Source organism: Bombina bombina, chromosome 8 (assembly GCF_027579735.1).
Source record: "Bombina bombina isolate aBomBom1 chromosome 8, aBomBom1.pri, whole genome shotgun sequence".
Lineage (NCBI taxonomy): Eukaryota > Metazoa > Chordata > Amphibia > Anura > Bombinatoridae > Bombina > Bombina bombina.
The window spans coordinates 66,620,049-66,692,137 of NC_069506.1; positions in this window are offsets into that span (position 1 = coordinate 66,620,049).

A 72,089-nucleotide genomic window follows, 5' to 3' on the forward strand; every position below is an offset into this window, starting at 1 on the left:
GCTGGCGGCGACGTTGTGGGGGGCAGGTTAGGGGTTAATAAATATAATATTGGGGTCGGCGGTGTTAGGGGCAGCAGATTATGGGTACATAAGTATAATGTAGGTGGAGGTCGGCAGATTAGGGGTTAAAAAAATTTAATAGAGTGGCGGCGATGTGGGGGGACCTCGGTTTAGGGGTACATAGGTAGTTTATGGGTGTTAGTGTACTTTAGAGCACAGTAGTTAAGAGCTTTATAAACCGGCGTTAGCCCAGAAAGCTCTTAACTACTGACTTTTTTCTGCGGCTGGAGTTTTGTCGTTAGATTTCTAATGCTCACTTCAGACACGACTCTAAATACCGGAGTTAGAAAGATCCCATTGAAAAGATAGGATACGCAATTGACGTAAGGGGATCTGCGGTATGGAAAAGTCGCGGCTGAAAAGTGAGCGTTAGACCCTTTCCTGACTGACTCCAAATACCGGCGGTAGCCTAAAACCAGCGTTAGGAGCCTCTAACGCTGGTTTTGATGGCTACCGCCAAACTCTAAATCTAGGCCTTAGGATCCCACTCTCCGTGTTTCACTCCTTCCGCTGTTCAGATCTTGGTATGAATGGTGCTCTGATTGAACCTGTATCCAACTGCCGCTTAACTCCTGTGTAAACCAGATGCAGTCCCAGTGGATATCCGATAGCCCATTAGCTGTCCAAATCACAAGTTCAAAAGAAAGCGCAAATTGCTAGAGCGGCTAAAAAAGTTATCCTTTATTTGAAAAAATGTGCATTAAAAAATGTAGATATAGACCAACGAGGGTAAGACAAGCATGACAAAATTAAAAAGTTTTCAAACAGACATCCTCACAGGAGGATGTCTGTTTGAAAACTTTTTAATTTTGTTATGCTTGTCTTACCCTTGTTGGTCTATATCTACTTTTTTTAATGCACATTTTTTCAAATAAAGGATATCTTTTTTAGCCGCTCTAGCAATTTGCGCTTTCTTTTGAACTTGTGCTTACCAACCTCCCACAGAACAGTGGAAAGTGAACATAGCAACAATCGATCAGGAACTCCAACAGCAACCGCTCACAAGAAAAACGTCTAAACGCTTCCCTCGAAAGCAGCCAACAAGAAAAACATAGCCCCAGAAATAGCGCGTAACAAACCGCGCAAAGGTAACTCTGCCCATCGTGGGCGTACACAAACACTTCCCGGCCGGCATGACACAAAACAAACAGCCGCTGGGAGGAAAGGAGCAAACTAAGTAAAAACACACTGACAAAAGAAATGTTTTCCCCAAGCGTAGGGCAAATAAATACATATCGCAGCAATTACTGACAACCCATAACCCAAAAGGAAGTCATAAAACAAGCGTGCTACTACAAAAAACAAAGAACCAACTAAACAAACCCTTCTCCAGCAGTGCCCCACAAAAACTGCCATACAAAAATCCTGCACACACAGGAAAAACCCAATTAACCTCATAAGTGCCAAAACCTTTCTGAGCCCATAAGAAAAATAAAATTAGCACTTACCTCCGTCACAATCTGCCCGGCAGCAGGGCAGCTCACTAGGTTTGAAAGGCTTCCTTCCTAACATGGACCTGTGGATACAGGAAAAAAGAGCAAGTAAACTTACATAGTATTTTTACCAATAGGGCAGCAAGAACAACCTGGGAGGCACAGAGGGGATTATACCCTCCAAGTTCCCAAAAGCTTAAAAGCCACCACTGCTCTACTGAAGAGACTGAAGTGGACTACGGCTACACCCTTAAAAAAACAAAGCAAACCTGCTTTGCTTTAGAAAATAACAATCTCTTGATTGTAGAATCAGACACCTAACTTCACCACCTTCTTGCACTACAAGCAAAGAGAATGACTGGGGGTTATGGGTAAGGGGAGTGGTATTTAGCAGCTTTGGCTGTGATGCTCTTTGCCTCCTCCTGCAGGCCAGGAGTGATATTCCCAATAGTAATTATGATGATCCGTGGACTCACTGTGTCATTAAAAATAAATAAAACTTGCCAGGAAAGGCTCAATGATCTGAATATGTAGAGCTTGTAGGAGTGAAGGGAAAGAGGTGATATTAGCTTTCAAGTATATTAAAGGGACAGTCTACGCCAGAATTGTTATTGTTTTTAAAAATAGATAAACCCTTTATTACCCACTCCCCAGTTTTGCATAACCAACACTGTTATAGCAAGACACATATTACCTCTGTGATTACCTTGTATCTAAGTCTCTGCAGACGTATCCCTTATCTCTGTGCTTTTGACAGACATGCAGTTTAGCCAAACAGTGCAGACTACTAAATAACTCAGCACAATGTTATCTATATGACACCCATGAACTAGTACTGTCTAACTGTGAAAAACTTTCAATATGCTCTGAGCTAAAAGGTGGTTTTAAACGGTTGTAGAAATCAGTTTGAGCCTACCTACCTTAGGCTTTTCAAAAATACCACCAAGGGAACAAAGAAAATTTGATGATAAAAGTTAATTGTAAAGTTGTTTAAAATGTCATTCCCTATCTGAATCATGAAAGTTTAATTTTGACTAGACTATCCCTTTAAGTGGCTTAGTAAAGCTAAGGGTGTATTTTTCCTAAACATATATATTTAAGAACAAGGGGTCATGATCTCATGATCTGAAGAGTAGTAGGTTCAGGAGTAATTTATGGAAACACTTCTTTAAAGAAAGGTTGCTTGATTCATGGGATAAACTTCTATTAGAGGTTGTAAACCCTAGAGGGACTTAAAGAATGTTGGGGATAAGCAAACGGCTATCCTATGAACTAAATAATTTACACTTTTAGGACATTTTGGGCAGACCTTTTGGGTCTATGGTTCGTATCTGCTATCAAAATATATGTTTCTGTGCTTCTAATTGCAATGTATATAAAATAGTTGTTTTTCCTGTAATGTATATAAACCTTCACGCCAAGCCTGTGGTTCTTCATATTGGCCCTTTATCATATTATTGGCCACTACAATTTTACAGCCAATCCTAAACCAGTTGAATCATTGACAATCAAACATCCAGTACAATGCTTGCTTATCTCAGCTTTCTATCCATCTGTGTGTACAGATATTACTATATAACAGAGTTGTACTTGGTGAAGTCAATAAGTATTGAATCATATTTTGTTGAGTTGTCTCATTTCATTATTTAATTGTTTTCATTAAACAAATGTAAATGTTCCTTTGCTACAGGTGAAAAAGTTCACCTTTATTATCGGTTATTTGTAGAGCACCAACAGATTCTGCAATGCTATAAACAGGCGGAGTACAGAAAAACATTTATAGGGATTAAACGGGTAGAGGGCCCTGCCAAGGGTTGCACTGTTGTAGTCAACTCTTAAGAAGGTGATCTACAAACAACTGGACTCTTAGGTTTACATGCTGAGGGGGTTCAGGGGATAGCAATAGAGTAGAGAAACTGGTATAAAGAAAGGTTAGTGTAGGTTGTAAGCATTCCTGAACAGTAGAGTCTTTAGGGAGCTCTTGAAGCTTTCAAAACTAGGGGAGGGTCATGTGGAGCGAGGCAGAGAGTTCCACAAGATGGGAGCCAATCTGGAGAAGTCCTGTAAATGGGAGTGTGAGGAGGTAACAAGAGAGGAGGAGAGTAGGAGGTCATGAGCAGAGCAAAGGGGACGGGAGGGAGAGTACCGGGAGACAAAGTCTGAGATTTAGGGGGGAGCAGTGCAGTTGAGGGCTTTGTATGTCAGAGTGAGAATTTTGTGTTTAATCCTAGAGGCAAGAGGAAGCCAGTGAAGGGATTGGCTGAGAGGGGCAGCAGATGAAGAACGACGTGCAAGGAAGATGAGCCTGGCAGAGGCATTCATTATGGATTGTAAAGGAGCTAGGTGGCAGCTGGGGAGACCAGAGAGGACAGAGTTGCAGTAATCAAGGCGGGAAAGGATAAGAGAAATAGTTGCGTCTTGTGTAACGAAATGTCTAATTTTAGAGATGTTTTTAAGGTGGAAGCGGCAGGCTTTAGCCAAGGACTGAATGTGAGGAGTACAAGAAAGATCTGAGTCAAATGTGACCTCAAGACTTTGTTCATGCAGGGTAGGGGTAATGATGGAGTTCTTGACAGTTATATTGGGAGACATTGGGGGTGAAGATTTTGGAAGAAGGGGGGAAAATAAGGAGCTCAGTTTTGGAGAGATTTAGCTTGAGGTAGTCATAGGAGATCCAGGAAGAGATGTGAGAAAGACAGTTAGTGACATGGGATAGCAAGAAAGGAGATAGGTCTGTTGCAGAGAAGTAGATTTGGGTGTCATCAGCATAAAAATGATATTGGAAACCGTGGGACTTAAATTAGGGAACCTAGTGATGATATGTAGATTGAGAAGAGAAGGGGACCAAGGACAGAGCCTTGCGGTGTCTCAACAGAAAGTGGTGAAGGGGCAGAGGAGGCCCCAGAGAAGGCTACACTAAAGGTACAGTTTGACAGGTAGGAAGTGAACCACGAGAGGGTTGTGTCACAAATGGCGAAGGATTGGAGGGTTTTGAGCAAAAGAGGGTGGTCAGCAGTATCAAAGGCTGCAGACAGATCAAGGAGGATAAGCAGAGAGAAGTGGCCTTTTGATTTTGCTGTAAGTAGGTCGTTGGTATCCTTAATGATTGCTGTCTCTGTGGAGTGATGGGGATAAAATCCAGATTGCAGTGGGTCAAGGAGGGAGTTTAATGTAAGGAAATGGGATAGGGGTGCATATACTAGCTTTTCAAGAAGCTTTGAGGCAAGAGGGAGGATGGAAATAGGGCGGCAGTTGGATGGGGAGGTTAGATCAAGAGTAGGTTTTTTTGAGGATAGGTGTGACCAGTGCATGTTTCAGAGATGAGGGAAATATACCGGTGCTGAGGGAGAGGTTGAAAATGTGTGCGAGTATAAGGGCAAGGGTAGAAGAGAAGGAGGGGAGTAGCTTTGAGGGGATAGGGTCAAGGGGACAGGTAGTGATGTGAGAGTGCAGTATAAGTGCAGAAACTTCTTCCTCAGTAACAGGGGAGAAAAAGCTAAGGGGAGGGTCTTGTGGAGCGAGGCAGAGAGTTCCACAAGATGGGAGCCAATCTGGAGAAGTCCTGTAAACAGAAGTGTGAGGAGGTAACAAGAGAGGAGGAGAGTAGGAGGTCATGAGCAGAGCGAAGGGGATGGGAGGGAGAGTACCTGGAGACAAGGTCTGAGATATAGGGGGGAGCAGTGCAGTTGAGGGCTTTGTATGTCAGAGTGATAATTTTGTGTTTAATCCTACAGACAGGAGGAAGCCAGTGAAGGTATTGGCAGAGAGGGGCAGCAGATGAAGAACGACGTGCAAGGAAGATGAGCCTGGCAGAGGCATTCATTATGGATTGTAAAGGAGCTAGGTGGCAGCCGGGATAGATCAGAGAGGACAGAGTTGCAGTAATCAAGGCGGGAAAGGATAAGAGAATCTTAGTTGTGTCTTGTGTAAGGTAATGTCTAATTTTAGAGATGTTTTTAAGGTGGAAGCGGCAGACTTTAGCCAAGGACTGAATGTGAGGAGTAAAAGAAAGATCTGAGTCAAATGTGACCCCAAGACTTTGTTCATGCAGGGTAGGGGTAATGATGATGTTCTCGACAGTTATAGAGACATTGGGGTGAACATTTTTGAAGAAGGGGGGGGAAATAAGGAGCTCAGTTTTGGAGAGATTTAGCTTGAGGTAGTCATAGGAGATCCAGGAAGAGATGTGAGAAAGACAGTTAGTGACATGGGATAGCAAGAAAGGAGATAGGTCTGTTGCAGAGAAGTAGATTTGGGTGTCATCAGCATAAAAATGATATTGGAAACCATGGGACTTAATTAGGGAACCTAGTGATGATATGAAGATTGAGAAGAGAAGGGGGCCGAGGACAGAGCCTTGCGGTGTCCCGACAGAAAGTGGTGAAGGGGCAGAGGAGGCCCCAGAGAAGGCTACACTAAAGGTACAGTTTGACAGGTAGGAAGAGTACCACGAGAGGGCTGTGTCACAAATGTTGAAGGATTGGACGGTTTTGAGCAAAAGAGGGTGGTCAGCAGTATCAAAGGCTGCAGACAGATCAAGGAGGATAAGCAGAGAGAAGTGCCTTTTTATTTTGCTGTAAGTAGGTCGTTGGTAACCTTAATGATTGCTGTCTCTGTGGAGTCATGGGGATAAAATCCAGATTGCAGTGGGTCAAGGAGGGAGTGGAAATAGGGCGGCAGTTGGATGGGGAGGTTAGATCAAGAGAAGGTTTTTTTGAGGATAGGTGTGACCAGTGCATGAGGGAAACATACCGGTGCTGAGGGAGAGGTTGAAAATGTGTGGGAGTATAAGGGTAAGGGTAGAAGAGAAGGAGGGGAGTAGCTGTGAGGGGATAGGGTCAAGGGGACAGGTAGTGAGGTGAGAGTGCAGTATAAGTGCAGAAACTTCTTTCTCAGTAACAGAGGAGAAAGAGCTAAGTTTATGGCTATGTGGGTTGTGGTTGATTACGTGCGTTTTAGGGGGGTGAGAGAATAGAAGTATGTTGAGAGCTGATTTAATTTCAAATGGTGTCGATTTTGTTATTGAAGTGGCTGGCAAAGTCTTGAGCTGACAGAGAAGTTGCATTAGGAGGTGGGGGTGGATGGAGAAGAGTATTGAAAGTGGAGAACAGACGTTTTGGGTTTGAAGAAAGAGTAGAGATAAGAGTAGAGAAGTAATGTTGCTTATAGAGATTAAGGGTAGCAAAGTAGGAGTTCAAGATGAATTTGTAATGAAGAAAATCAGCTGAACTCCGAGATTTTCTCCACTGCCACTCAGCAGTACGGGAACATCTGCGTAGTTACCGTGTCAGAGGAGTATGCCAGGGCTGAGGATGAGTGTGTAATTTCCAAGCTATGGTAAGAGGGGCCAGATTGTCAAGGACGGATGTAAGGGTGGAATTATAGTTGCAGATAGATTGGTCAGGGCAAGAAAAGGAGGAAAAAGATGAGAGGAGAGGTTTGAGGGAATTAGCAAGTTGTTGCTGATCTAATGACATATTGCTTCTGTGAATTTTGGAGTGGGGAGTAGAAGGAGGTAGAGTTGTAGGGAGGGATGATATGTTGCAAGTGAGGAGATGGCAGTCAGAAAGAGGAAAAGGGGAGTTTGTGAAGTATGAAATATTGCATCGATAGCTAAAGATCAGTTTCATCAGAGTGACCATCTTTTTGAGTGGGAGAATCAGTCCATTGTGACAAACCGAAAGAGGAAGTGAGTTGCAGAAGTTGTTTTGCAGAAGAGGCAGTGGGATTGTCAAGAGGGATGTTGAAGTTGCCAAGAATGAGGGCAGGGGTGTCTGAGGAAAATAAATAAGGTAGCCAGGCAGCCAAGTGATCTAGAAATTGAGTTTAGGAGCCAGGGGGTCGGTATAGAGAGGGGAGAGATAAAGTGATTCATGTGGGTTTCGAATGAGGAAAATGTTAGGGGAGGGATGGGTTGTATTTGTTGAAAGGTGCAACTAGAGGAAAGTAAAATACCTATACCACCTCCTTGTCTATTACCAGAACTAGGAGTGTGGCTGAAGTAGAGACCCCCATGTGACAATGCAGCAATGGATGCTGTGTCTAGGGGAGAGAGCCAGGTTTCTGTTAGGGCCAGAAGGTTAAGGGAGCGGGAGATAAAGAGGTCATGTATAGAAGTGAGCTGGTTTCAAACAGAGCGAGAGTTCCAGAGTGCACAAGTGAAAGGGGTAGTGGCTTTAGATGCAAGGGGAATGTGAGTAAGTAGCGTTATATAGTTACCTCTAGCACAGCCTCTGGGATCCATTCCTATTATTGTGGCCCGGGGCTCTAAGAAGGGTTATGGTTAGCGCGGCTCTCCAGCAAGCTAGAGGTAATTATTTAAATTTCTACGGGTAATTTACAGAAAAGTTGCCCTTTGATCTATGTGGGTAAAACTACTATGGAATTGTGAACTAGGATGTTGGAATATCAAGGTGTTATCAAATGTGCTCATCCGGTTCCAGTAGTGAATCATATGAATACTGTAAACTCCAACAAATATAATATAAAATTATTTGCCATACGTCAAGTAAGACATAAAGGAATAGTGTGGTAATATAAACAAAATTTTGTTACAGAAAAAATGCAAATGGATATATGAGTTACAATCTATACTTCCAAGAGATCTAAATAAAGATATCTCAATTACATGATTTTTGTAACTTGAATTCTTATTCCGTGGACGAATAAATTTAACAAAGCTATATATATCATTATAATGTATAGCTCTGTATTATGTTCTGCAGATTGAATTAACATTGGTGATATAGTTACAGTATTGGAATATGATCATTATATAAATTTTGGGCTAGATTACAAGTGGAGCGCTAAATTATCGCATGCCCCGCAAATGGGCAAATTTGCCTGTTTATGGGGGCACGATAATTAACCAGCCATTAAAAGTGGCTGGTTATTGCTACCGCGAGATCACGTGTATTACAAGTTATCGTGTTATAAAAAGATAAACTAAAGACTCTGGAATGCTAACTTTAAGAATTCAGATTTCAGGACTTCTCCCCATAGACTTCTATGGGGCCTGCTAAAGAAAATAATTTCTATTTATTGCTTGGTCGCTAACCAAACACTGCACCAGATCATTTGCGCTAAAGCCGAAGATGCACTAGGAATTCTTTAGATTCCTATCTTCATTTAGAATTATATATATATATATATATATATATATATATATATATATATATATATATATATATATATACCTGTGTATCTATATGAAAATATAAATAAATATATATATTTGAACGAAAAGAAAGTGGTGTGACCTGGGCGCTGAGAAATCAGTGCTGTAGAGCAAAAATATGCTGCCAAAATCCACCTATTGTGTTATCTGCATCCCCTCAATCCAGAGACACAATACAGAATTTTTTTTCATAAAATAGAGAGGTTTGTGGATTGTCACAAAATCACCAAATCACAAAGATTATAGTGTGTCAATAATTAGGTGATTATATATTGCAGGTGGTATCAGATAGAGCTGAAGCAATTACTGTAGGTTCTAAAACTATTAGAACCCTCCAATACTAAGAAAAGTATTAGTCAAAAATAGTGGTAGTCAAATACATGCACATACACATCAATATTATATAAATAGCTTAATAGATAAAATATACGTTGATGAAATTAGAAAAATAAGATTTGTGAGAAATCCCCGCAGATATAGGTTAATATAAATAGGAAAGTCCACAGTCAATTTATAAAGTGAGGAAAATAGGAGGCAAGAATCCTGGTCCCTTTCGGGTATCTACTTACACTCTTCTACCTCAATCAATATGAGGTAAGGGCCGCACATTGTAGGAGTAGTCTGCTCTCAGACACCAGGCTTATTGTCTCCTTGCGTTCTCATCAAACTTTGTCCAGAGATGTGGTCCCAGTTTACATGAAACACAAAACAGGAGAGAGCTAGTGCAACACAGTTTTATTTGTATAAAAACATACAAAGAGCACCCACAAATAGTATGCTCACATTTAAAAACCTCAATACATATGAGGTAATTTCAAAGCAATTCCTTAACACAGGCAGATTATTGATTCACTTTCTACTTAGACTACAGATCTCCCTGTCTCACTGCCTGTGTATCTACTCATCTCAAGCTTCGGATGCCATTTGCATGCTGGAAGTATCATTGTGCAAGTACTACCTGTTTTCTACAGTGTTTGTTAAACTCTCAATGTAACATTGTTACTAATTCGCTATTGGATTATATTTTACTCTCATGTTTGTGCTCACAGCTTGTCAGCTGTTCATCTGTGTACCTACTACAACTTCTGTCTAGATCACGGACTGCTGAAACATCGAGACACACGCTGATACTGACAAACCGGACTGTGGTGATATGATTGTGCCTGTTTGATTTTATATTCTGTACGTGCATTACTAGCACTTCTTGCATTGCGTGTTATATTAAAACATTTTTACCCTTAGAGTGGGTTGCGCTCTCTTTCTTCTCTTGTCCTTGCAGTGTATTTGAGAATGCTATCAGAAAACAATCTAATTTTATTGCTGTACCTGTTAATACAAAAGCCAAATAAAGGCAATGAAGACATACTCATTCACCCAAGCTACACCACCCAGACCACACAAAACTACCTAGCCCACAAAGAACCTGACTCCTCACCATCTACCCCATTAATTCCCCTTGACCTGCATAGTCTAACCAGCGACAAACTATATATATATAATTCTGCTCTGAGCAGGCGGACAGACATTGCCGGAAATCAACCCGATCGAGTACGATCGGGTTGATTGACACCTCCCTGCTGGCGACCCATTGGCCGCGAGTCTGTAGGGGGCGGCGTTGCACCAGCAGCTCTTGTGAGCTGCTGGTGCAATGCTGTATATGGCGAGCGTATTGCTCGCCGTATTCAGCGAGGTCATGGCGGACCTGATCCGCACTGTCGGATCAGGTCCGCCAGACTTTCTTAAATAGGGGCCTAAGTCACAGACAACCCCTATGTCTCACATGCACCTAACATCACATAGACATTCTATGTCACACACACATTATATATCACACACACCACCCTATACCACACATTTGATGTCCGACACACACAAAATGTGTTACACACCACCCTATGTCACACAAATGATGTCACTCACACACACAAAATGTGTTACACACCACCCTATGTCACACAAATGATGTCACTCACACATACAAAATGTGTTACACACCACCCTATGTCACACAAATGATGTCACTCACACATACAAAATGTGTTACACACCACCCTATGTCACACACATGATGTCACTCACACACACTCTGTTTCACAGACATACACAAAACACACTAAAACATTTCTCTTACTGCTTCATGTTATTTATAGATAGGCCATACCATTGTACTGGGGATCCCTCCTGCTCTCCTGTCTCTTTCACTTAATTTCTGCAAAGCAGCAGAGGAGACAACACAGCTTCACTTCATTAGTGCATCAGAGAAGACACCACAACTGGTAATCCTGCTCCAACATCTGCTCTCTCCTTCCTCTAAAAGCCTGTGCACAATACAGTGAGAGCTGCAGTTCTGCACCCATGTTAGCGTGTCCATAGGGGCCCCCATAGACCGTCACCCAGAGCAAATGCCCCCCCCCCCCCTTGCTACGTCTCTGATAAAAAAAGCTTTGGCCACTTCTCCATTTTCAACTCAGCCTCAAAAGACTTACAGTAGTAACTTTTACTTAAGTTTGTATTTCACCATATATTGTCAAGTCAGGCCCAGACTACAAGTGGCGCAGTAATAATGTTTTTGTTTTTTTCTGCTCTTGAGCACTAATTGCTCAAGAGCAGAAAGTTAGTGCAGCCTGATTAGCGTGCATATTATAAATTGAAAATGAGCACATTAGAGAATGATATGGAATTGGACCTAGGATTTCGCAAATGCGCTAATTCCTCCCCATAGACTTTTATTGGGCCTACTGAAGAAAGCCTTTTCAGTTATCGCTCGCCTTCTAACCGACACTGCACAAGATTAACCGCACTAAAACTGAAGGTGCGTTAGGATTACTTCATATTCCTACAGTATGTTCATTTATTTTAAAATATATATTTCTATATATATATATGTATATTTTTTTTGTAAAATGTATATCAATGCCTATATGTCTTTATGAATATATAATGCTTGATATAAAGCGCACTCTCAACAAATTAATACAGCTGCCAGGGTTCCAGACAATTTTTATATAAAGTGCAATAAGACTGCACTCGCTGGTCTTTTCCAAGCTAATAAACTTTAATTTGCAAGTGAATGTTTTCGGGGAAACCCCTTCCTCAGATATATATAGAAGTATATATTTAAAAATAAAAAATACATTACATACACAAGAGAAGCACATAGGAAGTACAGTATTTCTATTTAAAACACAATAAAACATATTCAAATTATTTCAAAAGTATATTGCATGTTTCAAGGAATTTGATAGGGAAGGACTCAAAAGTGTATCTAAATGTCTATATATGTGTACCCATATAAACAAATACACATGTATATACACAAATAAAGACATGTATACATACACACATACACATTAGATATGTGCAGGCTAGAAAATGTAGTTTCAGACAAAACACCTAACCCCTGGCTTAATGCTCTGGGTTCCCCAAACCTGCACTAATTTCAGTGCAAGCCCTAGGAGCCGAGCGCGCTAAGCCTCCTGTTAGCACTGCCAGGGTTATAGAAAGAAGAAGATTGGGTTAGTGTGCTCTCCAGCGAGTTAAGGTTAGTATTTAACCCTTAAAAAAAATTAAAGAAAACAAATGAATACTGACAAATTTCATCAGTATTTTTTGTTTTCTTTCATATTAGTTGGTGCATTCATAACGAAAAAGCAAATCCCATTTTCGTGACCAATGTGTATCTATGGTAAATCAGTTTTACCATGGACTTGTAACATCAAGTCGCACGTTAATGTTAGCGCAATTAAGCACTACTGTTTAGTTATCGTGTCCTGTTGTATTATTAACGTGACACTTATAATTTAACCTGAGTAGGATAATAATCGCCCCATACCAGAAGATACTCATCATACCTGTTAGACAGGTGAAAAATAAAATAATAATATATATTCTTACTTCATGGTATATTACATTTAATACAATTAAGTTGCAGAGCAAGAACCAATATAAAATGCAAGATAACTATGCTATAGTGCATTTACTAAAGTCAACCCATCATGAACCAAAATATATTTCAAGCTCTTAATGGCATTCAATAGAATAAAGTTGCAAACTTTCTTGGCACATCGCAAGAATTAAAATATATTGCTAGCTCTAAATGGTATAATATATTCAATATAGTTGAATAAAAAAACTCTTAAGTCACATAGCAAGAGACAAAATAGATTTCGAGCTCTTTATAGTATATTACATTCCGTTCTTTAGTCAGAAGGCGAGAACCACACTATATTTCAAGCTCTTTAAAGTATATTATTTTCAATAAGGCTAAGTCAAAGTCTTTTTAATCATATGGAAAGTTCCAAAACAGACTGCAATCCAATGGTAAAGGTAAAGGAACAGTAAACTTAAATTGTCAGGACTACAAAAGGTTTTCCTCCAACTCTTCTCAAAAGTTTTACAAGAGCTAGTTTTTAACAAACCCTCATACCAAGGGGCCGATTTATCAAAGCGTCTATCTCGGCGTATTCGCTGGATTCAATAACCTCGCCAGACATCGCTGATGCAAATCTACATACGATGGCCTTATTTATTAAAAAGTCTGTAAAAAAAAACATGCGCGTCAAGTGTGGCACGATGATCATCAGACTGTTGATAAATAAGAATCATCGATGTCGCGGATATTATGTTTTTTCCAACTTTATTTATACCATTTCATTACTGTCCATGAACAAGCATATTTCTCTAAAGCTAATCTTTTATTTTTCATCTGTTAATGTCTAAGAAATAGCTAGATTTATACCTGAACAAACAATAATATCTCATAGAAAGTTATTTTTCTATTTATTTGCTAGACACATAATCTGATATATGTTATTTTCACATAAATTAGTGTGGTTGCATTTCTATAAATCATGATATGCCTATCTCATGTTTTTTCTTTTTTTTAAACGATTATTAATGCTAGAATTTGTACATATATCTTTGTCATACTTGTATATATATATGTTATGTCAGAAAGATTTTGCAAATATATTTACATGTTCCTAAATTCCTTTTTTTGTTCTAAACAATGTTGTCTTTCAAATCTCTGTGTTTATTTATACCACTATATGTATATAGTGTAAATATATTATTATTCTGATCAAGAATGATTGTGAATATAACATGTATTTATCTGCAATCAATGGATATTTTATGAGCTGGGCCAGTTTTCTCTCTGCATCTGTGTAACCCTTCTTGATTGCAGTCTAGTTTTAAACACCACCCCTACACAGGTGTTAAAAAATGGGCTGGCATATAAGATGACATTTCTTAATGAAAATGAAATTCAAGAGAAGGAAGAAAAACACTGAAAATAGCATGACAGTAAAGAGGTGATTTTAATTTCTGCTCTATCTGATTCATGACAGTTTATTGTTAGGTAGACTATACCTTTGAGCTATAGGGGGATATTTATCAAAGAGTCAACTGAAAATACGCTTGAATCCCAAGTCGTATTTGTCACAAGATTGATCCACCATAGTTATCAAAGCATCAAGATCATCAAATGTTGAAATGTGTGACGAAATATATGCTCCCGCGATCGCAATCTGACGCAGATCAATGCTTGCGTCATTACAGATGTTTCAAATTGACATTCAACTCTATTTGATTCTTTTCTCAATTTATCAAATATTTAACATGTACACTTGAGTCTATTCCAATGCAGCATACCTAGTTTTCAAACCGCCACCCTTGAGGCCGCGGATGCCATAGAAATTAATGGGAGTCTGAAAACACAGAAAGCTTATGTTCGATGCTGCAAGAGAATGAAGCATATTAGATAAAAAAGTAAATTAGAAACAATTAAAATTGTATACTCTTTCTAAATCAAACAATATTATTGCTCCACATTTGGTGCACTACTAGATATAGGGATAAAAATGAAAAATACATTATTACTTATGGATTGTTACATTTTTGTCTCTCATTACAAAGCAAGGGGACAATATTATTGCTTCATATTTGGTGTGGAATATTGCTCCATATTTGGTGCACTAGTAAATATAGAGATAAAAATATAACAAATATTTTACTTAAGCATTGACATTGCTTTATACTAGGATATATGACGCAGATATTATTAGATTATTTTCCTTGTTTGACATAAAGGGCATTATCACATGATCAATAAAAACATCAAATCGAAACTTACAATAATCAGAAAATTTAAAATTGTAATACTTTTTTTAATCACTATAACCAATCTGATTGCTCAAAATTGTGTCAGTGTCGCAGATAACATTTTTTCCCCATAACATTTCATAGACGATCATGGTGCGCCCACCTTCATTCTCTGAGGGAGAACTTGTCTGTCTCGTATACGGGATGGACAAGTACTTCCCAAAGAGAATTGGAGAAATATGTGGAGTCGCACATGAAGATTGCGACAAGATTGTCTATGAAATGTTAAGACGAATGTATTGCATCTCGAGTGTGAGAAGGTCACATCGTCATCCTCTCCGGAGGTTTTCGGACCTTAGATGGCATGAAAAGGAGCAATACAGGGCGCTACAATTGCTTATTAGGGCCTGTAAGTAGCATTGATTATATTGTGTATTATACTTATTAATTATGTATATTTCAATTACACTGAACCCACATATTTTATTTCATGGTAGAGCATGACATTGTAATCTATTTTCTAATTTAATCCTATTATTCATTTTATTTCATTCTCTTTTGATCTTTATTTGAAAATCAAGAATATAAGTTTAGTAGCAGGCCCATTTTATTTTCAAAACATGGGTTGTTTTTGCTAATTGGTGGCTAAATGGCAGCCACCAATAAAAAAATGCTGTACATGGTTCTGAAACTAAAATTAGCTGCCTCCTTAGCTTAGATACCTTATTTTTCAAATAAAGATAGCCATAGAAAGAAGAAAAATTGATAATGCGAGTAAATTAGAAGGTTGATTAAAAATTCATGCTCTATCATGAAATAAAAAAAATAAAAAAATTATTTTAAATAGGTTGTTATTTTTATCAGAGGAAATAAAGATTACATGCATTACAGCTGCAGATACATTACACAAAAGAAAAAATATCACATGGATCTAATGTTGACACACAACTTTATATGTTCACAGATCTCAGATGGCCAAGAGACAGAATCCCCCGGTATGTCAGGCCAGTGTCAATGACGACACCAAGGAGCAACCGCTCTTCTCCCCCTCTGCCATTGACATTGCTTGAGGGTCATCCAGAGGATTAGTCAGGGACAGATGTGGACATACCTGATATCCAAGGTAATTTTCAAGTATAATACTATGTTTACAGTATTTAACATTAAAAAGGTTTTTTTCTACAGGTTCATTCAAGATGCAGGTTAATGTAATGGATTGTGTTTTAGAATTAAACAGCTTGTACAAGTTTTTCATCATGTGTTCATAACAGTCTACAACAATGATGTGTATAATAAAGGCCTTGTCACATATTCCTCATATTAACAATGATTTGATGGGGCTATTTCTACTCTTGCCAAACGTACTACTATCCCTATGGAAGATAGTACTTCCTTTAAGGACCCTTTAGATAGGAAACTTGAATCTTATCTAACGAAAGCTTATTTATATTCTGGCTATCTTCTCAGGCCTGCCATTTCTATGGCTGATGTTGCAGCTGCATCAACGTTTTGGTTGGAAAGTTTAGCGCAACAGGAAACAGATTCTGATTTGTCTAGCATTGTTCACTTGCTTCAACATGCTAATCATTTAATCTGTGATGCTATTTTTGATATCATCAAAATTGATGTTAAATCTATGTCTTTAGCTATTTTAGCTAGAAGAGCGGCTCAAATATTGGAATGCTGACATGGTATCTAAGTCTAGATTACGATCTCTTTCTTTCCAAGGTAACAATTTATTTGGTTTTCAGTAGGATTCAATTATTTCAACTGTTCCTGGGGGGGGGGGGAGGGAGTTTTTTTACCTCAGGATAAAAGATCTAAGGGTAAATCTAAAGTTTCTAATCATTTTCGTTCTTTCAACAGAATAAGGAACAGAAAGCCAATCCTTCCCCCAAAGAATCTGGTTCTAATTGGAAACCCTCTTCAAGTTGGAATAATCCAAGCCTTTTAAGAAACTAAAACCAGCCCCCAAGTCTGCATGAAAGAGCAACCCTCATTCCAGCTCAGCTGGTGGGGGGCAGATTAAAAATTTTCCAAAACAATTCGGCAGATTCTGTCCAAAATCATTGGATTCAGAGCCTTGTCTCTCTAGGGTATTAAATAGGATTCAGAGTAAAACCTCCTGTGAGAAATTTTTTTATCTCACGTGTTCCAGCAAATCCAGTGAAGACTCAGGCTTTTCTGAAGCGTGTTTCAGATCTAGAGCTTTCAGGGGTAATTATACCAGTTCCATTTCAGGAACAGGGTCTGGGGTTTTATTCAAATCTATTCATTGTACCAAAGAAAGAAAATTCATTCAGGCCAGTTCTGGATCTGAAAATTTTGAACCATTTTGTAAGAGTGCCAACTTTCAAAATGGTGACCATAAGGACTATTCTGCCTTTTGTTCAGCAAGGTCATTATATGTCCACGATAGACTTACAGGATGTATATCTTCATATTCCGATTCATCCAGACCACTATCAGTTTCTGAGATTCTCTTTTCTAGACAAGCATTACCAATTTGTCGCTCTTCCATTTGGACTAGCGACAGCTTCAAAAATCTTTTCAAAGGTTCTCGGTGCCCTACTCTCTGTAATCAGAGAACGGGGTATTGCGGTGTTTCCTTATTTGGACAAAATATTGGTAATAGCTCAGTCTTTACATTCTGCAGAAGCTCACACGAATCAACTAGTGTTGTTTCTTCAAAGACATGGTTGGAGGATCAATTTACCAAAAAGTTCCTTGATTCCTCAGACAAGGGTCACCTTTTTAGGTTTCCAGATAGATTCAGTGTCCATGACTCTGTCTCTAACAGAAAAGAGACAAAGGAAATTGGTTTCAGCTTGTCAGATCCTTCAGTCTCAATCATTCCCTTCAGTGACTATGTGCATGGAGGTTTTAGGTCTCATGACTGCAGCATCGGACGTGATCCCCTTTGCTCGTTTTCATATGAGACCGCTCCAGCTTTGTATGATGAATCCGTGGTGCAGGGATTATACAAAGATATCACAATTAATATCCTTAAATCCCAATTTCAAATTTCTCTGACTTGGTAGTTAGATCACCACCGTATAATTCAAGGGGCCTCTTTTGTTTGTCCAACCTGGACTTTAATCACAACAGATGCAAGTCTTTCAGGTTGGGGAGCTGTCTGGGGAACTCTGAGAGCACAAGGGGTTTGGAAATCTCAAGAGGCGAGGTTACCAATCAATATTTTAAAACTCCGTGCTATTTTCAGGGCTCTTCAGGTTTGGCCTCTGTTGAAGAGAGAACCATTCATTTGTTTTCAGACAGACAATATCACAACTGTGGCATATGTCAATCATCAGGGTGGGACTCACAGTCCCCTAGTTATGAAAGAAGTATTTTGGATACTTGCTTGGGGGGAATTTAGCTCTTGTCTAATTTCTGCGGTACATATCCCAGGTGTAGACAATTGGGAAGCAGATTATCTCAGCCATCAGACTTTTCATCCGGGGGAGTGGTCGCTCTATTAAGATGTGTTTTTTCAGATTGTTCAGATGTGGGGTCTTTCAGAGATCGATCTGATGGCTCCCCATCTAAACAAGAAACTTCCCAGGTACCTGTCCAGGTCCAGGGATCCTCAGGCGGAGTCGGTGGATGCGTTGGCAGTTCCTTGGTTTTATCAACCTGCTTATATCTTTCTGCCTCTAGTTCTTCTTCCAAGAGTGATCTCCAAGATCATCATGGAACATTCGTTTGTGTTTCTGGTAGCACCAGCATGGCCTCACAGGTTCTAGCATGCGGACCTTGTCTGGCTGTCCAGTTGTCAACCTTGGCCTCTTCCTTTAAGACCAGACCTTCTGTCTCAAGGACCATTTTTCCAGCAGGAGTTCAAATCATTAAATTTGAAGGTATGGAAATTGATAGCTTAATGCTTAGTCATAGAAGTTTCTTTAACTCAGTGATTGATACTATGTTACAGGCTTGTAAATCTGTTTCTAGAAAGATTTATTATTGAGTTTGGAAGACTTATATTTCATGGTGTTCTCATAAATTCTCCTGGCATTCTTTTAGAATTCCTAGAATTTTACAGTTTCTTCAGGATGGTTTGGTTAAAGGTTTGTCTGCAAGTTCCTTGAAATCTCTGCTCTTTCTGTTTTACTTCACAGAAAGATTGCTAAGCTTCCTGATATTCACTGTTTTGTTCAGGCTTTGGTCCGTATCAAGCCTGTCATTAAATCAATCTCTCCTCCTTGGAGTCTTATTTTGGTTTTGAAAGCTTTACAGGCTCCTCCTTTTGAGCCTATTACATTCTTTGGATATTAAACTACTTTCTTGGAAAGTGTTGTTCCTTTTGGCTATCTCTTCTGCTATAAGAGTTTCTGAATTATCTGCTCTTTCTTGTGAGTCAACTTTTCTGATTTTATATCAAGATAAGGCAGTTTTGCGGACCTCATTTACATTTTTACCTAAAGTTGTGAACTCTAACAATATTAATTGTTGTCCCCTCTTTGTGTCCTAATCCTAAGAATTCTTTGGAGAGATCCTTACATTCTCTGGATGTTGTAAGAGCTTTGAAATATTATGTTGAAGCTACTAAAGATTTCAGGAAGCCTTCTAGTCTATTTGTTGTCTTTTCTGGTCCTAGGAAAGGTCAGAAAGCTTCTGCCATTTCCTTGGCATCCTGGTTAAAGCTTTGATTCGTAAGGCTTATTTGGAGTCGGGTCAGGCTCCTCCTCAGAGAATCACAGCTCATTCTACTAGATCAGTTTCCACTTCGTGGGGTTTTAAGAATGAAACTTCAGTTGATCAGATTTGCAAAGCAGGGACTTGGTCTTCTTTGCATACGTTTACTAAATTCTACCGTTTTGATGTATTTGCCTCTTCGGAAGCAGTTTTTGGTAGAAAAGTTCTTCAGGCAGCTGTTTCAGTTTGATTCCTTTGCTTATGTTTTAATTTTTTTCTTTTCAATTATGAGAAAAACTTATTCTTTTGGTTGTGGATTTAATTTTTTCAGCAGAAAATTGCTGTTTTTATTTTATCCCTCCCTCTCTAGTGACTCTTCTGTGGAGTTCCACATCTTGGGTATTACTATCCCATACATCACTAGCTCATGGACTCTTGCCAATTACATGAAAGAAAACATAATTTATGTAAGAACTTAACTGATAAATTCATTTCTTTTATATTGGCAAGAGTCCATGAGACCCACCCTTTTTATGGTGGTTATATTTTTTGTATAAAGCACAATTATATTTCCAATTCCTTTTTTGATGCTTTTTACTCCTTTTTTCTATCACCCCACTACTTGGCTATTCGTTAAACTGAATTGTGGGTGTGGTGAGGGGTGTATTTATAGGCATTTTGAGGTTTGGGAAACTTTGCCCCTCCTGGTAGGATTGTATATCCCATACGTCACTAGCTCATGGACTCTTGCCAATATGAAAGAAATTAATTGATCAGGTAAGTTCTTACATAAATTATGTTTTTCTGTGAGACCTATTGTAATGTATGCATCACCTTCACAAACATAAATGCAGGGAACGCCCCTTTGTGAGGCACAATGTTCTTGAGATAAAAACGGTCTTTATAGCATTAGGACTGGAGCTTCATAGTGCTGGAGAGATTTCTTATAGTATCTCACATAACCAGAGAGCTTTAGATAATCGGGCACATAGAGTTGCAGGGTCACTAATGATAAAATTAAATGTTCCAACAAATTAGAGCATGCCATTTTACACCTATAATAGCCCTTTAAAGAAACATCAAAACCCCATATTTTTCTTTTCATGATTTAGATAGAGCATACAATTTTAACCTCTTCGCTACTAGGAATTTCTGAAAAATACCCAAAATACTGGGAAAAAAATAATAATTTTGCTATCACTCCATTTATACAGAAATAGAGCCTTTGTTTTTTTTTTCATTTTACCGATGAAATTTTTTTCTTTTCTTAAGGTATTGATCTAGGACCATTTTGGTATAGTTCATGCCACCATTTCCACACCAAATGCGATTATATAAAAATAAATTGTTAACTTTTTCACAAACTCTTGGGTTTCTCACTGAAATTATTTACATACCACTTGTGCAATCATGACACAAATGATTGAAAAAGCTTCTCTGCGATCCCCTTTATTTGGAAATAGCAGACATGAATGGCTTTGCCATTGTTTTTCGGTAATTAAAAGGCTGCAAATGCAGCTGCGCAAAACACTTTTGAAATTCTCGGCAGTGAAGGGGTTAATTAGTTAACTGGTAAGTGTGATAGTACTGTAACATAAGTGCCACCGTCCTACCTCCAACCTTCCTGATCCCTCCCAAACAGCTCTCTAGCCCTCCCACTAGTGTTGGCCATATTTGTTTCTAGCAGGTGTCGGCCAGTACCTCATTTTTCTGTAATTTTTATTCATTTTTTTTTATTTATTTCGTTAGATGCTTCTTTTTTATACCCCCTTCTGCAACTATGTGCAGTACCCTTTGTTGTAGACCTGAAAAAGTTAGGTGATATAGAAAGTATTGGCTGAAACTATAATTATTTTGCTTTTATTTGAAGCTCCATTTAAAGCCTATTTTTTTTTTTTTTTTTTAAATCAAAGTATACATATTCCTCTTATAAATCTGGATTAATTTTGACAAATTATTTTTTGTTCATTAGGGAAAATTAACTAATTAATTAATTGTTGTTTAAAAAGATAGATAATTCCTTTATTACCCATTCCCCAGTTTTGCATAACAAACACAGTTACAATTATACATGTTTTACCTCTGTAATTACCTTGTATCTAAGACTCTGCAGACTGCCCCCTTATTTCAGTTAATTTGACAGACTTGCATTTTAGCCAATCAGTGCTCCCTTCTCGGTAACTTCACGTGCGTGAACTCAATGTTATCTATGTGAAACACATGAACTAATGTCCTCTACTGGTGAAAAACTGTCAAAATGCTTTCAGATTAGAGGCGGCCTTCAAGGTCTAAGAAATTAGCACATGAACCTCCTAGGTTTAGCTTTCAACTAAGAATACCAAGGGAACAAAGCAAAATTAGTGATAAAAGTAAATTGGAAAGTTGTTTAAAATTACACGCCCTATTTGAATCATCGAAAGTTTTTTTAGACTTGACTGTCCCTTTAAGCTTAGATTCCTGCTTTTTCAAATAAAGATACCAAAGAAAAAACAAAAATGTGATTATAGGAGTAAATTAGAAAGTTAATTAAAATTGCACGCTCTATCTGAATCATGAAATAAATAATGTGGGTTTCATATCCTTTAAACATATTAGTTAGATTTTTTATGAATTCATTTTCATACCCTATTATCTAATTATCATTTTTGCCATGCATGCCCCTGTTTCCGCGCCAGCCTTTAGGCTCGACGGAAACAGCAGTTATGAAGCTGCGCCATAACTGATACACCTGCTCTGAGGCTGCGGACATCAATCCGCACGTTCCTATACGATCGGGCTGATTGACACCCCCTGCCGCAAATCTGCAGGAGGCGGCATTGCACAAGCAGTTCACAAGAGCAAATAACTCAACTCAATAACTACTTGGAGTTCGGCGGTAAAAGGGCTGTTAACGCTCCGCGGGTTTTTTTCTGGCCGCACCATAAATTTAACTCTGGTATCGAGAGTTCAAACAAATGCTGCGTTAGGCTCCAAAAAAGGAGCGTAGAGCATATTTACCGCAAATGCAACTCTCGATACCAGAGTTGCTTACGGACGCGGCCGGCATCAAAAACGTGCTCGTGCACGATTCTCCCATAGGAAACAATGGGGCAGTTTGAGCTGAAAAAAAACCTAACACCTGCAAAAAAGCAGCGTTCAGCTCCTAACGCAGCCCCATTGTTTCCTATGGGGAAACACTTCCTACGTCTGCACCTAACACTCTAACATGTACCCCGAGTCTAAACACCCCTAACCTTACACTTATTAACCCCTAATCTGCCGCCCCCGCTATCGCTGACCCCTGCATTACACTTTTAACCCCTAATCTGCCGCTCCGTAAACCGCCGCCACCTACGTTATCCCTATGTACCCCTAATCTGCTGCCCTAACATCGCCGACCCCTATGTTATATTTATTAACCCCTAATCTGCCCCCCACAACGTCGCCGACACCTGCCTACACTTATTAACCCCTAATCTGCCGAGCGGACCTGAGCGCTACTATAATAAAGTTATTAACCCCTAATCCGCCTCACTAACCCTATCATAAATAGTATTAACCTATAATACTGATCCTATCAGCCAATCAGAGCCAATCCTATAATACTGATCCTATCAGCCAATCAGATTGAGCTCGCATTCTATTGGCTGATCGGAACAGCCAATAGAATGCGAGCTCAATCTGATTGGCTGATTGGATCAGCCAATCGGATTGAACTATATTCTGATTGGCTGATTCCATCAGCCAATCAGAAAATTCCTACCTTAATTCCGATTGGCTGATAGAATCCTATCAGCCAATCGGAATTCGAGGGACGCCATCTTGGATGACGTCCCTTAAAGGAACCGTCATTCGTCGTCTAGTCGTCGGAAGAAGAGGATGGATCCGCGCTGGAGGTCTTCAAGATGGAGCCGGTCGTCATCGGATGGAAGAACATAGAAGATGCCGCTTGGAGAAGATGTTTGCCGGTCCGGATGTCCTCTTCTTGCCGGATAGGAGGAAGACTTTGGAGCACCGGATTATGGATCGCCAACCCCCGCTTGGGTTGGATGAAGATCTTGGAGCCAGGACGGATCGGTGAACCTGGTATGGTGAAGACAAGGTAGGAAGATCTTCAGGGGATTAGTGTTAGGTTTATTTAAGGGGGGTTTGGGTTAGATTAGGGGTATGTGGGTGGTGGGTTGTAATGTTGGGGGGGGGGTATTGTATGTTTTTTTTTACAGGCAAAAGAGCTGAAATTCTTGGGGCATGCCCCGCAAAGGGCCCTGTTCAGGGCTGGTAAGGTAAAAGAGCTTGTAATATTTGTATTTTAGAATAGGGTAGGGAATTTTTTATTTTGGGGGGCTTTGTTATTTTATTAGGGGGCTTAGAGTAGGTGTAATTAGTTTAAAATTGTTGTAATATTTTTCTTATGTTTGTAAATATTTTATTATTTTCTGTAACTTAGTTCTTTTTTATTTTTTGTACTTTAGATAGTTTATTTAATTGTATTTATTTGTAGCAATTGTGTTTAATTAATGTATTGATAGTGTAGTGTTAGGTTAATTGTAGGTAATTGTAGGTAGTTTATTTAATTATTTTATTGATAGGGTAGTGTTAGGTTTAATTATATCTTAGGTTAGGATTTATTTTACAGGTAAATTTGTTATTATTTTAACTAGGTAACTATTAAATAGTTCTTAACTATTTAATAGCTATTGTACCTGGTTAAAATAAATACAAAGTTACCTGTAAAATAAATATTAATCCTAAAATAGCTATAATATAATTATAATTTATATTGTAGCTATATTAGGATGTATTTTACAGGTAAGTATTTAGCTTTAAATAGGAATTATTTATTTAATAAGAGTTAATTTATTTCGTTAGTGTTAGGGTTAGACTTAGCTTTAGGGGTTAATACATTTATTAGAATAGCGGTGAGCTCCGGTCGGCAGATTAGGGGTTAATAATTGAAGGTAGGTGTCGGCGATGTTAGGGAGGGCAGATTAGGGGTTAATACTATTTATGATAGGGTTAGTGAGGCGGATTAGGGGTTAATAACTTTATTATAGTAGCGCTCAGGTCCGCTCGGCAGATTAGGGGTTAATAAGTGTAGGTAGGTGTCGGCGACGTTGAGGGGGGCAGATTAGGGGTTAATAAATATAACATAGGGGTCGGCGATGTTAGGGGTAGCAGATTAGGGGTACATAGGGATAACGTAGGTGGCGGCGATTTGCGGTCGGAAGATTAGGGGTTAATTATTTTAAGTAGCTTGCGGCGACGTTGTGGGGGGCAAGTTAGGGGTTAATAGATATAATACAGGGGTCGGCGGTGTTAGGGGCAGCAGATTAGGGGTACATAAGTATAACGTAGGTGGCGGTCGGCAGATTAGGGGTTAAAAATTTTAATCGAGTGGCGGCGATGTGGGGGGACCTCGGTTTAGGGGTACATAGGTAGTTTATGGGTGTTAGTGTACTTTAGGGTACAGTAGTTAAGAGCTTTATAAACCGGCGTTAGCCAGAAAGCTCTTAACTCCTGCTATTTTCAGGCGGCTGGAATCTTGTCGTTAGAGCTCTAACGCTCACTGCAGAAACGACTCTAAATACCGGCGTTAGGAAGATCCCATTGAAAAGATAGGCTACGCAAATGGCGTAGGGGGATCTGCGGTATGGAAAAGTCGCGGCTGAAAAGTGAGCGTTAGACCCTTTAATCACTGACTCCAAATACCAGCGGGCGCCCAAAACCAGCGTTAGGAGCCTCTAACGCTGGTTTTGACGGCTACCGCCGAACTCTAAATCTAGGCCATAGAGAGCAAAAAGGGTGTGTGTATATGCCGTATCATACATATCATACATATCAATGGCTAGGGTCTAAGGGTGACCCTTCACTAAATACATCCATAATAAAATAACATAATACAATATGGTACACTGTAGTGTTACTACAATATACAGTGATATAATATATATGTAAGCATTAGTAGCATTGGGTGCTGATGGAACACTAAGCTTAGTATAGGTATTAATTTTTTATAATGCTATTATCTAGTAGTATTTTATATTTGAGTTTGACAATAGTACTACAATTACACCTAAACCTGATTAATTTTAAATCTAAGTCAAGGGTGTATTAATAAGTGACCTTAGAGGAGGGCATAAACTTTTGATGATAATTGTTAGATACTGATAGTGAACCTGACCCTAAAGCTAATACTATATAAACATAAGTTTTCTAGATTTTAGTGGTTAACTGGTTCTGTATCTATTAATACAATTAAATATTGGATGTCCTACAATGGTACTTTAGTAATATTTATAGTAAATTGTTGTTATTTTTTGAGTGTTTCTCATACAAGTTATTTGTACTATGATAATTGCATTAAGTAGAAATACTATACTCAATGCTCTATAAATTAAAATGGAAAAGGATTGGTAACCCTGTAATGATGTTATAATTAATTAATATCTCCCTGTGGTATAATGATAATCACTGGGCCTTATTCTGAATATCTAACGAATCAGAATCGTTCACTAGAACTATTCAGACATTCCTTAATGAAGATACCCATAAATATGGTTTCTGAAATTAACACTATTGGATACTAGGAGATCAAAATGGCTAGGGATAGTGGTGGATCACACACTAGGACTGCCAATGATTGATAAGATCTGTTTCAATATTGAGACCTAGGGGTTGTCTGGTTCCCAGTGTAGTAATCTAATAGCAGTCTATGCTCAATATAAAGTAAAATAATATATATATACACATAAATATACACACACATATATATATATATATATATATATATATATATATATATATATATATATATATATATATATATATATATATATACACACACACATAAATATACACATATATATATACACTTAAATATACACATATATATACACATAAATATACATATATACACACACACACACACACACACACATATATATATATATATATATATATATATATATATATATATAAATAAATATACACATATATATACACATAAATATACACATATATATACACACACATATACACATATACACACACATATATATATATACACTTAAATATACATATATATATATATACACATAAATATACACATATACATATATATACATAAATATACACATATATACACATATACATAAATATACACATATATATATATATACACATAAATATACACACATATATATACACAAATATACACACATATATACACATATGTAAAGAAAGGGTTTGGGGAGTGTAGTTAATACTCGCCTAGATTTAGAGTTCTGCGTTAGCCGTCCAAACCAGCGTTAGGGGGTCCTAACGCTGGTTTTGGCCGCCCGCTGGTATTTAGAGTCAGTCAGGAAAGGGTCTAACGCTCACTTTCCAGCCGCGACTTTTCGATACTGCAGATCCCCTTACGTCAATTGCGTATCCTATCTTTTCAATGGGATCTTTCTAACGCTTGTATTTAGAGTCTTGGCTGAAGTGAGCGTTAGAACTCTAACGACAAAACTCCAGCCGCAGAAAAAAGTCTGGAGTTAAGAGCTTTAAGGGCTAATGCCGGTTTATAAAGCTCCTAACTACTGTGCTCTAAAGTACACTAACACCCATAAACTACCCCTAAACCGAGGTCCCCCACATCGCCGCCACACTAATAACATTTTTTAACCCCTAATCTGCCGACCACACACCGCCGCAACCTACATTATCCCTATGTACCCCTAATCTGCTGCCCCTAACATTGCCGACCCCTATATTATATTTATTACCCCCTAATCTGCCCCCCCCCCCAATGTCGCCGCTACCTACCTACACTTATTAACCCCTAATCTGCCGACCGGACCTCGCCGCCACTATAATAAATGTATTAACCCCTAAACCGCCTCACTCCCGCCTCAAAAACCCTATAATAAATAGTATTAACCCCTAATCTGCCGACCGGACCTCGCCGCTACTATAATAAATGTATTAACCCCTAAAGCTAAGTCTAACCCTAACACTAACACCCCCCTAAGTTAAATATAATTTTTATCTAACAAAATAAATGAACTCTTATTAAATAAATTAATCCTATTTAAAGCTAAATACTTACCTGTAAACTAAACCCCAATATAGCTACAATATAAATAATAATTATATTGTAGCTATTTTAGGATTTATATTTATTTTACAGGCAACTTTGTATTTATTTTAACTAGGTACAATAGCTATTAAATAGTTAATAACTATTTAATAGCTACCTAGTTAAAATAATTACAAAATTACCTGTAAAATAAATCCTAACCTAAGTTACAATTAAACCTAACACTACACTATCATTAAATTAATTAAATAAATTACCTACAAATAACTACAATTAAATACAATTACATAAACTAACTTAATTAATTAACTAAACTATCTATAATTATCTACAATTAAATCAACTAAACTAAATTACAAAAAAAACAAACACTAAATTACAAAAAATAAAAAAAGATTACAAGAATTTTAAACTAATTACACCTACTCTAAGCCCCCTAAAAAAATAACAAAGCCCCCCAAAATAAAAAAATGCCCTACCCTATTCTAAAATAAAAATTTAACAGCTCTTTTAACTTACCAGCCCTTAAAAGGGCCTTTTGCGGGGCATGCCCCAAAGAAAACAGCTCTTTTGCATTTAAATAAACATACAATACCCCCCCCAATATTACAACCCACCACCCACATACCCCTAATCTAACCCAAACACCCCTTAACATACCTAACACTAAGCCCCTGAAGATCTCCCTACCTTATCTTCACCACGCCGAGCATCACCGATCCATCCAGAAGAGGATCCGAAGTCTTCATCCTATCCAGCAAGAAGAGGTCCAGAAGAGGGTCCAAAGTCTTCATCCTATCCGGAAAGAAGAGGACATCCGGACCGGTAGACATGTTCATCCAGGCGGCGTCTTCTATCTTCATCCATTCAGCGGGACCATCTTGAAGCAGCCGACGCGGATCTATCCTCTTCTTCCGGCGACTCCTGACGAATGAAGGTTCCTTTAAGTGACGTCATCCAAGATGGCGTCCCTCGAATTCCGATCGGCTGATAGGATTCTATCAGCCAATCGGAATGAAGGTAGGAAAAATCTGATTGGCTGATTGAATCAGCAAATCAGATTCAAGTTCAATCCTATTGGCTGATCCAATCAGCCAATCAGATTGAGCTCGCATTCTATTGGCTGTTCTGATCAGCCAATAGAATGCGAGCTCAATCTGATTGGCTGATTGGATCAGCCAATCAGATTGAACTTGAATCTGATTTTCTGATTCAATCAGCCAATCAGATTTTTCCTACCTTAATTCCGATTGGCTGATAGAATCGTATCAGCCAATCGGAATTCGAGGGACACCATCTTGGATGATGTCACTTAAAGGAACCTTCATTCGTCGGGAGTCGCCGGAAGAAGAGGATGGATCCGCGTCGGCTGCTTCAAGATGGTCCCGCTCCGCGCCGGATGGATGAAGATAGAAGACGCCGCCTGGATGAACGTGTCTACCGGTCCGGATGTCCTCTTCTTGCCGGATAGGATGAAGACTTCGGACCCTCTTCTGGACCTCTTCTTGCCGGATAGGATGAAGACTTCGGACCCTCTTCTGGACGGATCGGTGATACCCGGCGTGGTGAAGATAAGGTAGGGAGATCTTCAGGGGCTTAGTGTTAGGTTTTTTAAGGGGTGTTTGGGTTAGATTAAGGGTATGTGGGTGGTGGGTTGTAATGTTGGGGGGGTATTGTATGTTTATTTAAATGCAAAAGAGCTGTTTTCTTTGGGGCATGCCCCGCAAAAAGCCTTTTTAAGGGCTGTTAAGGTAAAAGAGCTGTTAACTTTATATTTTAGAATAGGGTAGGGCATTTTTTTATTTTGGGGGGCTTTGTTATTTTTTTAGGGGGCTTAGAGTAGGTGTAAATAGTTTAAAATTCTTGTAATCTTTTTTTATTTTTTGTAATTTAGTTTAGTTGATTTAATTGTAGATAATTGTAGATAGTTTTGTTAATTAATTTATTGATAGTGTAGTGTTAGGTTTAATTGTAACTTAGGTTAGGATTTATTTTACAGGTAATTTTGTAATTATTTTAACTAGGTAACTATTAAATAGTTATTAACTATTTAATAGCTATTGTACCTAGTTAAAATAAATACAAAGTTGCCTGTAAAATAAATATAAATCCTAAAATAGCTACAATATAATTATTATTTATATTGTAGCTATATTGGGGTTTAGTTTACAGGTAAGTATTTAGCTTTAAATAGGATTAATTTATTTAATAAGAGTTAATTTATTTCGTTAGATAAAAATTATATTTAACTTAGGGGGGTGTTAGGGTTAGACTTAGCTTTAGGGGTTAATACATTTATTATAGTAGCGGCGAGGTCCGGTCGGCAGATTAGGGGTTAATACTTGAAGTTAGGTGTCGGCGATGTTAGGGAGGGCAGATTAGGGGTTAATACTATTTATTATAGGGTTTTTGAGGCGGGAGTGAGGCGGTTTAGGGGTTAATACATTTATTATAGTGGCGGCGAGGTCCGGTCGGCAGATTAGGGGTTAATAAGTGTAGGTAGGTAGCGGCGACGTTGGGGGGGGGCAGATTAGGGGGTAATAAATATAATATAGGGGTCGGCGATGTTAGGGGCAGCAGATTAGGGGTACATAGGGATAATATAGGTTGCGGCGGTGTACGGAGCGGCAGATTAGGGGTTAATAAGTGTAAGGTTAGGGGTGTTTAGGCTCGGGGTACATGTTAGGATGTTAGGTGCAGACTTAGGAAGTGTTTCCCTATAGGAAACAATGGGGCTGCGTTAGGAGCTGAACGCTGCTTTTTTGCAGGTATTAGGGTTTTTTTCAGCTCAAACTGCCCCATTGTTTCCTATGGGGATATCGTGCACGAGCACGTTTTTGAAGCTGGCCGCGTCCGTAAGCAACGCTGGTATTGAGAGTTGAAGTGGCGGTAAATATGCCTGTACGCTCCCTTTTTGGAGCCTAACGCAGCCCTTCAGAGAACTCTAAATACCAGCGTTGTTTAAAAGGTGCGGGGGGAAAAACACGCGTAGCTAACGCACCCCTTCTAATGCAAAACTCTAAATCTAGGTGACTGGAAGTAAAAACTTGAAGTAAAAACTATACTGGAGGCGCTGGGTAGTCGCTCAGGGGATTAAGGGAAGAGCTGCTGGAGTAAACCTAAGAGGTGTGTAGAAATTACCCTCTAATATCTACACACAGAATAATGAAATAACTGGAGGAGTGAGTAAACTGCACAGCGCTGCACCCTAGTTTGTATAAGTAATCAGGTGGATAAAAATAATAATAGTAATAATAATCTGGCACCCCCACAGAGAATTATTGTGCACGATGTATACACTTATTTCCAATACGGACATATATTTCAACTACCCAGTATTTCAACTTCCATTTTTTAAATATTGTAGTGATACATTGTAATACTGTTCAGCCTACATATGGACTATTCACTATAAATCTTTAGTCACAGTATATTGTATCCATAGATTAGACTCATTATTTAGCTCAACATACCATTTTTTGCTATACCATTTTTTGCTCTATATGCTGCATGCAACTTTGTGCTAATTACTGTTTACTATTGCCTCGGACTACTTTTATGTCACAATTGTATATATTATCATAAGTACAATTTGAGTGCCTCTTCACATAATTTCAGCACGTAACGGCAATTACTTTGTATTTAACATAACCAAGTAACAGCGGTATACGGAGTACATTAACCAAGTAACAGTGGTATACGGAGTACATTAACCAAGTAACAGCGGTATACGGAGTACATTAACCAAGTAACAGCGGTATACGGAGTACATTAACCAAGTAACAGTGGTATACGGAGTACATTAACCAAGTAACAGCGGTATACGGAGTACATTAACCAAGTAACAGTGGTATACGGAGTACATTAACCAAGTAACAGCGGTATACGGAGTACATTAACCAAGTAACAGCGGTATACGGAGTACATTAACCAAGTAACAGTGGTATACGGAGTACATTAACCAAGTAACAGTGGTATACGGAGTATACTTCCATTTTCATTCAAATGGTTGCTACAGTTTATATCCGGTTTTTTATTATATAACATAAGGATTATGTATGGTGGGAATCGCATTGTATAGAACTATAAGTGTATACATCGTGCACAATAATTCTCTGTGGGGGTGCCAGATTATTATTACTATTATTATTTTTATCCACCTGATTACTTATACAAACTAGGGTGCAGGGCTGTGTAGTTTACTCACTCTTCCAGTTATTTCATATATACACATATACACACATATATACACATATACTGTATATGTACAGAAAATATTTTTCACTATAATATGAATGTCTTTTATAAAACTTCAAATTTATTTAGCCCACGTGGACTGGCCTGATCATTATTTTATACTTTTTTTTTATTAATTCTCTTAGTCATATTAATGAAGTTGTTGTGATATTAAAGGGACAATATACTTTTATTATTTCCCCCCTTTAATGTGCTCGAAATGGTCAATTTTACCTCCTGGAGTGTATTAAATGATTTACATATTCTCCTTTACCATTATTTTTTCATTTGAAAATTGCTGTTTTTGCCTCATGTCTCTACTTATACTAAAAATTTAGTACTTAAGTACTGGTTATAAAAGCTACGTAAACCAAAAGGCTTAAACAAAATCACGCTCCCTGTTGTGGTAAAACAGAGAGGTACTTAAATGTTTATTCTCCATTGTTCTCTCTAAGCATGGGGGCGTTGAGAATACATTGAGAGAAAATGAAAGTACATTGTTGTGTTTGTATTGAGAAAGAGATAATATTGCCTGCTCTCCGTTAAAGTTCAGTCAATTTGATTGGGCTGTGGTTCCCATTAGCAGAAAGAGCAATTTCATATAAAAAAAACCCACAAAGGAACATTTTACCATACATTTTACACTCTGCACCTTTTATTATAATATTATTATAATCACATTAAAGGGATATACAACCCAAAATGTTTATTTCATGATTCAGATAGAGCATGCAATTTTAAACGACTTTAAAATGTACAGACATACCTCATTTTCACTTTATTGCATTTCGCAAATATTGTTCTTTTTACAAATTGAAGGTTTGTGGCAACCTTGTGTTGAGAAAGTTTATCAGCGCCATTTTTCAAACATATATACACATAAATAAACATTTATACACATAAATACACATATATATACACATAAATACACATGTATACACATATAAAAACATAAATACACATGTATACACATAAATACACATGTATATACACATATAAACACATAATTACACATGTATATACACATATATATACACATATACACACATAAAAACAAATACACATGTATACACATATAAACACATAAATACACATGTATATACACATGTATATACACATATACACATAAATACACACATATACACATAAATCAGTGATGTGCAGTCACTAGAGGCAGTGCTTCACCTCTCATATGGGCAAAAATATATTTTTTTTATTGGCTTTAAATTAAAAAAAAAAAAATGCAATTTTTTCCCCCCAGCATTTTTTTTTCACAGCTACATGTTGTGCAATGGAGAGGCACAAGCAGGTCATTACACAACATGCTGTGCCACCTACTGGATGAAAGTGGTTAAGATCATTGCATGACCCATAACTGCTTATTTGAGGCAGTCCTATTTGGGCTGACCCAATCCAGTGAGAGGCATTAGTAAGTGGAACTTAGGGTTGGGGCTGGATGTTAAATCATATAAAACAAAACAAAAACGGAAAAAAACAACTTTCATTTATTTTGTTACTGTCCTGTGAAGGTGCTAGCTTTGCTAAAGTGAAAAAGAGAGTACTGTATTTCCCCTCTAAGTGCAGTGAAATGTTCCACTGTCACTTCCTCCTGGCAGAGCAGGAAGAGATGCAGAGACTGAGAGCAGTGTTTTAGCCACATCTTATTGAAGTTCTGCAACCTTAGATTTTACTGAAAGGGATTCTGTTAGTGAAAGTTATAATTTAATGAATGTGGTTTAGTGTTTTTTGTTTTTTTTTACTCTTTTACAGCAGTTTACGGATCGTTTTTGTATTTTGTTTACTCAAAATTTACACCCACTACCTTAGCAGCTTGCCTCTGTACTCCACACTAGTTTATAGTCTCACTTTCTGAACTCTCTGTAGCTCTGCTGTTTTATTACTTAATAATGCAGTGGTCCCTCTTACCCCCCTTATGTGTGTGTGTGTCTCTCTCTCTCTCTATCTATCCATCTCTCTCCTTATATGTTGTTCTCCCCCATGGTCTCTTTCTCTCTCTGTCTCTCTTCCTCCCCCTCTGACTCTCTCATCTCTTATGTGTCTCTCTAACCCTCTGTGTGTGATTGTGTCTCTCTCTCTTTCTCTAACCCTCTGTGTGTGATTGTGTCTCTCTCTCTCTTTCTCTAACCCTCTGTGTGTGATTGTGTGTCTCTCTCTTTATCTCTCCCTCTCTAACCCTCTGTGTGTGATTGTGTCTCTCTCTCTTTCTCTCTCTCTCTAACCCTCTGTGTGTGATTGTGTCTCTCTCTCTTTCTCTCTCTCTCTAACCATCTGTGTGTGATTGTGTCTCTTTCTCTCTTTCTCTAACCCTCTGCGTGTGATTGTGTCTCTTTCTCTCTTTCTCTAACCCTCTGTGTGTGATTGTGTCTCTCTTTATTTCTCTCTCTCTAACCCTCTGTGTGTAATTGTGTCTCTCTCTCTTTCTCTCTCTCTAACCATCTGTGTGTGATTGTGTCTCTCTCTCTCTCTCTCTCTCTAACCCTCTGTGTGTGATTGTGTCTCTCTCTCTTTCTCTCTCTCTCTAACCCTCTGTGTGTGATTGTGTCTTTTTCTCTCTTTCTCCAACCCTCTGTGTGTGATTGTGTCTCTTTCTCTCTTTCTCTAACCCACTGTGTGTGATTGTGCCTCTCTCTCTTTCTCTAACCATCTGTGTGTGATTGTGTCTCTCTCTTTCTTTCTCTCTCTCTCTAACCCTCTGTGTGTGATTGTGTCTCTCTCTCTTTCTCTCTCTCTAACCCTCTGAGTGTGATTGTGTCTCTCTCTCTCTCTCTCTCTTTCTCTCTCTAACCCTCTGTGTGTGATTGTGTCTCTCTCTTTCTCTCTCTCTAACCCTCTGTGTGTGATTGTGTCTCTCTCTTTCTCTCTCTCTAACCCTCTGTGTGTGATTGTGTCTCTCTCTCTTTCTCTCTCTCCAACCCTCTGTGTGTGATTGTGTCTCTCTCTCTTTCTCTCTCTCTCTAACCCTCTGTGTGTGATTGTGTCTCTCTTTCTCTCTCTCTCTCTCTCTCTCTCTAACCCTATGTGTGTGATTGTGTCTCTCTCTCTCTTTCTCTCTCTCTCTCTCTAACCCTCTGTGTGCGATTGTGTCTCCCTCTCTCTTTCTCTCTCTAACCCTCTGTGTGTGATTGTGTCTCTCTCTCTTTCTCTCTCTCTAATCCTCTGTATATGATTGTGTCTCTCTCTCTTTCTCTTTTCTAACCCTCTGTGTATGATTGTGTCTCTCTCTCTTTCTCTTTTCTAACCCTCTGTGTATGATTGTGTCTCTCTCTCTTTCTCTCTCTCTCTCTAACCCTCTGTGTGTGATTGTGTCTCTCTTTCTCTAACCCTCTGTATGTGATTGTCTCTCTCTTTCTCTTTCTCTCTCTCTCTTTCTCTCTCTAACCCTCTGTGTGTGATTGTGTCTCTTTCTCTCTCTCTCTCTAACCCTCTGTGTGTGATTGTGTTTCTCTATCTTTCTCTCTAACCCTCTGTGTGTCTCTCCCCTCGTGTCTCTCTTCCTCTCCCCCCGAGTGCTTTTCTGTGTTTCTGTCTAGCTTTTATTTACTTAATTAATGAATTGGTATTTTCATCTGATGGTGTGGCTTTATTTAAAGGGGTGGGGTCAAGCGCCCCACCATCTTTAAATTTCACCAGCCGCCACTGGATCAAGACATTTTTATATTTACTGAATAATGAAAGAATCTATCAGCATAATTTGCAGCATTAAAGTAAAAAGTATGTTTTAAACATATTTTAATGGGCATGGATTTCTAGATCTCATAATCAGTTTTGTTATCTGGCAAGAGTTTATGTTACAATCCTTTAGACTAAAATCAGATGTTTACTAAGTTGACCAGTTTTCCAAGACACCATTTAAAGGGACATGAAACCCATAGTTTTCTTTCATGATTTAGAAAGAGCATGCAATTTTAAATAACTTTCCAATTAACATCTAATATCTAATTTTCTTCATTCTTTTGATATTCTTTGTTGAAAATCATATCTAAATATGCTCAGTAGCTGCTGATTGGTGGCTGCACATAGATACCTCCATGTGATTGGCTCACCCATGTGCATTGCTATTTCTTCAACAAAGGATATCTAAAGAATGAAGGTGTATCCTAGCCACTGCCTCACCAGCCTCTGACGTCACCGCACGTCACTGACATAAATACATATGTATACACATATAAAAACATAAATACCCATGTATACACATATAAACACATAAATACACATATAAACACATAAATACACATTTATACACATATAAAAACATAAATACTCATGTATACACATATAAACACATAAATACACATAAAGACACATGTATATACACATATACACATAAATACTCATGTATACACATATAAACACATAAATACACATAAATACACATGTATATACACATATACACATAAATACACATAAATACACATGTATACACATATAAACACATGAATACACATATATACACACCTATATATACACACCACCAGCAAAAAGATTATGGCTCACAGATGGTGATGGTTAGAATTGTTTAGTAAAAAATCATCTTTAAATTAAGGTATTTACATTGTTTTTTTAGACATAATGCTATTGCACACTTTATAGACTACAATATAATGTAAATATAACTTTTATATGCACTGAGAAACCAGAAAAAAAATAGTTTGACTCATTTTATTGCTATATTCGCTTTATTGTGGTGTTCTGGAACAAAACTTGCAATATCTCAGAGGTATGCCTGTACTTCTATTATAACATTTTCTTCATTATCTTGCTACCGTTTGTTGAAAAGCTAAGACGTATTCTTAGGAGCTGACCCATTTCTGGAACACTATATCGCAGCAGTTTTGCAATTTTATTAATTTGCAAGAGCACTAGACGGCAGCACTATTCCCTGCCGCACAGTGCTCCAGATGCCTATCTAGGTATCTCTACAACACAGAATATCATGGGAACGAAGAAAATTTGATAATAGGAGTGAATCAGAAACTTTTTTAAAAATGATCTGCTCTGTCTGAATCACAAAAGAACATTTTTGGATTTCATATCCCTTTAAAAGTGAACCAATTTTACAGTAAACTATCACTTTAACATTCTGTTCAGTAGAGAAATATGACTCACATACTGTAATAATCTCCTTTACTTGTAATATTTTCCATAATGACATTCAGATTATAAATGTTTTTATGTTATTAAAAATAATATTAATATACAAGGTTAGCTTGTATGCTCATTCTCTGCATAATGTTTACTATTTATAGTGTAACAATGAGAATAAATACAAAGTAAAATATTATCATTTTCTTTCAATTGCAGAAGTACCTTTATAACCATGAATATAACAACAGCAAATCTTTAATATTGATTGTATTCTTTTCTTATATTTTTATTGTCCTCTATATTTTAAATGAATTGAAAAAAAATAGTAACTTTATGTCCTTCAGGGTACTCTATAATTTGCTTTGTGTTCAGTACAAGACATTGATTATACAGTTGCAACTCAACTGAAAGTAATTGATGAATGACAAGGGCTTTTTTGGCATTTGTTTCCCAACTGGCATAGATGTTCATTCTGTATTCATGGCTCGCATGTTGTTGTTAGATGAAACAATATTGAATCTTCCTTAAATATTTTTCACGCATGAGTTTTTAAATCTGTATTTTTAACTGTTTTGCTCAGATAGCACAAGTGTTAATAAAGCTGTACCCAATTTTTTTCTTTCGTGATTCAGATAGAGCATGACATTTTAAGCAACTTTCTAATTTACTCCTGTTATCAGCTTTTCTTCATTCTCTTGGTATCTTTATTTGAAATGCAAGAAAGTAAGTTTAGATGCCGGCCCATTTTTGGTGATCAACCTGGGTTGTTCTTGCTGATTGGTGGATAAACTCATCCTCCAATAAAAAAGTGCTGTCCAGAGTTCTGAATAAAAAAAAAAAGTTTAGATGTCTTCTTTTTAAAATAAAGATAGTAAGAGAACGAAGAAAAATTGATAATAGGAATAAATTAGAAAGTGGCTTAAAATTGCATGCTCTATCTGAACCATGAAAGAAAAAAATTGGGTTCAGTGTCCCTTTAAGCAACTTTCTAATTTACTCATATTATCAAATTTTCTTCATTCTCTTGGTATCTTTATTTGAAATTCAAGAATGTAAGTTTAGATGCCGGCCCATTTTTGGTGAACAACCTAGGTTGTACTGGCTGATTGGTGGATAAATTCATCCACCAATAAAGAAGTGCTGTCCAAAGTACTGAACCCCAAAAAACTTAGATGTCTTCTTTTTCAAATAAAGATAGCAAGAGAATGAAGTAAAATTGATAATAGGAGTAAATTAGAAAGTTGCTTAAAATTGCATGCTCTATCTGAATTACAAAAGAAACATTTTGGGTTCAGTGTCCCTTTAAGATTATGAATAATTTAAAGGGACATTAAACTAAAAAATGTTCTTTCATGATTTAGAAAGAGAAAACAATTTTTAAAAGTTTCCAATTTACTTCTATTTTCATATTTATTTCATTCACATGCTATTCTTTGTTGAAGAGTTACCTAGGTAGGTAGCGTGCACGTGGCAGAAGCAATACATGACAGGTAATAGCGCTGCCGTCTAGTGCTCTTGCTAATGCATAGCATTGTTACAAAACTGCCGCTATTTAGTGCTGCAGACACGTGCACACTCTTGAGCTTACATTTCTGCTTTTTAAATAAGGATAAGAAGAAAACGAAGAAAATATGATAATAGTAGAAGTCAATTAGAAAATTGTTTAAAGTTGTATGTTCTATCTAAATCAAGAAAAAGAATTGGGTTTTATGTCCCTTTAAATATTTAATTAAAGAGAAATCTAAAAACAGTTAAAGAAAATGTATGAAAAATGCAATATACTCTATTTATTTTGCTTATTTTCCTGTAATTTAAAGGGACATGACATTTTTATTTTTCATGATTCAGATAGAACTTACAGTTTTAACCAACTTTCCAATTTACTTCTATTATCTATTTTCTTCATTCTCTTGTTGAAAAGCATACCCAGGTAGTATTAAAAGCAGCAATGCACTACTGGGAGCTACTGGAATTGGAGGCTGCACATATATTCCTCTTGTCATTGGCTCACCTGATGTGATCAGCTTGCTGCCTGTAGTACATTTCTGCTCCTTCAGAAAAGGATACCAAGAAAATTCAGCAAATTTGATAATAGAAATAAATTGGTAAGTTGTTTTAAATTTTATGCTCCATCTAAATCATGAAAGATTTTTTTTATGGGTTTAATGTCCCTTAAAAGGGATAGTAAAGTCCATATTAAATTTTCATGATTCAGATAGGGCATGCAATTTTATACAACTTTATAATTTACTTTTATCATCAAATTTGCTTTGTTCTTTTGGTATTCTTAATTGAAAGTTAAACCTAGGTAGGCTCATATGCTAATTTCTAAGCCCTTGAAGGCTGCCTATTATCTAAATGCATTTGACAGTTTTTCACAGCTAGAGGGTGTTCGCTCATGTGTTTCATATAACTAACATTGTGCTCACGCACGTGGAGTTATTTAAGAGTCAGCACTAATTGCCTGAAATGCAAGTCTGTCAAAAGATCTGAGATAAGGAGGCAGTCAGCAGAATCTTAGGTACAAGGTAATTACAGAGCTAATAAGTATATTTCTATAACAGTGTTGGTTATGCAAAACTGGGAAATGGTAAAGGGATTATCTATCAGTTTAAACAATAACATCTTCGGTGTTTACTGTCCCTTTTATTCAGAAAATCGTGGGATTTTCTATTCCAGTTAAAAGTGAAAGTGCAGAATCCAGACAAAGACACTTGCCTGGTATTTCGGGGCTGGACTTCACTGTTAAGTCAGGATCAGACTGATATGCTTCAGGAAAGTTCTTCTCTGTGAAAGGCACATGTTGAGCAAAAAGAGGCTGCTTCTAGGGTGGTAACTAGCCATAGAACAAGCTATTATGCTATTGCTCGTTCCCAGGTTGAGCGCTTCTCTCTTTTTATTTATGCAAAGACACAGTCTAGTCTGCGTCTGCAATTTTAAACAAAGATATAAGAAAGACAAAGGACGCCTCATAGTGTAGTTTGTTAAACAAGGTGTTATCGAAATGTTGCAAGTGTATGGAAACTACTCACAAAACAGGTGGCACCTAAGATCGATAAGGTGCGTACGAGCAGGCTGACATTCAACAGCAGTCAATACGCTGTGGATGCGGATATCACTGGTAAAGAAGGTACGGCTTCTGGTAATGTTCCCCGCTGGTATCTGTGGCTAGCAGTCTTCCACATGCTGTAACACCGTGACTGGTGTGGATTGTCCACAGGCATCATGTTGATATATTGTCAGTCTAGAAATTTGATCAGCTTTTCCTGAAACCCTAAACAAATAGCGATCGTGCTATTAAACTCAATGTGGCTCGCTCCCGCTTTGGTCTGGTAGCGGGAGTAAGCTACATTGAGTTTAATAGCATGATTGGGCTGGCTGTGACTAGACAACATGCCCGAAATGCCCTTAGGAGTAAAAAAGCAGGCCTGCTCAGTAGAGCCAGGAGCGGCGTTCTGTAAAATTAAATTTTCGTTGTAAAATATCTCTCTAATCCTTTGCTTTAGAAAGTTGGCGCTAAGTTAATGTTATATAATTCTGCACTATGTGCAGAATTATATAACATTATTTGCTAGCTTTACTGCCCCCTTTAAAGGATTATAAAAGTTTGCAAAATAGAAAAAAAACATACTATTAAATGCAGTTATATGAAAACTGATGTATACTGTCCCTTTAAGTCATCTTAAAGTCTTACCTTAGATAAAGCTGCAAATAGCCTCCTGTGCACCTTTCTATATCATGTGGCAGTAATAGTAAAAAAGTTATTTTAAAATGAATATTGTTTCTGGCCACTATGAAATGACTGCAAAGCTCCACCCACTGATGACATCACGATCTGGGCTGCATTAAAAGGCTTCACTAGTTACAAAAGACTCACTAATTGGATTCAACAGACTTTCATTGCTATTCAGCAGAGTGCATTGTTATACGCTCTCTAGAAAGGCCAAAATGTAATTTATGCAACTTGCAAATATTTTAGAACTTTTGTGGCATTTTGTAAATCTGGGTTCTAAATTTTGCTTTGTTGCTCTCTCTAGGGAGCGTGGCACAACACACCATTTTTACACAAAAGCAAGAAGTGTTTAATATCCATTTAATGCCAGTAAATGGCTTTACGTATTTTAATTGCAATTATTTGTGTATGTTGGTGATTACCAGCTTTTGTAAATCATTGTGACAAAACTGGAAACTAAACTTTATTGTACAAAATGCACAGATACAGACTACCGTAGGAAATTCACAGTATTATCTGTCTCCATAAATAACACATATTCAGCTCACATACACCAAGATAACAAGTTTTGCGCTATAGAGGGTTGCGAAACGAACGCAACAAAATTTGCGTTATTTCACCCTCCTTAGCGCTGCCATTACAAGCTTCTGAAAAGCCGCCTTGTGCGTGCGATATGGTGGCATTGAGCTCCATACCGCACAAATTTCAAGGGCTGCTTTGATGTGCTTGTGCACTCTTTCCCCATAGACATCAATGGGGAGAGCGTGTTAGAAAAAACCTAAAACCTGAAGTGCGGTATGGCGATCGCCGTAACACAACCCCATTGATGTCTATGGGGAAAAAAAACTTACATTTAAAACTAATACCCTAACATAAACCCCAAGTCTAAACACCCCTAATCTGCCGCCCCCGACATAGCAGACACCAAAATAAACGTATTAACCCCTAATCTGCCACTCCCGATATTGCCGCCACTATAATAAAGATATTAGCCCCTATTCTGCCGCTCCCTGACATCGCCCCCACCTGAATAAAGTTATTAACCCCTAAACATCTGGCCTCCCACATCACCGCTACTAAATAAACCTGTTAACCCCTAAACTGCCAACCCCTCACATGGCAAAAAACTAAATGTTACTACTAAAGGGACAGTCTAGTCCAAAATAAAGTTTCATGATTCAGATGGGGCATGTAATTTTAAACAATTTTCCAATTTACTTTTATCACCAATTTTGCTTTGTTCTCTTGGTATTCTTAGTTGAAAGCTAAATCTAGGAGGTTCATATGCTAATTTCTAAGCCCTTGAAAGCCGCCTCTTCTCTCAGGGCATTTTGACAGTTTTATTTACCACTAGAGGGTGTTAGTTCATGTGTGTCATATAGATAATACTGTGCTCATGCACGTAGAGTTCAGGTAAGCCAGCTCTGATCGGCTAAAATGGATGTTTGTCAAAAGAACTGGAATAAGGGGGCAGTTTGCAGAGGCTTAGATACAAGGTAATCTCAGAGGTAAAAAGTGTATTTATATAACTGTGTTGGTTATGCAAAACTAGGGAATGGGTAATAAAGGGATTATCTATCCTTTTAAACAATAAAAATTCTGTTGTAGACTGTCCCTTTAACCCTAAACCTAACAACCCCCTAACTTTAAATTAAAATTACCATATCCCTATCTTAAAATAAATAAAATCTTACCAGTGAAATTAAAAAAAAACTAAGTTTAAAGGAACAATTAACCTAACAACTATTATACTAAAATTAAAATAACCTTAAAAGGGCCTTTTGTAGGGCACTGCCCTAAAGAAATCAGCTCTTTTGCCAATTTACTTCTATTAAATTAGCTTCATTCTTTTTTTATTTTTTTTACAGTCATTGGGCGCGATCCGATATAGATCGTAGTTTTCGGCGCAAGCGAGGTAACCCGCGTCGCCCGCAGTTTCAGCTCGCAACTCGAGCTATCCAATATTCACCGCCGTCAGATGCTAAACTGGCGTAAGTGAGAAAAACCGACGAGCAGGCAAAATGTGCGCAAATACACCTTTTAGTCGTCGCAAGTACTTGCGCCTGTTTTTTGTTCACGTAAAGTCTCAATAAAGTGTAGTTTTATGCAAATTAGCCTACGACTCGTAAAAATTATGCCAGTTCTAAGAGATGCGCCACGTAATGACGAGATTCAAAAATCATACTTAAACACCTGCGCAGCCGCCATTTCTTTAGTGTGTTTGGTTGGTTCTTGGAGCTACAGCACACTACAGCGAGTATAGAGATTAGTGGTAAGAGTAGTGAGAAAGGAGCATTTCATCAAGTTAGTTAGGTCGGATTGTTGGATTGTTAAGCCAGTACATTTACTTACACTTTTTTTCATATTGCACACATTTTGCATACACACATATACAAAATACACAACACTTTTTTTTGATAACACCCAACACTTTTTATTTATCTTTTACAGTTTGAAAGGCTGAGTGTCTGGTTGTGATTGTGTGTGATTGAAGTGGGAGTGAGTGTGAGTGTGTGAGTGTGTGTAGTGTGAGGATGTCAGGGAGAGATAGGGCTGGGGGGAGGAGGGAAGGGGAGTCGCAGGGAGAGGATTATGTACAGGAGGAGCAGCAGGGTCCCCGTCAGGGAGTGAGCGGAGTGGGGAGAGGGAGAGCCAGAAGGGAGGATGGGAGTGGGGTTGCCCAAAGGCCAGGCACACTGAGAAGAGGGATAGAGGGTGCACATGGGGATAGAAGGGGGGAGGAGGGAGAGGATAGGGAGGAACCCACACCAGGGACATCCCAGGGAGGGAGCCAGGCAGCCCAGGACGAGGAGCGTATGAGGTGTCCCAATTTCAGTTTTGCCGAAAACCTCGCTCTAGTCCAGGCTGTCCTGGAGAACCATAATGCCCTCTTTGGACAAGAGAAGGGCAAAGGAGTTGCCCGGAGGCGTAAAGATGCTTGGCAGAAGGTGGTGGAGGCCGTCAATGGTGTGTCCCAACAGAGGAGGAATGTGGACGGCCTAAAGAAGAGGTGGAATGATTGCAAGAGGAGAGTCAAGGAGAGGATGGGCCAGGAAGCAATCTCCCAGAGGGCAACAGGAGGTGGGCCTCACTATGAGGCCGAATACAATGAGTGGCAGGAGCTCATTCGTAGGTCCCTGAGCCTCACAGCAGTCCGTGGACTTCCAGGGGCTCGTGACTCAGGGACTGCAACATCAGCACAGCATGCTGGTGAGTAACATCCCACACACTAGTATAATATCCTATATTGTCACACATTCATGTACACAATGAGGATCATGGTATTTTGATTACTAACAACTAAATATACAATGAGATTTAACATTAAAGGGACATGAAACACAAAGAATTTATTTCATTATTCAGATAGAGAATACAGTTTTAAACAACATCAAAATTTACTTCCATTATCTATTTTTAATTATTATTTTGAAAATCTTAGTTTATTAAATATCAATGCACATGGGTGAGGCAATCACACGAGGCATTGATGTACAGCCACCAATCATCAGCTTCTGAGCCTATCTAGAAATGCATTTCAGCTAAGAATATCAAGATAATGAAGCATATTAGCTACTGGAAGTAAATTACAAGTTTTTTAAAATTCCATGCTTGGCTTGCTGAATCATGAAATAATAAATATGGTTTGCATGTCCATTTAATGATACTTAACACATTGAAAATCATGATATGAGGTAGAATAGTGAAATACTAACATGTCTCAGAGTAACACAGGCCACAAGCCACATGTAGACCTTTCAGTAAATGGACACCATAGTCATCACAACCATAGTGTCACTTAAAGAACACATTTTCTCCATCACTGACATGTACACAGAACTATTGTATGAAACACATACATGTATAATTAGCATATTACAAACCCTCATATCACAAATCTCAATGTGCACATGCATGTTATAGAGTTTGACATGAGAATGTGGATAGGCCCTAGCATGAAAATTGTATGCCCACATGGATAGATATGTGACTGTACTAATCCCTCTCATCATTTGACTCCTCCACAGAACCTCCAGTCACCAGGGTGCCTACGCTCATGAATCCCCCAACACCGGTTCAAAATATATGTCCACCTCAACCACCGGTACAGATAAGACAGCAGGAGTATGCCAGGCATGACATGGCTTGGACTGTGTCAATAGAAAATCCACATATCATGCCACCTGCATTAGAGGAGGATACCTGGCAGGAGCCCTGGCACGAGGAATATTCCTTTGGCTTGGAGGGGGAGCCCCGCCAGCCCCGAAGGGTAGATGTATTTACCCCCCCCCCAAGAATATCATGGCACTACAGGAGTATACCAGCAGGCTGAGTGGATGCACACCAGCGGCCATTGGGACTATCGGTCCATCCCGACATCTGGACCATCATCTTCAGTTGGAAGGGCTCCACCAACTGTAATCCATCACCCTGCACCTCCAGCTCATATTCCTGTGGCTGCACCTCCAGCTGCTGTTTTTGTTCCGGCACCTCCAACTGAAGTTGTTGTTCCTGCACCTCCAGCTGCTGTTTTTGTTCCGGCACCTCCAACTGAAGTTGTTGTTCCTGCACCTCCAACTGAGGTTGTTGTTCCGGCACCTCCAACTGAGGTTGTTGTTCCGGCACCTCCAACTGAGGTTGTTGTTCCGGCACCTCCAACTGAGGTTGTTGTTCCGGCACCTCCAACTGAGGTTGTTGTTCCGGCACCTCCAACTGAGGTTGTTGTTCCGGCACCTCCAACTGAGGTTGTTGTTCCTGCACCTCCAGCTGAGGAACACATAATTGAAACAGTGCCTATTGTCCCTGCTGCTGAAGAGCCCATGGATCAATTGAGTTCTGCCATGGGTGATGAATATATCTCACTACAGAGGAGGCAAACATTGACCTGTGAGACTCTAACGGAAACGTGTCAAAAAATGCAGAGGGAACAACACAGGTTCCATAGAAGCCAACACCGTTTGCAACAGAGGTCGAATGAGCTGCAAAGGGACATGGCAGCATCTGTATCAGCTATGGTCCAAAATCAAAACCAAATGCTGCGTGTAATATCGGACATGCAAATACAGAGTGACCAAAGATGGAGGGAACAGAACCAACTGTTGGGGGCTTTGGTGGAGCATTTCACCCAACAGCAGGACATGGCATCAAGTATCTCCTCTGTGACCAGCACTCCTACTGGATCCACACAACCCAGGAGAGGCAGAAGACCCACACCAGGCCCCTCATCTAAGAGGCCTAAAAAAAAAAAATATTATTCAATTTCATTGAAAATCTTGTCCTCTGTTATTTACTATCTAATTGTCATCCACATCCATGTGAGTTGTGTTTTAGTACAGTAATATTGGTAAAACATATAATAATACCTGTGTTGAAATGGACCAAAAAGGTATTATTATAATGTTTATGACATATTCATGCTCAATAAACAACATCACATGGTTGTGTCTCAACGGTACATATAGTAATATTAACTTCTAAGATGTACATCAAGGTTTCTCACATCCAATATAAATTGACACGTTGGTATATATAACTAATAATGTATTTAAAGAAGGTGTGAACATAAGGTATAAATATCCATTATCCTCATTCTTAATGATAGTGAACTAAACATGAATGAAACAAATTATAAATATACAGTAATTAGGGTTGTTAAAGGGACATGAAAGCAAATATTTTTACTTCATGATTTTGAAGGAGAAGATAATTCCAAAAAGAAATTATAATTTCATTCTATTATTTATGTTGCTTCATTCTATTGATATTCTTTGCTGAAAACCATATAGAGATATGCTTGGTAGCTGATGATTAGTAGCTGTATATAGATGCCTCCTGCGATTTCTTCACTGTGTACATTTCTATGTCTTCATTAAAGTATATCTAAATAAATAATGAAAATAGGTAATTGATTTAAATTATAAGGTTTTTAAAAATTATCTTCTCTATCCTTAATCATGAAACAATATGTTTGGGTATAGTGTCCCTTTAAGGGAAGGGGGTTGGGATGTAGTAGTTTCACTTACATGCAGTGGAAATCCAAACTTTTACATTCTGCAAGACATGATATATACACATGCAATGGTTGGTGAGGTACTGTCAAACATCATAATACATGTGAATGTTGCGGTTTACTGTACTTATGAATAAGTAACTTACAGGTGAAGTATTCCCGGATGACATAATCCCTCACTTCATTCCCCCTCAGTGTCCCCCTGTCCACATCCTCAAGTACAGGAACCAGCTGCTGCTGCTGCTCTGGGTCAATGTCCCCCAACAAACGTGTGTCCACAGCAATGTTGTGTAGAATACAGCAAGCATTGACAATGGAACACACTTTGTTGGGGTTATACTGTAGTGCTCCGCCTGTAACATCCAGACACCTGAACCTGGTTTTTAATAGGCTAAAGCTCCTTTCAATGACATTCCTTGTTCTTATGTGTGCCCCCTGGTACCTGAGTTGTGGCTCCGTAATGGGGTGCACCAAGGGGGTTAATAGCCATGGTCTGCAGCCGTACCCTGCGTCACCTGTCATGTAACATATGTGTTTGGATTACTACAGGTACATCATGTGCTTTAAAGGGACACAACATGAATCACATATAAAAGATAGATTTAATAAAAACATTAATGGAAGTAATCAGGATAGTTAATTAAAATTAAAAGGCCTATCTGAATAATGGAAGTGCAATTTATACTAGACTGTCCATTTAATAAGAACCTGCAATTGTTAGCAGCTTGATAATTAACTTTGATTAGATCATTTTCTCCATTCTATAGATAACTCTTGATGACAAGCATATTAGATATGCTCAATAGCTGCTGATTGGTGGCTGCACATAGAAGCCTCATATGATTGGCTCATATATGTGAATTATAATTTTTAAACTAAATATATTTAAAGAATGAATAAAATGATATAAGAGAAGTGAATTGTAATGCTGTTTAACATTGTATTCTCTATCTGACACATGAGATGACAATATGTGTTTAGTGTCCCTTTATTAGAAATATACAGACAGAATGAAGGTACTCACCAAGCAGCCATCCTCCCGAAAGTGTTCCATTTTCAAACATATTGAATAAGGAGGTCTGGCGCAGGATGTAGGAATCATGTGCACTCCCTGGGAAGCCTGCATACACATGTAAGAATTTCAGATTGGTATCGCAGACCATCTGGCAATTCAATGAGTGAAACCCTTTCCTGTTAATATAGAGGATTGTCTCCTCATGTGGGGCCACAATACGCACATGTGTGCAATCAATTGCCCCCATTACATTAGGAATACCCCCCAGTCAATAGAAGCCTTGTTTAAGACGGTTCCATTCCTGGGGGGTATGGGGGAAATGAATGTATCGTTGTGTCTGGTTATCTAGAGCAGTCAGAACCTCCCCTAGAATCCTGGAGAAGGTAGACTGCGCTAGGCCAGACACAAGCCCCTCTGTTGACTGGTATGAGCCAGTTGCCAGGAAGTGTACAACACACAACAGCTTCTGCATACCAGTCAGAGCTCGGTTCCTATACGCTTGAGGGTCAATTTCATCCTTCAACACCTCATATAGGTTAATGAGGCTTGCAGATGTCAAGCGATATTTTTCCCTGACCTCCACTTCTGTCATCCCAAACAGGGTGACCCTAACCCTGTGTACCCTTGGTGCTCTTCCCCTCTGCTGATGCCTTCGTCTTATAGGCCCTGCTGGCCTATGGGCAGCTGCAGCAATAGCAGCATGGGGAGCACCAGGAACAGGGACAACAGCAGGAGGAGCAGGGAGGGCAGCAGCAGCAGCTGGAGCAGGGACAGCTACAGCACCATGACCAGGGACCTCAGCAGCAGGGATACCATCCAAAACAGGGGCTTGTAGGGGTTCAAGCACCCCTTGTGCCCCACGACGCTGTCTGACTCTAAATGCAATATACTGCAAGGGAAACATGGTGGCTAATGAGGGTGTGCATTTGCAGGTGTTTTAAGTCTGCAGGTGAGAGGTTGTGCTGTTTGTGATTGGTTTGACACACTTGCAGGGGCAGGAATAATAAATGCTTTTAAGAGGTTAACTATTTGTGAACAAGCTGCTGCTATGTATATTGTTAGGCATGCATTTGTTAGGCCTTCTGAGAGTTATGTTGGTTTCTAAGTCAGTGCAAGGGTACCTGCGCCTTCAATTTGTGGCGGGCTGAGAATGGAGTAGATTTTGTAAAATCTGCGCGCGTAAGTCCTTACGCCGTATATTGGATAGCAAATTGCGCGTGTTTTGTATGTCAGTCTATGGGCCAAAAAACTACGGGCGACGCCAGAAATCTACGCGCGTAACTTCTAGCTTACGCCGTATATAGGATACCAAATCCGCGCAATTATTGGCGTCGCCGGCTTTTGCGGGCGATGATTTTTATCGGATCGACCCCATTATCTGTGAAAGGTATAAGCCCAACTCACAATTAGTAAAAGGGGGCGCTCACTATATAACAATGCGTGATTGTTTTCACAATATGACAAACACAATAATGTAGGTAATACCTAAAATAAACAAAACAATATGTAATGCAATGAAGGCAAAAAGTGGATATGTAAAAAATAGATTCAGTAAATAGAATTAAAACATAAGCAACAGACGAACAAAAACAGAAAATATGAAAACATTAAACATACAAACAAAAATCCACAACATAAAAAATCAATGTTAAAGGTCAATATAGGCAGAGGTAATGGTAATCCAAAGGTAAATCAGCCCCATGAGTCGTCACTCTAGGAGAGGGATCCTGAGTCCAAGATACAGTAGAACACTATGAATAGAGAAAAGGAGGCACCTCATAGGGTGAGTATGTACAAAAAAAGTGTAGTGGCCTCAAAAGAAGACAAGGGGCAACTTACAATTTGTTGAGAACTACAGATAATGTACGTGACACAGACTGAGGCCCACCAGTCCCCCAGCGAGACAGGTACAGGCAACGACTGCTGACTGATGGTAGCCGTATACAATCTCAGTGATAGTAACAAGCTGTTCACACAGCGTGGGTGCGGTCCTGCATGTCCTGGTCAGGTGATCGGCTCTGGCTCAAAGGAAGTTTACAATGTATCACCAATAACAGATACAAAGACCCTATCAGAAAAGTGATGTGCTCAAAGTGTGTTCACACGAAGGGAGCAAACAATAAACAGTTCCTCAGTTAAAATATTTATTAAAAACAACGCATTTCTCGGTGGTACATCCACCATTTCATCAGGCTTAAAACATAATATGCTAGACACAGATTTATATCCCCATAACCCCTCCCACCAATTATGTATCAGGTGAGGGAAAAGAGATACAACACTAATTAAAGGGATTCTGTGTGTTGCAAATAAAATAACACAAAGAGGAACTGTTACAGCAATTTGAAACACATAACAACATATAACATATAATAACATTTAGTATAATAGTATTATAAAAAAAAATATGAAAGAAACAAACAAAAATATAATAAAACTGCAAAGGGTAATTGTAATGTTTTGAAAAAATACTGAATGGCGTGTAATGGTATAATTTATAAAAGCGCATAATAAGTGATGTGATGTGCATAGTTGCTCTACTGGGAAATATATCATACAATAATGGAATGCGAGTGTGTAAGTGCTAATGAAAAATTATAATAATAAAAAAGTGAACTTGACTGACAGGGTGAGTATATAGTATCCATGGAAATGGAAGAGGCATGAATGCTAGAAATCATGAACTGGACAGCACTAGTAGATGTATGAAAAAGCGCATGAGAAATATGTGCATGTAATAACCACTAAGAAAATTATATCAATAATAATGTATTGTGATGTAGTAATGTGTAAAAAATATGTGAATAATAAAATGTGAGATATAAGTGAACATGTTACCGGAACATTGTAATATGCGACTAAAAATATTTACCGGAACATTATTATAGAAGTGTGTAAATAATGAATTGGATATACGTGAACATGTTGCCATAACATGTTGTGAAAAGAATGAAAGAATAACTGTAAAAGGGTGCTGGGTTTGAAGGTCTAAACAGCACTGATTAATATAGTGGGGCCGATTTATGATGGCCCGAATGTGGCCATCATGCCCTGTTTCCGCACGAGCCTTGAGGCTCGCCGGAAACCGCAGTTAAGAAGCAGCAGTCTTAAGACCACTGCTCCACCTCTGAGCGGCGTACAGCAATCAACCCAATCCTATATGATCGTGTTGATTGATAACCCCTGCTAGCGGCCAATTGGCTTCGAATCTGCAGTGGGGCGGCATTGCACAAGCAGTTCACCAGAACTGCTTGTGCAATGCTGAATGCCGACAGCGTATGCTGTCTGCATTCAGCTATGTCTGGCGGACATGATACGCTGAGGCTGAGGCGTATCATGTCCGCCAGGCAATAATAAATCGTCTCCAAACTGTTAAGTTGCAAAAACATAAAGTGATGGTGAGAATAAAGGTTTTCAGAAACTAACTGTACACATAGTGATATTCAAAGACTAATCATAGGGTGTAATGATCAATATAGAATGCAAGCATTGAGAGATTAGATAAAATATGTTAAGAAACTCATGTTAGATATAAACAAGTTATAAAAACTGTATATATAAATAGTTAGCAGAATAGATTAGCAAAAAAAGGTAAGTAAGCAATAAAAAAACACAATAGAAAATCAATGATCAAGAGCTTCCAGATGTACATTCATATTAAGACCTACTGGACTCAAGGTGTGTAACTTGTAGATCCAGTAGGTCTCCCTCTACCTTAAATGATTATAACGATTGTAGCTAGAAGAGTATATAATATGTTCAATAGGGGTTATAGTAAAGAAACCCCATAGTGTTGCAGCTCATTGTTCCAAGTATCATAATGGTAATACAAACATCTTTACTATAACCCCTATTGAACATATTTAGGGGTAGGGGGGTTACTTTGGTTTTAGAATATGGATTGTTGTACCAAGTAAAATAACTTAATCACTTTAGGACAATACCCTACAAAATGCCCTTTCCAGGGCCATTGTTAGAGTAGGTATTAGTGTTAGTATAGTTTTTTTTATTTTCGGGTGGGCTCTTTTTAAGTGGACTTTTAGGATAAGCATAACTGTTTTTTTGTTATATATTTTTTTTTAGTGTGTAATTTTAGTGTTTTTTTTGTAATTTAGGGGGTGTTGGGTAGTTAAGTAAAGTATAGCTAGTTTGCATTGGGGGGTATTGAAGGTTTATGTGTTAATAAGTTAGGGGGTGTTTGTGATGGGGATATTGGCAGTTTAGGGGGTCAATAATTTAGGGGGGGTGTCTATGGTGGGGGGTTGTAGTTGTCTAGGGGTTAAACATTTAGGAGGTGAGGTTAATAGGTTATGGCAGATTAGGGTTTAATAGAGTAACGGCGTTAGGTTGCGCTGGGGGTGAGGGCGCGTAAGGGGATAATAGTTTAGAGGGGCAGTATATTTATATTCATTTTTTAAATTATAGGATTTTTCCTGTATAATGCATATTCATTTATATATTGTGTAGATTTTAAAGATGTTTTCTTCTGTGTTTAATATGTATACAATACGTAATATGCATTAAACAGGAAAATGCACATGATTTAAACATTATATATACATATATCAACATAGCTCATATAGTTATATATATTTACAATATAATATAGTTATCATAGGGAGTTTTTGTTTTTTGTGTCTTTATTAGTCACCTATAGTGAAGTCATGACGTAGATTAAGGCATTTTGTGGGACTTAGCTGGGCGTAACCTGCATTTTGATTGGGATACATTACCATAAGTGCGATATTTTCCAATCTCTGAAGTACAGGTTACATGTAGGGTTTCAGCCATGTTTGTTTCGCCACCTTTTCAGTGGCGAAAGTTTACGGCATGAGGCAGGTAGTGTAGGTGTAGTTACAGTTAGAATACACAGGCATTATTTGATGTGTTCCTACAGAGAAATCATTTTTGGTTCAGTGCACTGTCTGTGCTGTGTAGGAACACTTCAAATACATCCCCCCACCTGCTGAAAGTGCCGACAAGTGGTGATGTTGGTGAAGTTTTGCAGAAGCCGCAAAAAATTGTTTTTACCTGAGAATCCCACTGGTTCTTCTCATACTGGCACATTTTATTTGCTTAGCTTGTTGTAATTTGCTTGGTACAGTAGAATCTCAATTATCCGGGACTCAAGCAAACGGCACTCGCAAGCAACTGGAAAAAAAAGTTAGAGCATAAATGTGCTAAAGAATCATTCAGAATTTCTTTAAACAGCAGGAGCTGCGGTAGCTGCATTAAATATAGCGATAGACACACTTATCTGCACCGCTGTACTTACAATTGCATCAGCTTATTGTGCCGTTCTGGGAATTTGTTATTGATTAAGCATCCTGTTGAAGCCTCATACGATACGTATATCCTGTCTAGTGTGCGCCTCTAACCGGCTCCTGCCCATGTGATCCATTATAGAATTAGTTAGACATATTTTTTTTTAATAGTGACTCTCAAGCAACTGGAAATACACTTATCCGGAATATACAGATCCCCATGGGTGCCGGTTAATTGAGATTCTACTGTATATGGCATCCATTCAGCTATAATTGTTGCCATAAAGGGCCATGAAACCCCCCAAAAAATATTTTATAATTCAGACAGAGCATACAATTTTTAAAAAGTTCCCAATTTACATCTATTATCATATTTGCTTTGTTTTCATGTTATTCATTGTTGAAGAGATACCTAGGTAGGTGTCTGTAAATTGCAAGACATAATGCTGCCATATAGTGCTCTTGCAAATGGATAGCATTCTTGCAAAACTGCTGTCATATAGTGCTCCAGAAATGGGTTGGCTCCTAAACTCAGTTTACTTTTTTTTAACAAAAAGATACCAATAGAACAAAGACAATTTGATAATAGAAGTAAATTAGAAAGTTGTTTAAAATTTTATGATCTATCTGAATCATGAAAGAAAACTTTGGGTTTCATATCCCTTTAAACAAGTCAAAAGTAATAGAATTATATGAGGTTAAAAGTATGTAAGGCTCAAAAATTGGATTAATACAACTAGAGGACCCAGGTTAAAGGGACAGTCTAGTCCAAAATAAACGTTCATGATTCAGATAGAGAATGTAATTTTAAACAATTATCTAATTTACTTTTATCACCCATTTTGCTTTGTTCCTTTGGTATTCTTAGTTGAAAGCTAAACCTATGAGGTTCATATGCTAATTTCTAAGCCCTTGAAGGCCGCCTCTTCTCTCAAGGCATTTTGACAGTTTTGCACCACTAGAGGGTGTTAGTTCATGTGTTTCATATAGATAAAATTGAGCTCATGCACGTGGAGTTCCTAGGAGCCAGCACTGATTGGCTAAAATGCAAGTCTGTCAAAAGAACTGAAATAAGGAGGCAGTTTGCAGAGGCTTAGATACAAGATAATTACAGAGGTAAAAAGTGTATTAATATAACTGTGTTGGTTATGCAAAACTAGGGAATGGGTAATAAAGGGATTATCAATCTTTTAAAACATTAACAATTCTGGTGTAGACTGTCCCTTTAATTATAACTTTGAAACATTAATATGCACACTCCCTTTAAACAGCCCACAAACTCAGCTCTGCTAAAAGCTTTTCAGTATAGCATCTGACAGGCTGTACTGGGTAACCAAACAGAGAACAAAACATATAGGGCAAGATTACAAGTAGTGCATTATGAGTTTTCCGCGCACAATGTGGTCTTTTCGCAATCAATTTCCATTTTGCAGGTATTACAAGTCTTGAAAAAAGGTGATTGCACACGCATCACCTTCTATGCAAAAATCTTTTTTGCGCTCAAAGTGCTGTAGTTAACAGCTTTGCGTAAGAAAAAAAGTTTCACAAAACACTTCTAAAATACATTACAAAGTACAGTTACACTCATATTAACACTGCCTAATAAAAAAAAAATTGCACACAAAAGTTATAAGGGCTCAAGATACAAAATCTCAGGTGTTAGAAAAAAAAGCTGACGTAGGGATTTTACATTGACAGACTGTTACAGAAGCATTAGTTATTTTGTTGTGAAGAGCTTATTTCCCAGCAGCAATGCCTGAACCAGCAAGCCAGCGCCTAAGAAGGGCTCCAAGAAAACCGTAACAAGTAACAAGTAAGTTAACTCTTTTTTTTCAGCTTTTAGAAACTATTGCCTAAATACACATTTGCTGGCCTCAGCTCTAAATTTAGGGATAACCAATCCCATTGTCTAATCACCTCTGGAGCCAGACTGCTAATTGATAAGATGAACTTGTAAACTTGTTATCTTAAGTACTGTAATCCTATTGTGGCCTGTCAAAGGACAGTGCTCTCTATCTAAATGTGTGATGGGGGATTTTGTGCTTCCCCCCCCTCTCCCCCTGGGAGTGCCCTGTGTGCATGTAACCTTAATAAAAAGCAGGCTGGGCATCCCAGTCCTGAGTTCTTGTTTTGACCCTCAATCGCAGCGTTGACTCGTTTTTGTGGGCAGAAGGGTATCCTAGCTGTACTGCAGCTAAGGGAGATTATTCTATATTTGCGAGACTCATATAGAATACTATGGAAAGCAGCTTCTCCCCTCTTTAGCAATAGGGATCCAGGCTACTAAGCGGTCCATCTCTCAGCGAGACTAAGGGTAACCGTAACATTTGGCGGCAGCGGCGGGATTTTCCTGGATTTCCTAGGAGAGGTACAGAACGGATGGAGAGCGCTTACGAAAAATTGAAGCGTACAACCCTAAAGGATTTACTTGAAAGCAGAGGGGGGTACGCCAGCAACCGGCCGAGGAGAGAGCTGATCGCAGAATTGACCGAACTGGATCAGAGCTTCACAATGGCGGAAACACCGACCACGATTAGTGACGAAAAAACCAGGATTGTTCGGGAAAGGCTCTCATTATACGGGCCGAACCCCTCCATGGAATTGGTACAGCAGTTGATGGCGGAGGCGGACGAGGATATACGAGAGACTCGAGCCCACGAACTCAACCTAGCGAACGCACACCGCAATGCTGAAGCCCCGCAGGTAATCATCCCTGTCGAAAATGCTGGGAGGCCCAAGATACCCTATGCGGCATTTCGACCCTTCCTAGAGAGCGAGACAGGGATTGATGAATATTTGGCGGACTTCGAAAGGCAATGTGCCCTGCACCAGATTCCCAACAGAGAGTGGCCCACGATATTGTCTGGGAAACTATCCGGGCGAGCCCTGGAAGCCTTTCGTACTCTGGGTGCTGAGGAAGTGACACAGTATGAGCTAGTTAAGGAGACACTGTTGCGACGGTACGCTGTAACTCCGGACACGTATCGCCGACAGTTTCGGGGCACGGAAAAGAAGCCTAACGATACCCATATGGAATGGGCGCACCGAATGCGGAGAGCGGCAAATCACTGGCTGAGCGGAAGTAAAGCGGTGACTGGGGAGGAAATTTTACAATTGTTTCTCTTAGAACATTTTTATAATGGCATGGAACAGCAAGGGAAGGAATGGCTGCGAGACAGGCGGCCTTCTACCTTAGAAGAAGCAGCCAAATTGGCCGATGAACATTATGACTCCCGTCTTCACGAACCCATGAACTACCGAGCTCCAGCACGGGTCGAACCCAGAGAGGTTTACCGTGCACCCCCTCGTGCTGAATTCCGAGCCCCGGTGCCCACAGGGCCCGTCCGACACTCAGGACCACCCAATAACAGCTCTGAGCGTCCCAGACCGACTTGCCACCGATGCAAGCAACCAGGGCATTTCATGGCTAGCTGCCCCCTTAATACGCACCAGACACCCAGGAATTACAATTACCCCTCTGGGTCCTATCGTCCGGCCCGGGCCCTCTGTGTTAACCAAGAGGCCCCTATGGAGGGATATGTGGGGCCGCTTCACGAGGCAGACCCTGTATATGCTGCCTCAGATAACCGCCAGCACCATCGGCAGAGGGTATGGCTCGAGGGGCGATCTACCGAGGGATTGCGAGACACAGGGGCTACTATCACGCTGGTACAGAGTCATTTGGTGCCAGAGCACAAGTGATCTGGACAGACTGTGGCCGTTAGAGTGGCGGGGGGGGATGTGTACAAAATTCCAACAGCTAAAGTGCATCTTGATTGGGGAGCGGGAAAGGGGGCTGTGAACGTGGGCCTAATGGATAATTTACCTGCCGAAGTACTACTGGGCAACGATTTGGGCCCCATGACTTCTGCCTATGCTCCAGTATGCAACAACGAGGCAGACCCAGTGACTACAAGGGCCCAAGCCCGGACTGAGCGAGAGCTTTCACCAGTGCGGGAGACACAGGTAAGACCTACCCCGACCTTGCCTGACAGGTTAGGCCCCATACCCTGGGACACCCCAGATGCTTTCGAGGCAGAGTCTAAGACTGACCCGACCTTACAAAAGTACCGGGAACGAGCAGAGACCGGAGGGGGCGGGGCAGATAACGAAACATTCTTATGGGAAAAAAGGAAACTATACCGCTGGACAGAGAAAAGGGGACAGCGTAGGCGACAGCTGGTAGTGCCCCACAAATACCGTCAAGAAATCCTCAAAATAGGCCACGACATCCCCTTAGCAGGCCACCTAGCCGTTACCCGTACCCTACACCGCATTACTCACACGTTCTTTTGGCCAGGGGTGCACGCTGACGTTAGAACTTACTGTAACACCTGCGATGTGTGTCAACGAGTAGGAAGGCGAGGCGATCACCCTAAAGCCCAGCTAGTAAATATGCCCATTGTAGAGGAACCCTTCAGCCGGGTTGCTATTGACCTAGTGGGACCACTGGCTACCCCTAGTCCCTCCGGTAAGCGATACATTCTTACCGTAGTGGACTACGCTACCAGGTACCCAGAGGCTGTCGCCCTATCCAACATACAAGCGGATACGGTAGCGAATGCACTAGTACAGGTGTTCTCCCGGGTAGGATTTCCAAAAGAAATCCTATCCGACCGAGGCACCCAATTTACGGCTGAATTGACCCAACAACTCTGGCAGGTTTGCAAAATTAAGTCCCTCCTAAGCTCCCCATACCACCCCCAGACGAACGGGCTGTGTGAGAGGTTCAATGGGACCCTCAAGCAAATGCTCAAGACGTTCACTCAGCAATACCGAGACTGGGAACGCTTCCTGCCGCAGCTCCTATTTGCTTATCGGGAGGTGCCCCAGGAAACGACAGGGTTCTCTCCCTTAGAGTTGCTCTACGGAAGAAAGGTACGGGGACCCCTAAACCTGATCCGGGAGCACTGGGAGGGAGAGATGGAGGCTGACGGTGTCCCAATTGTGCCATACGTGCTGGAACTCAGGGACCGAATGGAGCAATTAGCCAAATCCGTGCGGGCTAATCTCCAGTTGGCCCAGAGAAGACAGAAAGTATGGTACGATCGGGGGGCCCGAAAGAGAATCTTCACCATAGGACAAAAGGTGTTAGTACTTAAGCCGGTGAAGACAGACAAATTGCAGGCGTCCTGGCAGGGTCCCTACCAGATCGTAGAGAAAAGGGGAGACACCACTTATGTGATAGCTAGCTGCCACGACAACAATCTTAGAAAGACATTCCATGTAAACATGCTCAAGGAATATTTTGAGCGACCAGAGAACGTGACGGCCGTATGTTGTTCCCCTCAGGAAGACCCCGACAGTTTACCTATTCCAGACCTATTAGAAAAGAGCCTCCCCACAGGTATAGTGGCGCAGGTTCAGATAGGGGACCGACTTAGCCCCACTGAAAGGGAGCAGCTCAACCAACTCCTCCAGTCCAAACACCTCACCTTCTCCCCGAAGCCAGGGTACACTACTTTAACCACCCACCAGGTAGATACTCCGGGACAAGCTCCCTTGCGCCAGGCTCCGTACCGAATCCCCGAAGCAGTTAGGACAGGAATGAAGAAGGAGATCGATGAGATGCTCCAGCTCAGGGTAATTGAGCCCTCCGATAGTCCCTGGGCCTCCCCAGTTGTCTTGGTGCCCAAGAAAGATGGGACCACCCGGTTCTGCGTAGACTATCGGAGGCTCAATGAAAATACCGTGACGGACGCTTACCCTATGCCCAGGGTAGACGAGCTACTCGATCGTATAGCCAGGGGAAATTACCTGACCACTATTGACCTCTGCAAAGGTTACTGGCAGATTCCCCTGGCCCCGGAGGCTATCCCCAAGTCGGCATTCGTCACCCCATTCGGCTTATATCAGTTTAGGGTAATGCCGTTTGGGATGAAGAATGCCCCAGCTACATTCCAGCGCTTGGTGGATAGGCTCCTGGATGGCTTCCAGAGTTTTGCTTGCGCCTACCTGGACGACATAGCGATCCACAGTGAGTCCTGGGAGGACCACTTAGCTCATGTGGGAATGGTTCTGGATCAGATCCGGGCTGCTGGCCTGACTCTGAAGCCAGAAAAATGCCACTTTGGGATGGCCGAGGTACAGTACCTGGGTCACCGGGTGGGGTGTGGAAAGCAGCGACCAGAGCCGGCCAAAATAGAAGCTGTCGCCAATTGGCCCACCCCCATCACTAAGACTCAGGTCCTAGCCTTCCTGGGCACGGCAGGGTACTATAGACGGTTCGTACCAGACTACAGCACACTTGCCAAACCCCTGACTGACTTGACCAAGAAGAACTTACCTCGACAGGTCCTGTGGTCTCCCCACTGTGAAACGGCTTTCCAGGCTCTCAAAAATGCTCTAATTAACGCTCCTGTCTTGGCGGCCCCAGCCCTTAACAAACGTTTTATCGTCCATACAGATGCTTCCATGTTCGGGCTGGGAGCCATCCTCAGCCAAGTAGGCGAAGATGGAGGGGAGCATCCAGTTGCCTACATCAGCCGGAAGCTCCTGCCCCGCGAAGTCAGCTATGCAGCGGTCGAAAAGGAGTGTTTGGCTTTGGTGTGGGCATTAAAGAAATTGACTCCCTATTTATATGGTCAGGAGTTCACTCTGGTCACCGACCATAACCCGTTGGTGTGGCTGAACCGGGTCTCTGGAGATAACGGCAGGCTATTACGTTGGAGCTTATCGTTGCAAACCTTCAATTTCACCATTACTTACAGACCTGGGAAACAGAATGGCAACGCCGACGGGTTGTCCAGACAAACCGACCTCAGCCCTGCATAACCAGCGGTCTGGACAGCCTTAGTCTGCCCCGAAAAGGGGTCAGACCGTGTCTGCCAGAGTGTTCCACAGAAAGGGAGCAATGTTACAGAAGCATTAGTTATTTTGTTGTGAAGAGCTTATTTCCCAGCAGCAATGCCTGAACCAGCAAGCCAGCGCCTAAGAAGGGCTCCAAGAAAACCGTAACAAGTATCATTTCATAAAGAGTTAACTCTTTTTTTTCAGCTTTTAGAAACTATTGCCTAAATACACATTTGCTGGCCTCAGCTCTAAATTTAGGGATAACCAATCCCATTGTCTAATCACCTCTGGAGCCAGACTGCTAATTGATAAGATGAACTTGTAAACTTGTTATCTTAAGTACTGTAATCCTATTGTGGCCTGTCAAAGGACAGTGCTCTCTATCTAAATGTGTGATGGGGGATTTTGTGCTTCCCCCCCCTCTCCCCCTGGGAGTGCCCTGTGTGCATGTAACCTTAATAAAAAGCAGGCTGGGCATCCCAGTCCTGAGTTCTTGTTTTGACCCTCAATCGCAGCGTTGACTCGTTTTTGTGGGCAGAAGGGTATCCTAGCTGTACTGCAGCTAAGGGAGATTATTCTATATTTGCGAGACTCATATAGAATACTATGGAAAGCAGCTTCTCCCCTCTTTAGCAATAGGGATCCAGGCTACTAAGCGGTCCATCTCTCAGCGAGACTAAGGGTAACCGTAACACAGACATACACATACATAGAGATACATGAATCTATATGTATAGAGAAACGTTTAACTATAGAGATAATGAAAATATGTTACATTACAATCTTATGCACATTAAACAATATCTCAGAGGGATTTTCAAAGAGATTTTCACTAGTGTTGTCGCGAACATAAAAATTTGGGTTCGCGAACGGCGAACGTGAACTTCCGCAAATGTTCGCAAACAGGTGAACCGGGCGAACCGCCATAGACTTCAATAGGCAGGCGAATTTTAAAACCCACAGGGACTCTTTCTGCCCACAATAGTGATGGAAAAGTTGTTTCAAGGGGACTAACACCTGGACTGTGGCATGCCGGAGGGGGATCCATGGCAAAACTCCCATGGAAAATTACATAGTTGATGCAGAGTCTGGTTTTAATCCATAAAGGGCCTAAATCACCTAACATTATAAAATATGAGGAAAAAATGGAAAAAACACACTTTTTCTAACTTTGACCCCCAAAATCTGTTACACATCTACAACCACCAAAAAACAACCATGCTAAATAGTTTCTAAATTTTGTCCTGAGTTTAGAAATACCCAATGTTAACATGTTCTTTGCTTGTTTTGCAAGTTATAGGGAAATAAATACAAGAAGCACTTTGCTATTTCAAAACCACTTTTTTCAAAATGAGCGCTAGTTACACATTGGAACCTTGATATCTGTCAGGAATACCTGAATATCCCTTGACATGTATATATTTTTTTTTAGAAGACATCCCAAACTATTGATCTAGGCCCATTTTGGTATATTTCATGCCACCATTTCACCGCTAAATGCGATCAAATAAAAAAAAAAAATCACTTTTTCACAAACTTTAGGTTTCTCACAGAAATTATTTACAAACAACTTATGCAATTATGGCATAAATGGTTGTAAATGCTTCTCTGGGATCCCCTTTGTTCAGAAATAACAGCCTTATATGGCTTTGGCGTTGCTTTTTGGTAATTAGAAGGCTGCTAAATGCCACTACGCACCACACGTGTTTTATGCTCAGCAGTGAAGGGGTTAATTAGGGAGCATGTAGGGAGCTTGTAGAGTTAATTTTAGCTTAAGTGTAGTGTAGTAGACAACCCAAAGTATTGATCTAGGCCCATTTTGGTATATTTCCTGCCACCATTTCACCGCCAAATGCGATCAAATAAAAAGAAATTGTTCACTTTTTCCACAAACTTTAGGTTTCTCACAGAAATTATTTACAAACAACTTATGCAATTATGGCATAAATGCTTGTAAATGCTTCTCTGGGATCCCCTTTGTTCAGAAATAGCAGACATATGGCTTTGGCATTGCTTTTTAGTAATTAGAAGGCTGCTAAATGCCACTGCGCACCACACGTGTTTTATGCCCAGCAGTGAAGGGGTTAATTAGGGAGCATGTAGGGAGCTTGTAGAGTTAATTTTAGCTTAAGTGTAGTGTAGTAGACAACCCAAAGTATTGATCTAGGCCCATTTTGGTATATTTCATGCCACCATTTCACCGCCAAATGCGATCAAATTTAAAAAAAAATTAAATTTTTTCGCAATTTTAGGTTTCTCACTAAAATTATTTACAAACAACTTGTGCAATTGTGGCACAAATGGTTGTAAATGCTTCTCTGGGATCCCCTTAGTTAAAAAATAGCAGACATATATGACTTTGGCGTTGCTTTCTGGTAATTAGAAGGCTGCTAAATGCTGCTGAGCATCACACGTGTATTATGGCTTGCAGTGAAGGGGTTAATTAGGTAGTTTGTAGGGAGCTTGCAGGGTTAATTTTAGCTTTAGTGTAGAGATCAGCCTCCCACCGGACACATCAGACCCCCTGATCCCTCCCAAACAGCTCCCTTCCCTCCCCCACCCCACAATTGTCCCAGCCATCTTAAGTACTGGCAGAAAGTCTGCCAGTACTAAAATAAAAGTTTTTTAATTTTTTTTTAATTTTTTTAAGCATATTTACATATGCTGTGGTGTAGCATCCCCCCTTAGCCCCCAACCTCCCTGATCCCCCCTAAAACAGCTCTCTAACCCTCCCCATCTGCCTTATTGGCAGCCATCTTGGGTACTGGCAGCTGTCTGCTATTATTTCACAGTCAAAAAAGTTTTTTTTTAAATGTACACTACTGTTACACCAGATATGAGTGGTGGCACTGGGCAAGTGGGCACAGTATACGCTGTAAGCCTGACACACACGCTGGCAGGCAGGCAGGCAACTGCAATTAGATTACACAGGGAAAAAAAAAAAAGCAGACTGATGTTCTAGCCCTAAAAAGGGCTTTTTGGGGTGCTGTCCTTACAGCAGAGATCAGATGAGTCCTTCAGGACTGTAGTGGACACTGAATACACTAGCCTAGCTATCGATTTCCCTATTAAATCAGCAGCAGCTACACTGTCCCTCCTCTCACTAAGAATGCAGCTTCCAAATGAATCTAAAATGGATGCTGTCCAGGAGGTGGGAGGGTCTGGGAGGGAGGGTCTGCTGCTGAGTGGCTGTAATGTGCCTGCTGACTGTGAGGTACAGGGTCAAAGTTTACTCAATGATGACGAATAGGGGGCGTATCGAACATCGCATATGTTCGCCCGCCGTGGCAAACGCGAACATGCTATGTTCGCCGGGAACTATTCGCCGGCAAACTATTTGCGACATCACTAATTTTCACATATAGATCTCGAAATATCTAGACATATATATAATCATATACATATCTCGCTATAAATAGATAGCAGACAAAAAATCATCACATATATAGAGAAATATTTATTTAGAATTAAATAGAACATATTCCATTGTGAAAACATTTTCGCAATATGAAATATTCACATTTTTATGTATACTTTTCGAGGAGAATACTGTAGAGGCAAATGTCCACAGCACCAATCTCTTAAAAATAATCTTTATTGTAGACTAAAACACAGCAACGTTTCGGGGGTGTTCCCCTTAATCATACGTCATGGGCTTTGCGCAACAGATTAGTTTTTTTTGGGGGGGTTCTATTTGTCTTCTCCATTGACTTCTATGGGGAATACATGAACGAGCACACGCTTTTGGAGTTTGCTTTACATGGCTTAACACGCGCAAAATACTTTATTTTTCAACTTCTAATAGCTACAACCCCAAATGCAAAAAAGCCATAAGCACGCTGAGTTTTCGCAACTGATTTGCCGTTTGACTTGTTATCTTGCCCATAATATGCTATGGAGTGAATTACAAAGTTGAAGCACTTATCTGAGAGAAATGACCCTGGACAGTTGCCTACAGTGGCGTATTTAGGTTTTGTGCTTCCCTAGGCACTCAAATTCTGCTGCCCCCCCAAAAAAAAGGTTTTAGGCCTTTTTTTCCCACCTTAATATTTTTTTTTAGTCAGTCTGTAAAATGTTTTTGTTTTTTTTTCTCTCCTCATAATAATTCAATAGAAAATGGGCTAGCAAAACACTTGATTTGCATGCTTCTCATACCATTGTCTCTCTGAGAGAAGGGAGAGAAAAGAAGGGGAGGGAAGAAAATGGAGGGAAAGGAAAGAAGGAAGGGAGAGAGAGAGAGAGAGATAGATAGATAGAAGAGAAAAGTGGGGAGGGGGAGGAGAAAATGAGGGAGGGAAAGAAAGGAATGAACGAAGGGAGCAAGGGAGGTAGTTGAGAGAAAGGAGGGAGGGAGTTGAGGGAGGAAGGGAGTTGAGGGAGGAAAAGAAGGGAGAGAGGAAGGGAGGGAAAGAAGAATACACTTTGAAACAATCACTGCCCTTCACATGCAACAACATACAGTAATTACCATCATTCAAGTAACTAAACTTTTTAAGAATCTGTTTACTATTTACTCCGTGGGTTCATGAATGCAGAAAAAGCTATTAGTAGCTAACATACATTAAAGCTGAGAGTTTATGATTAGACATCACAAGCTGATCTAAGCAATGCACAGACGCATCCAGTCTGTTAGTTACTAAGACCTACAATAAGCACTGTGCTCACAGACCCACCACTGCTGACAAGGGGAGACAGCATATCGGCACAAGGTCTTCTCCTCCAGCCTCACCTTGTAAACATATCCCCGGGTAAGTTTCTCACCAAAACACTTCCACTGCAAAAATGCCGGCGGTTCTAAATGAAGCAACGGTTTAAAGGAGCATTGCCTGTAAAGAGTGACCTTAATCAGCGCACGTGCCTTGTCTTCTCTGTAATAGCCTGCACTTTATCGCTCACTGTACTGTGTGCCGGCTTTTAGAGAGAGAATAGAGCAGATGTGCTGCCCCTCTCAAATCTGCTGCCAAAGGCACCGGCCTTGTTGCCTATCATGTCTTTTAAAAAACCTAGTGCTGGCTGATGTATGTATGAAGGACTTGGAAATATATTTATTTTATACATACTCTTGACAGCATGTTTTTCCACCACCAAACATTAATAGTTTTTATGTCTTATTAGCAACACCAGCTTATATCTTGGAAGCTAAAATCAACATTAAACATAAATCTATAGGGGTCATTACACCACAGTTATTGGCTCTGAAAATATCAAAAAGGCATCACGGAACTATCAATAAATGTGTCTAGACAAAACTATGTCTTTTTTTCCTCAGTACAGAAGCATCTGTTTTGCAAAAGAAGAAATAATGTAATTGATTTTAAATACGTACAGAGAACATACAGAAATGAATACAAAGCATATACTATATATATATATATATATATATATATATATATATATATATATGCACACAGTATATATGTGTGTGTGTGTGTATTGATATAAAGCTCCATTCCATTACTCTGCTTGCTCTATTTTTGAATATGATCTATTTCTTATGATTATTACCTAGAAAAAATCATGTAACACTTATTTGTATTGTAGCAGTGCACCACTTTATGCCATTTTACAAAATGGTCTATTTATTGTATACATATAAATAAACTGCAAATGCAGCATTATTGATATATATATTTTCTTTATGGATGCACTGTGGTTATTAATGGTAATTATTTTTTTTTATTTAATACTAACTAAATTCTATGGTAAAAACCACTAAACCAATGCAAGTTATTAAACACTAACAGGGCCGTCAATAATTTTGTAAAGAGTTTTAATAGGAACCAATACTAATGTTGTTAAAAGTTGAATATTTACTTGTTATTATACACATATATTTTGCAACAAAACAGTCCAAATAATACAGGCCAACTCAAGTTATCACAACCCCAATTTGTGCAACACAGCTAACTTAATAAAATAATCACAGATAATGTTATCCCAGGAAAAGAAGGTAGAATACTTAGACAAATTCTCTAATGTGTGTTTTCTCTCTTTGTCCAAAATAAGCCATCTTCAGCAGGAGGGGGTAGAGAAGAGCGAAGAAACTAATTTGGCTTTCCAATTTTATGCCATTTTTATTTTAATTCAATAGGGAGTGGTCTATCATATGCCCATCAAAGGATATATGGAGTAGTCATGGAGATCAAATCCTTGTCTAGAATATAAAGGTGTATCTGGAGAGGAAGGGATTTCTTGTATGCAAAAAGGCCTGGTGTTTTAATTCCGGGGATAAAGTCTCTAAACTATGTCACCACATGCACAATATACCTTTCTAACTGAGGTCGTCTCAATTCATGCCTGTAGTACTAAGCAACAGTATGAATATGGCTACGAAAGTTGCAACAATTATTGAGGTTAATTCTAATATTTCCATTTTCAATACTGGAAAAATGTGATTGTAATTTTTTTGTTTTTTTCTCAGCATTCATAGTCTTACCGAGTCAAACAAAGATAAGCTTGATAACGACATTTGGGGGTGATCACTGGCGGCCAATCAGCCGCTAGCAGGGGCTTTCAATCATCCGATCGGATCAGGAAGATTTAAATTCGCCACCTAAAAGGCGAGCCTGAAGCACTGGGACTCCAGAGCAACATCCGCTGCTTAATAAATGGAGCCCTTTATCTCCAATTCCCCACAACTGCATCCTTAATGAATGATAGTGACTTTGGATCAACAAACACAGGAACTGATACACCAAATAAAACAACTGCACACATCTTAATGTGTCTTTAGTATCATTTATTATTTGGCACAAATCTCCATCAAAAAAGACTTTTGCCACTATTAAACATAAACTTTGATGGTAGATAAGAACTAAAAGGCCCATCAAGTCTCCCGCCTCACCAAATCACTTGTGCATTGTAAACATACTTATTTCTTAGGATAGCCTTGTGCGTGACCCAGCCATGTTTAAATTATTTTAAAGTCCTCTATTGAAAGTTTATTTTTGGCATGGGCTGCGCCATCTTGATTTTCTGGTCTGAACATGTGCAGATTGTTGGCTTGCATGTGCTAATGATTGATCTGTGGGTGAAGAGCATTTAACAGGTACCTTTGCCTGTCGAATTTAATTTTTTAAAGCCGTTCTGCCGTTCTATTCCGTCATAATTACACTGGGCTTTAAAGCCGTTATAACGGAATAGAACGTCATAGCTAACAGCTGTCCTGAAGCCTTCTGCGCTTTCAGGATTTGATCGCGGTCTGGAGGGCGCTCCTAGGGTTGTAGGGACGCCCCCCAGACGCGATCCAATAATTGAAATCTCGCGATCGTGTGCACGATCGCGTGGTTTCAATTTGTCTACATCGGAACAGTTGTTCCGATGTAGGCACTTTAGCCCTGACACGAAAGGTTTAATGTCATTTAGTTGATACTTGAGATTGATTGGATTGTGATCACCTATGTCAATAGTTACATGGAGAATTGAAATTTAAATTTAACTTAGATCATTTTCTCAATAATATTAAGGAGATAAATCAGTCTGAAGTATCCTGAAAATTGATATTGCACGTTTTTTTACTTTATTTAAATTTCTTTCATGTTTTAATTTGTTTAGTTCAATGCAAACGTATCAAGGATTACAATAACAGCTATGGGGTATAGTCATGGGTAGCAGAGCATTATATAAAGAATATATTGTATTTATTTTTTTATTTAGACAATAAAATTGTTAGAGACATTAAAATCCATTTTTTCTTTCATGATTCAGATAGAGCATGCAATTTTAAAAGGTTTTCTAATTTGCTTCTATTATCAAATTTTCATCTTTCTTTTGTTATATTTGTTGAAAAGCAGGGATGTAAGCTCAGGAGCGTGCATGTGCCTGGAGCAATATATGGCAGCAGTTTTACAAGAATGTTATTCATTTAGAAGAGCACTAGATGGCAGCACTATTTACTGCTACATAGGTGATACAGGCACCCACTTATGTATCTCTTCAACAGAGAATAAAAATGGGAACAAATTAGATAATAGAAGTAAATTAAAAACTTTTTTTTTAAATTGTATTCTCTGCCTAAATCAGAAAATAAAATGTATATGTTTCATATACCTTTAAGCTCAAGGATCATAGCCTTAATTTATTAACCCTTTTATAATACCTTATTTTAAAAGCTTTTCAAATGGCCACAAACCCCTATAAGATACTTAGATGAACATACAAAAGCAGCTCTCTAAAATATATATCCAATAGCATATCAGTACATTTTAATAAAAAAAAATTAATCAAAAGGGGCGGAGCCAAGCAGTGCTGGATGATGGCCGCACATTAGGAGAGCTCCGTAGTTGCCAAACCTCTCTGTATCTCTAAAGGAGCTATGGGAACAACAAGATCCTAACCTGCTACAGAGCTTTAGTGCATCCATACTAAAAGTGCTAGCTACTTCCCCAAAGGACACAGCCAATTTGCAGATTGAGTAGAACTGTCCGTCGCCGTCTTTGATCGCAGCCTAGCGCCCCATAGTTAGCAATCCAACGGCACTTACCATAGTGCAGAAAATAGAGACTAGGGTGAAAGCTGGTTTGGAGGAGATACCCGGTTCTCAGGGTGCTTCACCGGAGCTGATATCCAAAAAGAGCACTGCATAACTGCTCATCAGATAGGCACGCCATCAACCATGTGGAAGGAAAGTGCAATATAGCAGGGATCAGACCGTGCATACCAAGTCACTGCACTCAGCGGCAAGAACTGCAAAATAACCTCACAAATACTCCCAGATCCAATAAGTGAATATAAAGGGAATATAACCCTCAGGCAACATTTATCTACTATAGCAGCAGCCTTTCACTCCCCATAATATCAGGCTTAGACACGAGTGTTATCTCACAGAGATTAGGTGAAAGAGGGAACTTGTAATTTATATCACTGAATCACACAAGTGTGAGTGACTACCTTTGCATTGGTTAACTATAAATCTCCTTAAACAACTATAACCTGGCAATAGTGAAATGGCCACAAAGAAGGGCCAGAAACTGGACAAACAAGCTAAACCTCCAAATCTAGCACCATCTGTTTCCTCCTTTTTTCAAGCTTCAGACCACACAACATGATAGCTCCCACATGCAAGAGACTAATATAAATATACCCCCCTCAGGGGACATGCCATCACACCAAGATTCACTACTAGCCATCCATACCTTCTAAATCGGATCTAGAATCTTTAAAATCTTTTATTAAAGAGGAACTGAGAGACCTCAAAAAAAATTTCAATGAAATAGGATCAAAAGATAAGGAGGCTGGATGGTCAGGTGTGTGCGGAGGGGAGGAGCAAGCAGGTGTAGGTTCGCTGCTGCTCTGTGTTGGCAGGAACCTTTGCCCAGAATTGGGCTTGAATCCGGGGGAAAGGATTCGTTGGCTGGAAAGTGGAAACAGCATGATGCCCGAAGAAACCTGTGGGCAATTTAGTGCTGACAGTTACAAGGTAGCTAGTGGCATACATTCAGCTTGAGGAAATCTGAAAATTGAGCAAGCTGAATCTCGCCTCTATAAAATTGCCGGAAAACCAGAGACATATTCAGCATGGGTAACACTGCTGGAAACCCGTTAAGCAAAGTGGAGAACCTAAGAAGTGGGTAAATCATACAACTATTGGCTGCTAAGTAGTTCTTCCCTAAGAAAGAAAGACCGCTGTGAAGACAGCTGATTGCCTGGTCGACTGCCTGGTTGCAGGGTTTCCCCTCTTGTTGAGAGAGTGGGCTTGGTGGAAGAATGGACTTACCCGTAAACAGCTCTCCAGGTATTGGATCGGATCGGGTGGATGGTGCCCTGGAAGTTCGCATTACATAGCTGGGGCTGTCTTTCTTTTTTTTCTCCTCCTTTTGAGCGTTAATCTCTGGAACGGTGTGCGGTCCTCAAGAGGGGAGAGAGGTTGTGCGGCTGTACGTCATCATCTGCAGCCGTCTTCTCCGTCCCAGCCCAGCAGGTATTACAGTGTATGCCGTGCCTCACTTATCGTAGGGAGAGAGCAGTGTGAGCGGCTCCCTGTTACCAGAGAGAGGTACAACGGTGCAGTTAACAAGATGTACGTTAAGTCTATACTGTGGAACATAGCGGAATTGAGACATAGACATACCTGACTGGACACCGGCTGGATTGTTGACTTGGAGTTATGGAGGAAAATTTGTTGAAATGTATGTTCTTGTTTATGCTCCCCTTCATGGGAAAAAACTGAGTAAAAAGGCGACAATAAGGTATTATCATTGTGCTCTCGCTTATGGTGTCACCTAAATGAATAGCTATCTTTGAAAAAAAAGAGATAGTGGAAAAGAAAGGAGGACTGACTTGAATATTAAATTAAGCTGATAAAACTAAGCTTGGAAAAATCTAAGATATTTGTTTTCATCCTGCTGGCAGCTATAGGAATGAAATAGTTTGCAAATAAATTCTATAAAGGTTGTGACATTGTCTTCGGTAGAAGTCTGGTAGTAAATGAGTCAATTTAACTTTGTATCTCCTTCTGTATTGGAAGACTCTATGAAAAAGTATCTCATTTTTGAACTTCACATTTTTTCTGGAACTATGCTTAAGACTGCTAATTGATAATAGACAAAGGAGCTGTTTTCCAGAAACAAGGAATATATACTGTGGTGATAAAAGATATAACTTTGTTAAATTTAGCCTGTTTAAGATAATTTTACATTAATTCTAGATTAATAATTATCCTTGTCTGCTAGGCAGAGGCTGGTCTTATCACTAATATTAATTAATGGCACGCAATTCTATTAAGGAATCTGCTAAAAAAAAAAAAAAAAAAAAAAAAAAAGGGGGGGGAGGGGGCACTATATATATAATTCACTACTGGGGGTTTTCCTCATCTTTTTTTTTTTTCTCTCTCTTGTTTTTTTTCCTTCACACATATATTTGGCACAAATAACCCTTCACATTTGGGGAGTAATTGTGATACACACATCTATGGATACATTTATGACACAGACAAAGAATAAATCTCCAGCAATGGCAGCCAGGAATAGGGATAAGAAAAGCAAAGGAAGTAGTGAAGCCATGGTTGAAATAAATAATGAGAGTTTCAATCAGATAGATACTCAGATAGTGATTAAAAATATATCAGAGATCTTTATTCCTCAATTTGATCAGGTCAAAGCAGAAATGTCAGGGCTAGCAACTGAAGTTAGACAATTTGCCAGAAGACTGACTGAAGCAAAACAAAGGATCTCTGATATAGAAGATAGTAATATCATAAATGAGACTAAAATAACTAAAATGGAACAGAGCATAAGGGATTTACAGATTAAAGCGGATGATTTAGAAAACAGAGCCAGACGGAATAACCTTAAAATAATAGGTCTATCTGAAAAACACAATTTAAAGACTTAAACAAATTTATATCCATTATTCTCCCTGAGATGTTAGAAATTCCTGCTAATGAATTACCCTTTTTGATTGAGAGAAGTCCTAGATTAGGACAATTGAGAGAAGATAGAAGCAATGATAGACCGAGACCTATAATTGCCAGATTTCTTAATTTCCAGGACAAATTAAAGATGCTTTATTATTACAGAAAAAAAAGAAATAACTATTGAAGATAAAAAAAATTGATTTTCCAAGATTATTCTGTAGAAGTTTCTAATAAGCGAAGAGAGATGGCACCAATATGCACTCAACTAATAAAAAGAGGCTTGAATGCTACTCTAATATATCCTGCTAGGATACGCATACAAGAGACAAAGGGAATCAAAATGTTAGAAAATATAAATGATGCTGAATTATACATGAAGGGGATAAAGTAAAGTAAATGTGTATAGTTTAAAAGCTAGAGCCTTGATGTCAGTACTAGCTAAGGGGAAACTTGATTTGTCGTGGATGTTTCTACTTGTCCTTGCACCAAGTATAATTTTTAATCCTTTTTGTTTTTTTTTCTCTCTTCATATTTATTGTATTTTATCTCTTCCTCATATAAAGCATGACAGGTCTAATTAAATTTACCTCATGGAATGTGGGTGGAATTACCTCCCCATTAAAAAGGAAAGCAATACTTAAACAACTTAAAATAATAGGGACTGATATAGCATTAATACAGGAAACCCATTTAAAAAAGGAGGAGTTGGAAAAATTGAAAACTAACTGGGTGGGTACAGCATTAGGAACCCCGTGTAAAAGTAGAAAGAGAGGAGTAGCTATCCTTATAAAGAAAAATTTAGATTATAAAATGAAGACCTGTTTTTTAGATCCAAACGAGAGATACGTATTCTTAAAAATAGAATTTAAGGGAAAAAAAAAAAATCACAATTTGTAATATATATGGTCCAAATGAGCACTCCCCCAAATTTTGGTAAAACCTGTAGGCACATATATTGATGGAGATAGAGGGCACACTTATACTGGGTGGAGATTTTAATATGGTATGTCAAGTACCAATAGATAGATTCAGAGCTGGGGAAATCTCCAAAAAGAGCAGAAGAGATAAGCTTGAATCTAAACTTCTTAAAAAAATTATGAATAATTTAAAT